Genomic DNA, 67,125 nt, shown 5'->3' with positions numbered 1-67,125 from the left:
TTTTTTTTTTTTTTTGGTCACTGGGCTTGAACTCTGGGCCTGGGCGCTGCCCTGAGCTCTTCAGCTCAAGGCTTCCTCCCTACCTCTTGAGTCACAGTTTTCTAGTAGTTAATTGGAGATCAGAATCTCAGTCTTTAGTGCCCGGGCTGGATTTGAACCGTGATCCTCAGATCTCAGCCTTCTGAGTAGCTAGCATTAAGGCATGGGCAACCATGCCTGGCTTCTTCTTTACTTAGTAGGCAGACCTCTTGGGTTAGAATCATTGTGGGAGTCAGGAGGCGAAAAGCATTTCACTGCCTCCCTTGAGCTTGCCTGCTCACGACGGTCATAGACATGGGAGAATGCAGCAGTGGAGCACTTGCTCTGTGCTGACACTCTGGTGTCTGAGTATCTCTTAGGTGTGCCCATACCTTGCAGTTCCCTTTAATGCAAATAAGCTTTCCTGACTATGTCATGTGTCTCTGCTCAGAGACCTCTGAACCATGGCATCTGCTTTGCCACCAGCAGTTCAGTGTGTTGCTGGGGAAGCTCCTAATTAATTCACAGCTATCCAGAAGCTGCTGACATAGCACCTCACACTTTTTTTTTTTTTTTTTTTTTTTTTTTTTTTTTTTTTGCCAGTCCTGGGCTTGAGCTCAGGGCCTGAGCACTGTCCTTGGACTTTCTCAAGGCTAGAGCTCTACCACTTGAGACTCAGCACCACTTCCAGCTTTTTTCTATGTATGTGGTATGGAGGAATCGAACCCAAGTCTTTGTGCATGCTAGACAAGCACTCTACCATTAGGCCAAACTCCTGGCCCACACTTAACATTTTCTACATTTTTTTTTTTTTTTTGCCAGTCCTGGGCTTGAGCTCAGGGCCTGGGCACTGTCCTTGGACTTTCTCAAGGCTAGAGCTCTACCACTTGAGCGTCAGCACCACTTCCAGCTTTTTTCTATGTATGTGGTACCGAGGAATCGAACCCGGGTCTTCATGCATGCTAGGCAAGCACTTTAACCACTAGGCCAAACTCCCGGCCCAACATTTTCTACATTTTTTTGGCCAGTTCTGGGCTTGAACTCAGGGCCTGAGCATTAAAAATGTTTTTCCTACTACAGTTGTGGGAAATAGGCCACAATATAGGCTACTAGGTAGAGTAAAAAAATCTTGGAACATTTGTTGTTCCTAAATGGAAACCAGATTGTGTAAGACTACTTGATGTAAGTGACATGTGTTGTCTTGGCTTCAGGTATTAATTGAAGAAACAGACCAATTATGGAAAGTTCATTGCCACCGAGACTTTAAGGATGAAAGACCAGAAGAGTATGAGTCCTGGCGGGAGATGTACCTGCGGCTTCAGGATGCTCGAGAGCAGCGGTTACGATTATTAACCAAAAACATTCGATCTGCACATGCCAACAAGCCCAAGGGTGAGAGACAGGGGATGTGGTGACCCCAAAAGGTCTCCTGCATTTGCAGGTGGTCAGGGCTGTGCGTGTCTTCTGCTGCAGTGCCTGCTACCACACTATGGGTTTGTTGATGCTGATAATCCCCTGGTTTGGGGACTTGAAAGCCTATCTATTACATAGCAGAATGTCTCTGCTCAAGACAGACCGTATTATTCACATTTCTCCCCAGGCCGACAAGCAAAGATGGCCTTTGTTAATTCTGTGGCCAAGCCACCTCGTGACGTCCGACGGAGGCAGGAAAAGTTTGGAACGGGAGGAGCAGCTGTCCCTGAGAAAGTCAGGTATGAGCTTTGTCTCCACAGGGCAATGAGGCTGAGGGAGCTGCACGAGCAGGCGAGCAGGCGTGTGGTGTGTGAGATGGGGAGGCAGACTCCTGAGCCCCTTCCTGAGCCACTACTTCCTTGTGGGGTGGGGGGTGGAAACGATGACTGCCTCTGGTGTAGGGCCCAGGCCGTCAGTGGTCAGCAGATCTGGCTGGTGGGATGAGCTCCCTCATGCTTTCTCTTTTCTTCTTTTTTTTTGGGTGGGTCATGGGGCTTGAACTCTGGGGCTGGGTGCTGTCCTGAGCTCTTAAGCTCAAGACTACTGGAGCTTGAACTCAGGGCCTGAGCACCGACCTTGGGCTTTCCTCAGGGCTAGTGCTCAGCCACTTGAGCCACAGCACTATTTCTGGCTTTTCTATGTGTGTGGTACCAAAGAATCAAACCCGGATCTTCATGCATGCTAGGCAAGCACCTCTACCACTAGGCCAAACTCCTGGTTCAAGAATCTCATGTTCTTTAGTGCCTGGGCTGGCTTTGAACCATGATCCTCAGATCTCTGCCTCCTGAGTAGCTAGAGGTACAGGCATGAGCCACCATACCCACCTCTTTTCTTATTTAGACAACATAGCTTTGTGGGTTGATCAGATTTTATCTTCTAGGCCACAAAAGCAGTTTCAGTGCCGTCTGTCACCTCAACAGAGAGGTTGACTGATAGGTTGGTTCTTAGCGGGAGGCTCACAGTGGCTGCCAGGCCTGCTGTTGTGCTCTAGGGAGTCTGCCTGCAGCAAGCCAGCTTCAAGCTGTGCACACAGGGGCCGATTCCTTCCATTGGCATTACAGTTTTGTTCTGTATTACAGGATTAAGCCAGCCCCGTACACATCAGGAAGCAGCCATGTTCCTACTAGCAGCAGCAATAGCTTCACCGCCAGCCCTGAGGAGCCAGCCTATGACGGCCCCAGTACCAGCAGTGCCCACTTGGCTCCAGTGGTCAGCAGCAGTGTGTGCTATGACCCTAGAAAACCCGCTGTGAAGAGTAAGTAGCTTGGATGCCTGCTCAGATATTCACAATGCTTTTGAATCCCTTGAATGTCACTGTGGCTTGTGTTTGATGTAGCATTGTAGGATGCCTGGCACCTGCTAGTGGGGCAGTCAGCTTACTACCCTGCCAGGTTCATGGCAATATGAACCAACTAACTACTGTTCACCTGTATACCTTTTTATTTTTGCTTATACTGGGGCTTGAACTTGGGGCATGGGCACTGTCCTTGAGCTTTCTCAAGGCTAGAGCTCTACCACTTGAGTCACAGCACCACTTTTGTCTTTTTCTATGTATGTGTTACTGAGGAATCAAACCCAGGTCTTCGTGCATGCTGGGTGAGCACTCTACCACTAGGCCAAACTCGCAGCCCCACTTTTTTTTGGGGGGGGGAGCGGGTCAGTCATGAGGTTTGAACTCAGGGCCTGGGAGCTGTCCCTGAGCTCTTTTGTTTGAGGATAGTATTCTACTACTTTGAACCACAGTGCCACTTCTGGTTTTCTGGTGGTTAATTGGGGATAAGGGTTTCATGGGCTTTCTTGCCTGGGCTGGCTTTGAACCATGATCCTCAGATTTCAACCTTCGAAGTAGCTGGGATATAGGTGTGAGCCACCAGCACCTAGCTTTTTTTTTTTTTTTTTGGCTAGTCCTGGGGCTTGAACTCAGGGCTCAGATCCTGAGCACTGTCCTTGAGCCTTTTCAAGGCTAGCACTCTACCATTTGAGCCACAGCACCACTTCTGGCTTTTTCTATGTACCTGGATTTTTGTGCATGCTAGGCAAATACTCTACCACTAGGCCAGACTCAGGGCCTACTTTTTATTTTTTTGTTTTGTTTTTTAACTTTTTTTTTTTTTTTTTTTTTGCCAGACCTGGGCTTGGGCTCAGGTTCTGAGCACTGTCCTTGGACTTTCTCAAGGTTAGAGCTCTACCATTTAAGCCTCAGCACCACTTCCAGCTTTTTGCTATGTATGTGGGGTACCAAGGAATCGAACCCGGGTCTTCGTGCATGCTAGGCAAGCACTCTACCACTAGGCCAAACTCCCGGCCCCTGTTTTTTAACTTTTAAACCTAAATATAAGCCTGTCTTTTTAAGCAGTAAGTTTATATTCGTGAACATTCCATGATAAGTTCTTTTTGCAGAAGCATGTGTGTGCATGTGTGTACACACCAGTCCTGGGACTTGAACTCAGGGCCTAGGCACTGTTCTGAGCTTTTTCGCTCAAGGCTGGTGCTCTGTATCATGTAAGCCACAGCTCTGCTTCCAGCCTTTTGGTAATTAATTGAAGATGAGTCTGACAGACTTTTTTTGCCCAGGATAGCTTCAAATCACAATCCTCAGGGGCCAGGAGCATGTGGTAGAGTGCTTGCCTAGCATGTCGGGTTTGATTCCTCAGTACTACATACATAGAAAAAGCCAGAACTGTGGTATGACTCAAGTGGTCGGGTTCTAGCCTTGAGAATGCCCAAGGACTGGTAAACAAACAAAAAACAAAACAAAAACCCACCATCCTCAGATCTTAGTCTCCTGAGATTGCCTGTCAGTGTCCAGCTCAACTGGATATTTTATTACTTCTTAAATCTTAGTTTCCTAATACTTTTCCTGTTTGCTTGGGACTGTCCTTGGGGGTCTAGCTTGAGAAGAATCTCTGCATGCTCACTGCAGGGCCATGGAGGGCCAGAATCTAGGTGTAAGCATCAGCAGGCTGCCCTGCTCAGATATGGTTTGCACAGTTCCCTGAGCACTGGAAAGATAGGGATGGTGGTACTGTTTCCTGCTTCTGTGTCTGTGATGCAGGTACACCAGAGCAAGTGGCCATTGGGGTTGGCAAGGACTGGCTTTCCTACCTTCCCCTTAATTCACATCCTTGGGCATATGGGCCAGTCTTCCTGAGCTGCGAAGCAGGTGGTTAGGGATGGTGATGGCTGTGCCCTGGGCGCAGGGTTTGTCTGTGTCTGTTGCTTTCTTACTGTGTCAGCAGGCAGTTAGTGTCTTGCTTGTATCCCTTGTGGGGTGATGCACAGCCAAAAGCAGAAAGACTCAGCTTGGCTTTGACGACAACCTATTGTGGTGTGTGTGAACTGCCACCAGTGTGAAGCAGCTGCCTGTTTCTCTCCACAGAAATTGCACCGATGATGGCCAAGACAATTAAAGCTTTCAAGAACAGATTTTCCCGACGATAAACTGAGGACTTGCCCTGGAGATGGAATTTGAGGGGGCAGGAATGCAGGGACATGGGGGGGCTGGGGAGGGGACTTACAAAGGAGACCAGCACCTGTCTTTTGCTGTATGGAACCTTTTGGTCTGTGCGTGCCGCATGATGATGGGTTGTTCCGAGCGCCACAGCCCCTGCCCGTCCGCCTGCCGGAGCACAGTCAGCCTTCCCAGCACCATGTGAAGCCTCAGTGTCACTGAGGATTTTAAGGTCACTTAGACTTTTGTTGCTGATTAGCATCTTTGTAAACTATAAGACATAGTTTTAATGAATAAATACTGCCCCAGATTGTATTTATATTACCCCAGGTTTTTCTGTTTTGTGTGTTTTTTCCTTGTTCTCTACCACACACAGCCTTGCATTGTCCCAGGTCCTTTAGATGAAAGCCTAGCAAAAGCCGTGTCTGCCTCAGGTGAGCTGTGGAGCGGCCTGTGGTCCAGGGGAGGACGGCGCCTTGGCCTGGGTGCAGTTGTTGCACATGGGGCAGGAGTGCCTGTCAATCAGCGCCGTGACTGTCCTGGGGAGGAGGCGGGTGTGGAGCCTCGCGTCTGCCCTCTGCACCCCTCTGCGGGTGCACCTCCTCCCTACCCACTCCGTAGTGTTCGGTTAGGGAGGCTGTTTATAAACGCCTGTGTCCTTTCCCGATCCTCTTTGCAAGTCACCGCCCCCTTCTTTTTTAAGGCTAAGAGGACACAGAACTTTGAGAAGTCAATTTGCACAGAACCTCAGCAATTTTATAACTTGTAGTTTTGGGTTCAAATTTTAGGTGTTTTTGCCCCCCCTTCCTTATCTTTCCTCCTGCCCACCAGCATGGGGGGAACACAGACCTAGCAGGGCTTTTGTAGCTCCGAGTTGACTTTAGAGTTTTAAAAACCAGCACTTTAGTCTCTTGCTCCCTATGAATGGTTACTAGAAGTGAATGGTGAGGTTGTGAGAGTTGGAATGCTGTTAAAAATTGCTTTTGTTTCTGCCTTTTCTTTGAAAGGAAAAATGAAGTAGGTAGAAGAGCGCAGTAGTGCACTGTGTCTGATAAAGAACTTTGCTCTCTGTCTTCCAAGTGTGCCAGCCAGGATGGGAAGCAAGGGCTTGCTCGGGAACTGTCTGAAGGAGGGGGCATATCCGTCCAGCTGGGTACAGCCTCTCACGTCAGAGCTGACATGGGAGCAGCTCCTTCCTGGCTTCCAGGTTGGAACCCATGTGGAAACAGATGCCATGAATTTGAGACGTACTCCCCGTGGAACCTGCAAAGTGTAGAAGGCAGAGCTGGTTCGTGGGATCACTAGCCAGCCTGCTAGGTCTGGTCATCAGTCCTCTCCACAAGTTCTCAGTGCTTGGAAGGTGGAATCTACTCTTCCAACCATCCTGGAGACCTCAGTTGGGCAACCTGGGAAACCCACACAACCAGGGCTCCTCAATTCTCAGTGTGCATCGCTAGGCAGGGTGCCTATTGCAATGGGACACAAGTATTACTTTGGTGTATTTTTGAACTAGTAAAAAGCTATTTCTCTTGGTTTCTTGTTTACCATTGCTCTTCTCTCAGCCTGATCTTTCTACCAAATCCTGAAACCAGATAAACATTTAGATCAGAGCCCAGGTATCTGTTGCCTGCAACAGCTTCCTCTAAGTGCCACCTTTGATGTGTCTTGTAGCTGTCTTCCCAGTTTTTCATATTTCAGATTTCACTTCTGTGTGATTTCATTTCCCCTAGCAGGAGTCTTTTGGTGGGAAGTGAAGAAAGGACACGTTTATATAGCCAACATCCAAATCCAGTGTGGGCGCCTAAAGATCTGCGAGCCCTGGTCACACGGAACGGATGTTCCTGGGTCGTCCTCCCGCATGCAGGGGTGTGCATTGGGGACTGTTCTGGGGAGAAGAGGCAACACTGACTTTCCTCACTATCTGCTCACCTAGCTTTTGAAACAACTGCCAAGCAAACACAACAATGTTGAATTCTTAGTCTCTGAAAATGTGTCAATTTTTTTTTGGTACTACATTACATACAAACCATCAAATTACAGATGATCCTTTTGTGACCCTCCATTCTCTGGGAGTTTTCTTGGAGGCAGGAGCAAGGTCTCATCCCGCTCTTCATTTGTATTTTGGTCCCAAAATGTAAATACAATTTTCTATGTTACTTTTTGTGGTAATGATGAAGATGAATATTTTAATTAGATAAGTTATACAAAAAGGAAAATCCTATGTCTAAATAAAGAACAAATTCTATCTACTGGAGTCTTTCTTATTTGTTTTGTCAAGGAATGGAAGTCTTACAAAATTTTGTTTCTTGACCTAAAGCAGTGTGCTTAATCTTGGGGCCTGGCCTTAGAGGAATCTGGGTTTCTGTTGATGATACAGGAAGATTAGGGCAGAGGACTTTTAGGGATGGTGAATCAGAAAGCAAAATGCGGGGGGCAGGGAGGACTTGGGTGAAGGAGCACTTGAGACCCACACAATCCCTGGAGCTGAGCCAAGTGCAATGCACAGCTCAGTCCGGCATGGTGGCTCACGCCTGTAATCCTAGCTACTCAGAAGGCTGAGATCTGAGGATTAAGGTTCAAAGCCAGCCCAGGCACTAAAGTCCATGAGACTCCAATTAACCATTAGAACATGGGAAGTAGGGCTGAGTCTCAAGGGGTAGGACTGTAGGGATGTAGCCTTGAACTGAAGAGCTCAGGGACAGTGCCCAGGCCCAGAGTTCAAGCCTGAGTAGCTAGGAATACAGGCGTGTGTCACCAGTGCCCAGCAACGTTAGGTTTTCATATTGGAGTTGCTCTTGCTTTAGGTATTCCCCCCCCTGCCCCCACCTTGGGGAGAAGGCAGAAGACCCAGAAAGAAAGGGAGGAACAAACACAGTCATGGTATCCAGTAAATTCGATGTTGAAAATATAAACTATGCAACTTGCAGGCAGGGACGGGATGGGGAAACTCAGGGAAAGTGAATGAAGGGTGACACTGTCCAAAAAAGAACTCTACACATTACCTGACTTATGAAATGGTAACACTTCTGTATGATACCTTAATAACAGTGAAACTGTTTAAAACAAAAAACATGTGCCAAGCAGGGTGGCTCATGCCTGTAATCCTAGCTACTCAGGAGGCTGAGATCTGAGGATTAAGGTTCAAAGCCAGCCAGGGCACAGAAGACCAAAAGACTCTTATCTCCAGTTAATCTCTACAAAAGGGAAGTGAGGTAGTGGCTCCAGGTGTAGAGTGATAGCCTTGAGCTGATGAGCTCAGGGACAGGGCCCAAGCTGAGTTCAAGCCCCATGACCCCTCCCCCACCCCCCCAAAAAAGTACCCAGTCCCAGAATTCAAGTGCCAGGACTGGGGGAAAAAAAGAGGCCCTGGAGCGTGGCCTAGTGGTAGCATGCTCACCTAGCATACATGAAACCCAGGATTAAATTCCCCAGAACCACATACACAGAAAAAGCCAGAAGTGGTACTGTGCGCTCAAGGGTAGTGTTAACCTTGAGAAAGCCCAAGGACAGTGCCCAGACCCTGAGTTCAAGCCCCAGGACTGGCAAAAAAAAAAAAAAAAAGGAACACAGGTAGAATGGAAGGAAGGTGGCAGGAGCCATCATTCTTCTAACCCAGAGGTGAAGTCTCTCTATTGAAAAGTATTTGTAGGGCAGGTGCTGGTGTCTCATGCCTGTAAACCTATGTACACAGGAGGTTGAGACCTGAGGATCACATTTCAAAGTCAGCCCAGGCAGGAAAGTCTATGAGACTTATTTCCAATTAACCAGTAAAAAGCTGTAAGTGGGGCCTGGAGTTTAGCCTAGTGGTAGAGTGCTTGCCTAGCATGCACGAGGACCTGGGTTCAATTCCTTGGTACCACATACATAGAAAAAAGCCAGAAGTGGTGCTGAGGCTCAAGTGGTACAGCTCTAGCCTTGAGAAAGTCCAAGGACAGTGCTCAGGCCCTGAGCTGAAGCCCAGGACTGGCAAAAAAAAAAAAAAAAAAAAAAGCTGTAAGTGGAGGGCCAAGAGCATAGCCTGATGGTAAAGTGTTCACCTAGCATGCACAAAGCCCTGAGTTCGATTCCTCAGCACCACATATGCAGAAAAAGCCAGAAGTGGCACTGTGCCTCAAGTGGCAGAGCATTATCCTTGAGCAAAATGTGTCCAATAATAGTACCCAGGCACTGAGTTCAATCCCTGGGACTGGTTAAAAAAAAAAAAAGTGGAGCTGTGGCTCAAGTGGTAGAGCACTAGTTTGTTTTTGTTTTTTATTTTTGTTTTTTTTTTTTTGCCAGTCCTGGGCTTGAGCTCAGGGCCTGAGCACTGTCCTTGGACTTTCTCAAGGCTAGAGCTCTACCACTTGAGCCTCAGCACCACTTCTGGCTTTTTTCTATGTATGTGGTACCAAGGATTCGAACCCGGGTCTTCATGCATGCTAGGCAAGCACTTTAACCACTAGGCCAAACTCCCGGCCCCTAGAGCACTAGTTTTGAGTGAAAAAGCTCATGGACAGTGCCCAGGCCGCGAGTTCAAGCCTCAGAACCATCACATACACACAAATAAAATTCCAGGCTAAGCTTAACTAGATAGCAGGATTTTGTCAGAAAACAATCCCACAGATCAAACGAAAAAAATCTCCTAAGTACTATAAAACCCACTGTGCTCCATGGAACTGGGTAAATATCTTTTAATGAAGTCCAGGTATTCTACTGACATTATCATTTCACATAACAATATCAACCATTCTAAACTCCCACCCTATGTGGAAGTGGCCCAGAGAAGAACAACTACCCAATTGATCCACAAAACCAAAAAAAAAAAAAAAAAATGTTCACTGTTTAAAGTTGTTAGGTTTAGAATGTATTTTAGACAGCATCAACCAATTGATACAACACAATTACTTTCTGCTGAATATCTTCTTCTGCCCTCCCCACCCCGCTGCAATCTAGGGGAGGAGCTCTTCCCTGCAGCCTGGTTGTGTCCTAACAGTATCTGATCTCTTCCTAATTCACCTCTTTTAGCTTCTGTGTCATGTTCAAGTTAGAGTTCAGTTATCTTTTCCTTAAAGTTCTTGTGACAACTGAGATAATAGTCATTGTCTGTCTCATAGTCTATAGAGTCCATCATCCAAGGATGAGGGTGGAGATGACAGGAAAGAAGTCCAAGTGCACACATGTCCTCAGAAGGCCTGCCACAGCCCACTAATGAGAGCCTTTCCAATGAAAAGTTATGAAGTGTATTTCACTTCGTAATACCGTCTTTTTTTTGTCTGTTGTGGGACTTGAACTGGCCCTGGGCACTGTCCCTAAGCTCTTCAGCTCAAGGATACCACCCTACCCCTGATCCACAGTACCACTTCTGGTTTTCTGGTGGCTAATTGGAAATGAGTATCATGGACTTTAGTGCCTGGGCTTGCTTTGAACCTTGATTCTCAGATACTCAGCCTCCTGAGTAGCTGGGATCATGGATGTGAACCACCACTCCTGGCTTTGACTAAGTCTTTACCACATGTGAAAGCAGAAATAGTTAATGATTTTGAGTCACTTTGAAGCAGAACAAAGCTTGCCTTTTTGACAGATAATTGGCATAGGGCATCAAAACATTTCCAAATGGAGTCTGAGCACCAATGGTTTACCCTGTAATCCTAGCTATGCAAGAGACTGAGATCTAAGGATTGAGATTCAAAGCCAGCCAGGGCAGGAAAGTCTTTTAAGACTCATCTTCATTTATCAGCATAAAGCTGAAAGTAGAGCTGTCTCATGGTAGAGTGACAGCCTTGGACATTAAAAAAAAAAAAGAAACAAAAACAAAGGGACAATGCCCAGGCCCTGAGTTCAAGCACCAGTACTGTTACTAAATAAACAAGTATGTATTAATGGGTCACAGCTAGCTGTTTGAATGTCATGGGAAGGAGGCAAGTTAGCTCACACCTGTAATCTTAGCTACTCCATAGGAGGCTGAAACTATTGCAGCTGGAAGCTAGCTCAGGTAAGAAACGTCAGGAGACACTTACCTCGAATTAACCACTATGGGCCAAGTGGAAAAGCACTTGTCTTGGGCAAAAAGTTCACATACAGTGCCAAGGCCCTAGGTTCAACCCCTTGAATCAACACCAACACACACACACACAGATCATTTAGTTCATGCCTTTCACTTTACAGGGGATAAGCTTAACTTCAGAAAGGACTAAAGCCCTGGCCCAAGACCCCATTGCTAAGTGCGTGTCAGTGCTTGGACGTCCAAGTATGGTCACAGGCAACATGTACTTCGTCTCAGCCGCTGAACGGAGGCATGGTGCTGTTTTTGAGATAGGTCTCCGTCTGCGGCCTCGGCTGTCCTCTAGGCCCTGGTCCTCCCGCCTCAGCCGGGCCCCATTTGTTTACTGCTCCCAGAGATCCTGATGACAGATACCGTTCTCCATTTTGCAGACAAGGAACCAGTGCTCGCATAAGGAAAATGCGTTCCCCCGGGGCCTCAGGTCTAGGGCCAAGCCAGCACCTGCCTCCATCCCGGCGTGCACAGAGCTCACCGACCAAGCCGCGGGTCAGACGATTCGTTCCGAAAGAAGCCAAGAAATATGGTTATCAAAGAAGACTTTGGTCTACGGGGACCCCGGGCGGCTGCTGCGAAAGGTTAGGCAGCCACAAGCCTCACCTGGGCATGCGCAGCTCAGATGTCAATCCCGGCCCGCTCAGGTAGGGCACGCCCCCTTGCCAGGGCGCCTGCGCGGCGCGGGAGCGCCTTTTACGACGCGGCGGACGCGGCGGCGCTTGGCGGCTGGAGCGCGGCGAGCTGGGCGCCGGCGAACGAGCGGTGAGGCAGCGACAGTCTCGGGGCGGCGGCATCGCCATGTCGCACGGCCACAGCCACGGTGGGGGCGGCTGCCGCTGCGCCGCCGAACGAGAGGAGCCACCCGAGCAGCGCGGCCTGGCCTACGGCCTGTACCTGCGCATCGACCTGGAGCGGCTGCAGTGCCTCAACGAGAGCCGCGAGGGCAGCGGCCGCGGCGTGTTCAAGCCGTGGGAGGAGCGGGCCGACCGCTCCAAGGTGGGCCCGGCCCGGTCCGCGTCCCGGCCCAGGTTGAGAATAACCACAGCCCGCTCGCCCGGCGCTTCCCTGTGACAGCCTGGCCGTTTGGGAAATGAGTAGGGTTGATTCTTCCCCCATCCCCACCTAGGGAAACTGAGGCCCAGAGAGGCCAGGCGGGCGCTCCGGCGCTACGCAGCCATATTCCAGGGCCGGGACGGGGAGGGAGGGAAGGAGGGTTGGCCGCGAGACCCTCCGTGGTCCCAATGGCTGCCCGAGCGGAAATGGTCTGGTGCAGAGCAACGCCGGGGAGGCGATGGGTGTGTCCGAGCCTGGAGGCTTTTGGAGGCCACGGACCCGCTCTGCAGAAGAAGTCACGTACACAAACACGGGCCTTCCCATCCACGGCCCGAGGGGCCTCCCCGTCGGGACCTGTCCAGTTGGCTGGGCTGTGTCCGTGTTGAGGGCACTGTGGGTGAAATAAATTAGCACCTCCAAGCAAGTCTGTTTGCATTGTATCCAGTTTGTAGAACAGGGTGGGAGATACCTGAAATTGTAGCCTCTCAGCAAATATTTGTTGCTTTCTTCTCCCTCTCCCCAGTTCGTTGAAAGTGATGGAGATGAAGAGCTTCTGTTTAATATTCCGTAAGTACCACCTGAGGCCAAGGCTGTACAGCTGCCTTTTCACTCAGCTTCTGTCTTTGGTTACTAGAGGACTCACCTGTTTTCTAGAAATTGGGTAAATTACTTCCGGTGGGCTTGAGAAAGCAAGCATCCTGGCACGCTCGGTGCAGACTAGAAACAGACGTGTTTACTGAATGGTAGCTGAGAAGTTGCGGGGAATTTTTATAATTTCACACTGCCAGAGATGGGCAGGATCTTAGAAATAATCAGGTAGAAGACTGCCAGATGAGTAGAATGAGGTCAGAAAGGGAAAGGTCTTGCTGGTAGAGGGAGGGTGGGGGGAGTCAAAGCTCGTCAAGAAATGAACCCTAAGTTGACAGTGTTTTCTTGTGCATTTTGGCAGATTTACGGGCAATGTCAAACTCAAAGGCATCATTATAATGGGAGAGGATGATGACTCCCATCCCTCAGAGATGAGACTGTAAGTGACAAGGGCTTAGGCCCTCCGGATGCTCCTGGTTCTCTTCCTGTGGTTTATTCCAGAATGCATTTTTTCTTTTACCAGCTTTTATAACCCCCCCCCCCCCCCACTTCTCTCTTTTTCTTGAACTTAGGGCCTGAGCACTGTCCTTGGGCTTTCCTCAAGGCTAGTGCTCTACCACTTAAGCCACAGCATCACTTCTGGCTTTTCTATGTATGTGGTACCAAGGAATTGAACCCGGGTCTTTGTGCATGCTAGGCAAGCACTCTACCACTAGGCCACACTCTCAGCCTGTAGTCTCTTTTTGAAACAGATTGTTCTCTTCCAGCATTAATGACTTCAATTTTTTTTTTTTTCCTTGTGCTGGAGATAGTATATCTGCAAGGTCCTGGGTTCTAAGGCAAGTACCGTACTCCTGAATCCCACTCCGGTGATAGTTTAGATGAAGCATCTTTAGGGCCAAGAGCTTGTTCCCTTCCCTCCCCCCCTCCCCCCCCAGTATTCATCATTCAGTAACTGCCAGTCGTTGATGACTTTGCACTTTTCTTAACCCAGCTGCAGACGTCCACTGATCTTTCTGATTCTACACTTGGCAAGAGGAAATGTTGAATCTTCCTCCATTTTATATAGTAGTCATCTTCACATGTGTTAGTGTGGAATTTCTCCAGTCGAGTTTTTGTGGACTTCAGTTAGCAAGGTTCTGTGTTCTTATGAAATTACATCTGTGGATGCCACCAGAGCTGGTGTTATGGGTCCAAACACAACCTGAATTCAGAGAAAATGGTAGACAGATGCAGTGCGTCACAGCTGGAATTCTACCTATTCAGAAGGCCAAGAGATGAAGGATGGATGTTGGAAACCATTTAGAGCAGAAAATGAGTAAATTGCCAGACTGGAGATTTAGTTCAAAGGTAGAAGGTTAGCCTAAGCAAATTCAAGGCCTTACAAAGTCAAACCCTAAATGCCACATAAATAGGTTGATAGGTAGATGAAAGACAGGTAGATAGATAGATGGATGAAAGAACACAAGAGTTGTAAAAATGGGGGCCCGGAGCATGGCCTAGTGGTAGTGTGCTCGCCTAGCATGCATGAAGCCCTGGGTTCGATTCCCTGGAACCACATACACAGAAAAAGCCAGAAGTAGCACTGTGGCTCTAGTGGCGGAGTGCTACCTTTGAGCAAAAAGTGTCCAAGGACAGTGCCTAGACCCTGAGTTCAAGCCTCAGGACTGGCAAAAAAAAAAAAAAAAAAAAATCTTTGGGCTGGAAACGTGGCTTAGTGGTAGAGTGCTTGCCTAGCATGCATGAAGCCCTGGGTTCCATTCCTCAGTATCACATACAGTGAAAAAGCCAGAAATGGTGCTGTGCCTCAAGTGGTAAAGAGCTAGCCTTGAACAAAAGAAGCTCAGGGACAGTGCCCAGGCCCTCAGTTCAAGCCCCTGGACTGGCAAAAAAAAAAAAAAAAAAAAAAAAAAAAAAAATATATATATATATATATATATATATATATATATATATATATATATATATATATATTGAAGTATTTTGGGGTAAAATGGTATTACATCTTTGTGTGTGTGCACACATGCATGTGTACACGCACATGCATGCATATATGTATATGTGCTATACTAGAACTTGAACTCAGGTCCTGGTTGCTGTTCCTTAGCTTTTTTGCCCAAGGATAGTTCTTCCACTTGAGTCACAGCTCCATTTCCAGCGTTTTGGTGGTTCATTGGAGATGAATCTCATGGATTTTCCTGCCTTGGCTGACTTCATACTATGATCCTCAGATCTGTTTTCTGATTAGCTACTGGCACCTGGTAGTACTGAGATTTTGAACTCAAGAGTTTGGAATTGCTCAGCTGGTATTCTGCCACTTGAGCCATGACTCCAGACCAGCTTTTTGCTGTTTAAGTTGAGATTGGAGTCTCATGGGCTTTCAGTCTTGCTTCCTGGATTTCAGTATCCGGAGTAGCTAGGATTAGACAGATTATAGACACGAGTTACTGGTACTTCACAGTGTGAACATTTATTTTTTTTGTGCTGGTCCTGGGGCTTGAACTCAGAGCCTGGGCACTGTCCCTGAAGTGCAACGCTAGTTCTCTATCACTTGAGCCACACCTCTACTTTCAGCCTTTTGCTGTTCAATTAGAGATAAGAGTCTCATGAACTTACCTGCCTGGGCTGGCTTTGAATATTGAGCCTCAGATCTTAGCCTCCTGAGTAGCTAGGATTACAGGTGTGAGCCATTGGCACCTGGCCTAAGCACTATTTTATGCTGTTTCTGTGAGATCAGCTTGTATAGCTTCCATAGGTAAATAAGGACATGGTTTTTATTCTGTAGCTGATGGACTTAACATAATGTCCTCTAGGCTCATCCATGTTCTCCCAAATGACAGACGTTGCTTTTTATGACTTAATTCTTCACAGTGTATATATACCATTTTCTTCTTTCACTCATGAGTCTATATCTGTGCTACTGTGAATAGTGCAATAAATGTTTCTTTGTGTATCAGTGTGTTTGTCCATGCTGGGGTTTGAACTTGACCTTAGCTTATCACTTGGCTTTCTTGCTCTAAGCTACTAGCACTATTCCACTTGAGCTACACCAGCACTTCTGGCTTTTTAGTGATTGTCCTGAGGTAAGAGTCTAATACTTTCCTGCCCGGGCTGCTTTGAACTGCAATCCTCAGATCTCAGCCTCTATAGAGTAGCTAAGATTACAGGCGTGAGCCACTAGCACCCAAGTTGACGTCTGGCATAATTTCCCTTTCGGTGGGCAGATAGCCCTGTTGGATCATATGGTAGTTCTGTTCCTTGTTTTTTTTTCTTTCTGGACCTGGGACTTGAACTCAGGGCCAGGTGTTCTCCCGGAGCCTCCTTGTGCTCCAGGCTGGAGCTCTACTATTTGAATCATAGTTCCATTTCCAGCTTTTTCTGGAATCTCACGGACTTTTCTGCCTCAACTGTCTTCAAAACACAATCCTCAGTTTTCGGACTCCTGAGTAGCTACGATTACAGGCAGAGTCGCCAGGCACTTTCCCTTGTTTTTGAGGATTCTCCTTGCCATAGTGACTGTCCTAATTTGCATTCCGTTAATGGTATATATAGTTTCTCTTTGCCTTCTCACCAGTGTTTCTTACCTTTTTGATAACAGCCATCCTAATGAGTTGATATTTCATTGTGTTTTATTTTTTAATTTTTTTTTTGTGGTTTGAATTGAGGGCCTCACATTTCAGTTAATCACTGAGCCACACCTCCACCCCTCTTTGGCTCTTTGAGATGAAGTCTTACTAGTCTGAAGTTGGCCTCAAACTGGTGATGCTCCTGTTTCTGCTTTCTCAGTGCTAGGTTTACAGGTGTGATCTACTAAGCCTAGTTGTGAATTGTATATGTATTCTGCTTTTTTTGGGGGGTGGGGTAGGTCATGAGGCTTGAACTCAGCCTGGGTGCTGCCCCTGAGCTCTTCGGCTCAAGGCTACTGCCCTACCCTTGAGCCAAGCCCCACTTCCCATTTTCTAGAGGTGAATTGGGAGATAAGAGTCTTAGGTCCTTTTGTGCCTAGGCTGGCTTTGAACCTTGATCCTCAGATCTCAGCCTCCTGAGTAGCTAGGATTACAGGCATGAGCCATAGTACCCGGCTTTTTTTTTTGCTGGTACTTGAATTGAGGGCGTCTCATTCTTGCCTAGCATGCACAAAGACACGGGTTCCATTCCTTAGTACCTTATACATAGAAAAAAGATGGAAGTGGTGCTGAGGCTCAAGTGGTAGAGCTCTAGCCTTGAGAAAGTCCAAGGACAGAGCTTAGGCCCAGGACTGGCAATAAATAAATGGCCACTTATTATATTCTGCTCTGTATCATTCTTAGAAACACTTCCAAGCTAACATTTGCTCTCTTGTGTTTTGCTACATCTAAAATCTAGGTGCCTCATTTGTGCAGAGATTAACCAGATACCCTGGAGGTGGCTTGGTGCTTTAGAATTTGTGGGTGATAGGGACAAATGTTTTTTTCTAGAGGTTTCACCTTGATTTCCCAAAAATCATTTGTGGGTTTGCAAACTTGCATGCTTTTTCAAAATGGAAATCCCCAAATTGTATTATCTTCATAATTTTAAGATCTGTAATCATGATGAGTGTATCTGGTACTGTTTGGACTGCAGAAATGCTGGAAGATTGGGTCACCTGATCTTATCTCTCCACAGTGTTTAATGTTTCTGCTGTCTGTGTTGCTTTCCTAGAGTGCTCCAGTTGATTTCACACCGCAGTTGAGCTGCTGGTTTTGTGCTGAGTTGCTGGTTCTCCCAGGCACTCATTGCTGGTGACCTAGCTGTCTATGTATTGTTTGTCATGTGATCCTAACCACCTCAAAGATGCCACTGGTTTTTTTCTTTTTCCCTGAGGCATGGTCTTGCAGTGTTCCCCAAGCTGGCCCTGAATTCCTGGGCTCAAGTAATCCTGCCTCTTCTGACTTCCAGATAGCTGGGGCTACAGGGCTAGGCCCCTCTGTACCCCAGGTCTCAGCAATTTGCTTATTGGCTTAAATATTTTTTTTTTTTAAATTTGACCCCACTTTTTTACCTCCTTTGATGGACCTAAAGCCAAGTGAACAGTTAAGCAGAAGTGCAGATGATTTTATGTGTTTTAACTTCCCCCCTCCCCCCCAGTCCTGGGCTTAAGCTCAGGGCCTGAGCACTGTCCTTGGACTTTCTCAAGGCCAGAGCTCTACCACTTGAGCCACAGCACCACTTCCAGCTTTTTTCTATGTATGTGGTACCAAGGAACTGAACCCAGGTCTTCGTGCATGCTAGGCAAGCAATCTACCACTAGGCAAAAATCCCAGCCCTATGTGTTTTAACTTTTGATTTTTCTTTCTCAGATATAAGAACATTCCGCAGATGTCGTTTGATGATACCGAAAGGGAGCCAGATCAAACCTTTAGTCTGAACCGGGATCTTACTGGGGAGTTAGAATATGCTACAAAGTAAGCATGGGACCTGTTTTCCTTCTCTGGCTTTTTAAATGTTTTCTCATTAGGGTATCAACCATGTAGCCAGGTGACTTCATGATCCCCCTGTCTCAGCCTCCTGGTGTTGGGATTTGCAAGTATGCACCAGCAGGTCTGTGGCTTCTCTTTCCCTTGCCATGTGCTTGCAGTGTGTGCACTGGCACATGTAGAGCTTGACTAGTTGTCTTATCAGTCTGTTCCTCCTGCCCCGTCTTCTTGGCATTGGAAGTGAGGCTTGATCCCTGGCTTGTGTGTGTGGGCACGTGAGCATGCACAAGCTCTTACACACACACACGATTACTAGGACTTAAACTTGCTTTCAAGTTTTTGTGTGGTGTTTTCGCTCTGCTGCTGAAAGTCACACCTCCAGTGTAACTTTTTTGTCAGCGTGGGGCTTGAACTCTGGGCCTGGGCGCTGTCCCTGAGCTCTTCAACTCAAGGCGACTACCCTACCCATTGAGCCACAGTGCCACTTCCAGTTTTCTGATGGTTAATTGGAGATAAGAGTCTCACAGTCTTCAGTGCCCAGGTTGGCTTTGAACCACTATCCTCAGCACTCAGCCTCCTGAGTAGCTAGGATTACAGGCATGAGCCACCGCACTCGACCAGTCTTAACATTTTTGTGTGAGTATATGTGTTGGTGTTAAGATGTGAAGCTCAGGACTGGGTGCTGTCCCTGAGCTTTTTTTTTTTTGCTCAAGGGTAGCACTCTACCACTTGAGCTACAGGTCCACTTCCAGCTTTTTAATAGTTCATTGGATCTAAGATTCTTTAGGCTTTCCTGTCCTGTCTGGCTTTGAACTGCAATCCTTAGATCTCAGCTTCCTGAGTAGCTAGGATTTCAGGTGTAAGCCACTGGTACCCAGCTTCCAGTCTGACAATTTTCTGGTTAATTGGAGATCAAAGCTTCAAGGCTTTTCTGCTGGTCTGGCTTCGAATCGTGATCGTCCAGGTGTCAGCCTTCTATGTAGCTAGGATTACAGCTGTGTGCCACCAGTGCCTGGCAGCCTGGGAAACTTGTGATTCACTGCAGGCCAGAGACTTGTTAAATGGTGAGCACTTGGCAGGTCTGGATGTTGTCCTAGTCTCAGAAAACATGTTTTCAGAATTCTCTTTTTCCATGGAGGGTTTCTAGTGAGTAAGTCGAGTTACATGTGACCTCAGCACCTTGTTATTAGTGTTGTCTTTGTCCAACACTTTAGAAGTCTGGTTGTGTCCTGTTTCTCCTTCCTGTTCCTGCGGGTAGGAGTGGTGAGTCTTCACTTTATGTCTACTGTTGCAGACAGGATGTGACAGATACCTAGTAAATATTTACTGAATTATTGCTTGTACAAGGGAGAAAGAACCCAAGTGTGTTCTGTGATTTGCCTGGCTTGTACCACAGGGAGCTGAGCTCTTGTTTGCCTTAGTGGTGGAACGCTCACTAAATAGTAACTTGTGTCTTTTCTCCCTTCATGCCATCTTCTAGAATTTCCCGCTTTTCAAATGTGTATCATCTCTCAATTCATATTTCTAAAAACTTTGGAGCAGATACCACAAAGGTCTTTTATATTGGCCTGAGAGGAGAATGGACAGAGGTAAGAGTGTTAATACATGTCTGTACATCATGGGTTTGGGGCTGGGAGGGAAACGAAAGAACAAGTGAGGTGTCACATGCTGTACTTGGAATTTTTCTTGGTTTCATCATTGTGAGCTGTCCTCCAGAGTGAAGGTAGTGAGAGAAGGCCTCTTCTCACAGGGTCCCACGGCAGTGAATGGGACGGATTTTCTCGATTGGTAGCTTTTGCAGGCTTCTCAACTTGGTGTCAACAGAGGGGAGCTTTAGGCACTGGATAAGGACCCCTGCAGAGTGCCCTAGGATAGACCCTTTCTTGTAGCAGCTGACCTGGCCTCCCATTTTCTTGCAGCTTCGCCGACACGAGGTGACCATCTGCAATTATGAAGCCTCGGCCAACCCAGCAGACCACCGGGTCCACCAGGTTTCTCCCCAGACACACTTCATTTCCTAAGGCTGGCCTGGGCTCCCTCACACGCTGCCAGTGGACTCGTGTGACTACCCACTGGGAAGGATGAAGATGAAGCTCTAGTGAGAGTTTCTGCTGTGCCCCGACCAGGCTTCATTTTAGAGGTTGTGCAGAAACCTGGCCTGAGGAGAGGTGTGGGTACCGAGGTCCGCCATGGCTCTCTAGGCCCTGCCCATAGCGGTCTTGGGCCGGGTGGCATCCAGCGGTCATGGGTAGCACTTGCTTTTCCATTCAGTGTGGCCATGGAATCCTAAGTGCTTGTGGCAGAATTTTTGTGTGATTTATTTTTTTTTTTCCGTAATGGAAACTTCTGGGCTGCTGGAATCTTTCCAAAGCCTCTGGTTTGTGGGTGTTTTTCTTTCTTTCTTTCTTTCTTGCTATCATGAGGGTCTCTACCTAGAGAGACATGTCTGCTTGTTCCTTCTCTCTGTCATTGCTCGGCATTTGTTAAGTTGCCCAGCTTGGAGTTGTCTGATATGCACAGTGTCCTGTGGCAAAGCTGAAAGGCAGAAAGGAATCTCCTGGCGCTTGGTCGCCTGGGAAAGTTTTTTTCCTCATTGCCTAGCTAAGCTGTCAGAGAGAGCATGGGAATTGTTTTTTGTGTGTGCTGTAACCTGCTTGGGCTAAGTTTGAGACTTAGTTCTGATTTCCCTTTGGGCCTCCCTAATGTTCACTAGCTTTTAACTTGTATTGTTAGCCCATTGCTGGAATTTGGAGATCTCTTGAGTTCTCTGTTCATGGCTTTTATTCACTGTGACTAATAAGCTTCCTAATAAATCCTTGCCAGACTTAATGTTTGTATTTTCTTTTGTGTTCTTGGTAGTACTGATGAAATACTTTACTGGAAACTGTATTGAACTTTGACATTTGAAAGTCAACACAGCAATTGAACAGAATGGAAGTATGTCAAAAGGGATTTGCTCCCTTTCAGAAGACACACACAGTTGATAAGGGCAATTAGTGTTATGTTTTTTTTGTTTTTGCCAGGCCTCGGGACTGAACTCGGGGCCTGAGCTCTGTCCTTGGGCTTTCCTCAAGACTAGGGCTCTACCACTTGAACCACCTACTCTTCAGCCACAGCCTCAGCTCCAGTTGGTTGTTTTGAGGACTAATGGAAGGGGGAATCTCAGAGCAGCCTGGTCATTAGTCCTGCTGTCTGAAGTAGAAATCACAGCCCTTGGGATTGGGCCTCCTCATCTGAAACTTGACTGATTTCCTGTGACTGCCGACAGTCTGTTTAGAACCCTGTTTTTTTTTTTCCCCTGTGTGTGTGTGCTGGGGCTTGAACTCAGAACCAAGGCACTATGCCTGAGCTCTTGCTCAAAGCTAAAGTTCTATCACTTGAGCCATAGCTCTACTTTTGGCTTTTTGGGTAGAAATAAGAGACTCATGGACTTCTCTGCCTAGGCTGGCTTCAGACCTCAATCCTCAAGTCTCTGCCTCCTGAGTAGGATTACATTTGTGAATCGCCTGTGCCTGGCCAGAATCCTGTTTTTTTTTTTTTTTTGTTTTGTTTTTTTTGCCAGTCCTGGGCTTGGGCTCAGGACCTGAGCACTGTCCTTGGACTTTCTCAAGGCTAGAGCTCTACCACTTGAGCCTCAGCACCACTTCCAACTTTTTTCTATGTATGTGGTACCGAGGAATCGAACCTGGGTCTTCATGCATGCTAGGCAAGCACTTTAACCACGAGGCCAAACTCCTGGCCCAAGAATCCTGGTTTTTAAGGGTTTTTTTTTGCCAGTCATGAGGCTTGAACTCAAGTCCTGTCCCTAAGCCTCTGTGCTCAAGGTTAGCCCTCTACCACTTGAGCCACAGCACCACTTCTGGCTTTTTCAGTTTATGTGGTGCTGAGGAATGGAATCCAGGGCTTCATGCATGCTAGGCAAGCACTCTACCACTAAGCCCCATTCCTAGCCCTTAAGGTTTTATCTCTGTGAGATATTGAGTACTGATGATCAGATCTCTTCTTGGCCTGGAGAAAAGTGCTTTGTTGATTTTTTCAAGCTTGCAGTTTTTTTTCAGTTCACAGAAAAGACTAGGTTAAGCTTGGAGAATTGAGGGACAGCATGACTCATTTCCTGTTTGTAGATCCACATAGGTAGTTCCGGGATGTAGCCTCCCAACTAAAGGAGCCTCCCACCCAGCCTTTGTGGGCCCTGAGCCCCATTTCCACTCTACCAGTATGAAGGGTGACTCAGTGGTGGCCCCACGAAGCCCTTCTCTTCTTGGCTCATTTGGTGGTATTTTGTGCACCCTACCTGGCATTGTAGATCCGGAACTGTGCTAGGAACGCAGCTGATGCTTACCAAGCTGTCCTGATGTGGCCTGTGTAGTTTCCCAGGTCCTTTTCAGAGTGATTAAGGCTTTGCACTGCCTTTATGGTCTATAAAGAGGCATGTTCACATGGCCTCATTGGAACCTCACAGCAAACGTCTGAAGTAGAGGTTGGTTATTATCATTTTATAGCTTAGGAAGCAGGTCAAGAAAGGCAGCTCTTGTGATCTTGAGGTTGCTGTGTACTTATCTTTCCTGGGCCTCAGTTTTATCACCTTCAAGATAAGACTGGACATGATCTTAGAATACAGCATGAGCTCCAGTGTTGAGGGAGAACCGGTGGACAGATCCAGGGACAACACGAGTGTAGTTAACCGTTGTGTCCGGCCGTTCTGCTGAAGGAGTGGAGGGTAGCTGTTCTTGCTCCAGGGGAAAAAAGCCGTTTCAGCCGTGGCGGTGGAAGCGCGGTGGACGAGCTCCCGCCGGCGGGCAGCGCCTCCCCGCTCGCCTTCGGGGAAGCCCCCGGCCCGCAGCATGGCAGCGCCCGCCCGCGAAGCCCGGCCCCGCTTCCGGGTTCCGTACGGCCGGCCGGGCCACTTCCGGCAGCGCGCTGGCGGGGCTCCCGGGCCGGGCGGAAGTTCCGGCGGGGGCGGCCGAGGGGGCACCGTGTCTGCGGGAGGACGGGCAGCGTCGCCGACCCGCGGTCTCGCCAGCCCCAGGGAGTGAGGTGGGGGTCTTGGGCGGGGGGCGGCCCGGGGCGCAGGGGACGGCGACGCGCGGGGCAGCAGAGCGCGGCCGGGCCGGGGGCTGCCGCGTGGGGCGGGCGGGCTTGGCGCTTGGAGGAGGGAGCTCCGATGCCAGCCGGGGCCGGGGCCTCCCTGGGTCAGAGGTGACCGTGCCTCGGTGGGGAGGGGCCCAGGTCGAGTCGGGTCGGGAGTTGTGGCAGTTGAGGGACCCGGGGTCTCACTGGGGGGAGAGGGGAGCAGGCGCAGGGGCGGGCGCCCCGAGGGTGGAGACGGGAAGGGAGCTCCCGAGCGCGGCAGGTGCGTCCCGCGGAGCGCGGAGGACCCGGGGGTGGGGATGCCAGCTCGGCTAGGGCCCAGCCTGGCCAGGGAGCGGGCGCCCCAGGAGGGGTGGGCGCTTAGAGGCAGGTGGCGCAAGCGTCCGGACCTTGGAGGATGCTCGGCGCGGGGAGGGGCCAGCCGGCTCGACGTTCTTGGGGTGTTGGGACTCTCAAAACCTGTTCATTTGGAGTCCCTTGGCCCCAGCACCGGCAGCCGCACCAGCAGCAGCAGGTAGCCTCGCGCTGGGGCGTGGAGGACTAGTTTTGGGGTGGATGGCAGGTCGGGGAATCCTTCGGCTCTCAGGGGATCCAAAGGGCCCTGGGAATGGTTGAACCTGCTGTGATGATGGAGTGGGGGCTGGAAGGAAGGGAAAGGAAGAAGGATGGAGAAGACGGGGATGGGGTGTTGGAAGCATTTTTTCTCCCCTTCATTCTCTGTAAGTGCTGGGATTTGAGGAACAGGGACCCCAGGGCTCCAGAGAAGAAGGGATACCAAGGAGGAGGTAGTTAGCAGTGAGGGAGTTATCAACTTCCTATATCTTACCCCTGTCCCCTGCTTGTCTAGAGCAAGCTCAGCCAGAATCAGTGGGTGAGTTTTGGTCCTCTAAGGGTGGCTGCCTTTACTTCTCTGTGCTGGAAATGGAGACCAGTTTCCAATCATTCTGTCCTTTTTGTGTGCCAGTACTGAGATTTGAACCCAGTGCCTGGGAACTGTCTCCTAGCTTTTCACCACACACCCTCCCTCCCTTTTGGTGCTAATTCTGTGGCTTGAACCCAGGGTCTAGATGCTGTCCTTGAGTTCTTTTGCTCAAAGCTATTGCTCTCCCATTTGAGCTACAGTTCTTTTGTCTTTTCTGGTAACTAATTGGGGATAAAAGTCTCTGTTTCAGTATATTTTCCTGCCTGGGCTGGCTTTGAACCTCTCAGCCTCCTGAGTAGAGTTACATGTGAGACATGGGTGCCCAGAACACATACAACAGCTTTTTTTTTTTTTTTACTTTGTGGGGGTTACTTGGAGATAAGTCTCACCAGGAATCAGTGGCTCATGCCTCTAATCCTAGCAACTCAGGAGGCTGAGATCTGAGAATCACAGTTCAAAGCCAGCCTGGCCAGGAAAGTCTGTGAGACTCTTTATCTCTCATTAACCACCAGAAAACCAGAAGTAGTATTGTGCCCAGGCCCTGAGGACAACTGGTCAAAAAACAAACAAAAAAGAACCCACAGTTCTGTAGATTGCCTGCCCAACCTGGCTTCCAGGCATGATGCTCAGATTTCTCCTTCCTGAGTACTTAGGATTATAGGCCTGAGCTATGAGTGCCTAGCTGGCTTGGACCTCTTGCCTGCCTTCTTTGTGCCCAGGATTGAACCTGGGTGCTGTGGGGTGCTGTTGCCCCGTGTGGGCCCCTTGATCTAGGGGGCTGCCCCTGCCTGGCTGTGTTGTGGACCAGCTGCCCCTCGTTCTTCCAGGCCCGGCCTGCAGGGACTCCTGCAGTGTATGTGTGGTAACACCATGTCTGTGCCCCTGCTCACTGACGCCGCCACCGTGTCTGGAGCTGAGCGGGAAACGGCTGCGGTAAGGGCTGTGGCACTCTTAGCAGTCCCTGGAGCAGATCTAATAGAGGGCATTGGGCTTCAGGGGTGTGGGAAACGAGAAGTGACAGTGAGGAGAAGGGAGTAGCCTGAAGCCAGGAGGCTCAGGGTTAATCTGTTGGCTGCTGTGTCAGCTCCCCAAGGGGACCGGGCTGGGGGAGGGGTAAGCTGAAGCTGAGGGTCCAGATGGGGAACTTCCCACCTCCCCATTTGTTACTCTTTTTCCAGGTTATCTTTTTACATGGACTTGGAGACACAGGGTGAGAGCCGGGGTGGGGTGTTTCTTGGGGAGGGGGCAGGGCCCGGCAGCAGGGCTGCCACTTCCTACAACAGGCCCTTCTTCTCCTTTCTTCCCCTCAGGCACAGCTGGGCTGACGCCCTCTCCACCATCCGACTCCCACATGTCAAGTACATCTGTCCCCATGCGTAAGTATCGTCTTAGCCAGGGACGGCTGGTGTGTGTGGGGGGGGTGGTCCTGTGGTCCCCAGCCCGCCTGTTCTGTCAGCTGCTTCCTGGGCCAGGCTGCTGAGCAGTCAGCAAGTGCTCCTGCCCCCAACCCCAGGGGTTTAGACCCCAGATCTCCTGAGACCAGGGCTTCCTGGGCTCCTTTCCCAAGTACTCACCCATCACTCCGGAATCCCTGTCACCGTATTAGATGGATCTTCTCCTTCACTTCCAGTGCTCCAACCACAGCCTCCAGCCCCACGTGGCAGGTTGCCTGGCAATACCTTAAACATAGGCCCTGCCTGCTGGGAGGGGCCTCCAGGGGCTGCTTTGTCTCCTCCCTGTTTCTCTGCTGTGTCTTCCTTAACCCACTAAGTAACGTGGCCCTCTGGTCTCCTGCCCAGGCCTAGGATCCCTGTGACCCTCAACATGAAGATGGTGATGCCTTCCTGGTACGTTCTGGGGGAGCTGGATGGCAGGGGGCTAGCTGGGGTTTCCAGCTGCTTCCAACACCTCTGGTCACCCAGGTTTGACCTGATGGGGCTGAGTCCAGATGCCCCAGAAGATGAGGCTGGCATTAAGAAGGCAGCAGAAAACAGTAAGACCCTGGTCTTCCCCAGCATCCTCCTTCCCTGTCCTCAGAAAGCACTAGGCAGCGCCCCCTGACTCCCTGCGGTAGGGGGACTCCCCAGCCACTCCTTTCACCCAGTCATGCCCCTCTCCCCAGTCAAGGCCTTGATTGAGCACGAGATGAAGAACGGGATCCCTGCCAATCGGATCGTCCTGGGTGGCTTTTCACAGGTAAGGGAGGAGTGAGGGGGAAGGGCTGGGTGGGTGAGCTGTAACCTCATGACCTGCCCTTGTGTCCTCCCTCCAGGGTGGGGCTCTGTCCCTCTACACCGCTCTCACCTGTCCCCACCCTCTTGCTGGCATTGTGGCATTGAGCTGTTGGCTGCCCCTGCACCGGAACTTCCCCCAGGTGATTGTCCCACAGCTCCTCCTGCCCTGGCCACGTGATGCTCAAGCCACAGCCCTCTGAGTCCTGTCTGCTCCACAGGCAGCCAATGGCAGCGCCAAGGACCTGGCCATCCTTCAGTGTCATGGGGAGCTGGACCCCATGGTGCCTGTTCGGTTTGGAGCCTTGACAGCTGAGAAGCTCCGATCTGTTGTCACTCCTGCCAGGGTCCAGTTCAAGACCTACCCAGGTGTCATGCACAGCTCCTGTCCGCAGGTCAGTGGGGTCAGCCTGTTAGCACCTCCCTCCCTTCCTCCAGCAGGGAGCCTCACTGTCTTCTCCAACCCCAGGAGATGGCAGCTGTGAAGGAATTCCTTGAAAAGCTGCTGCCTCCAGTCTAACCCAAGTCAGTGGCCTCAGTGCAGTCCCCAGCTCCTGGGAGACCCAGCAAGCAAGCACCGCACTGTATTGGATCTGAGCCGGATGAGCAAGCCTCTGTCCCCTCCCCACCACCCTACCCTCTCCCCACCGGCCTCTGGGGCAGGCAGCTGAGGCCTGGCCAGGCCTTCCTGCTGTCCTCTGCCACGGGCAGTCTGCAGCAGGAGTGGGCTACTCTTCACCCCACATCCCCGGAGGCGGGGCCCCCGGCAGCAGTATTGGAGGGGCTGCAGGCAGCGGGAGAAAGGGGCCCAGCCGCTGACCCACTCACTCAGGACCTCACTCACTAGCCCCGCTTTGGGCCCCTCCTGTGACCTCAGGGTTTGGCCCCTGGGCCCCCCCAGGCCCCACCCCAGCAACTCTGCCCAGATAATCGTGTGTGTCTCCTGCCTCACCGCAGCTGCTTCTCAATCATGAATGTGTCCATGGCCCTGGCCCCTGGCTGCTGTGGGCGGCTTGCTGCCTGGCAGGCAGGTGAAGTGGAGTCTGGGGCCTTCCCTCAGCTGGTTCCCTACCTGGGGGCTGGGCCCTGCCTCCTTGTTGCCCTCCACCCTCACAGGCCTGGAGCCTATAGGGCTGGATTGAGGCACAGGACCCCCCACCCCCATCCCCTGCTGTCTGTCTCACCCCCACCATGTCCCCACTCTAGGACTAGGGAGGCTGTGGGGGAGGAGTTGTGTTTCCATGTCTTCTGTCTCCATGTGGTTTTGGGTGTTTTTCTTGTGTCCTGGATTCCGATGAAATTAAAGACACTGCTTCCTCAGCTCTTAGGCCTGCCTGATTCTGTTCCAGGTGTGCAGAAGTAGATCTAGAAGAATGCTCAGCGTAAGAAACGGTTTATTAAAATACTTTGGAAAGCCCCCCTGTGGCAGTCTGCATCAGTGCCTGGGAGGAGGTGCGTGGTCCCGGAGCCCCGCCTCCTCTGCATCTGTGGTGGTCCTGCCAGAGCTAAGGAATGCTGCCCAGCTCCTGGTCAGGCTGAAATGGACCCTGCTTGGGTTTGAGGTAGGATAGCCTCAGCTTGGCCCTAGAGCTTCAGGGTGATGTGGTCCTGCAGAGTGATGGGGGAGGCCGCAGAAAAGGCAGCTGTTTCTTTTCCTTTCCTGGTCCGTGGTAAGGGAAGGTACTCAGGCTTGCGCCCCAAATCCTGATGGATTCTGCTGCTGCCAGCGCCACAGATCTTCACCTATGACGGGTGTGGGTTGTCAGGGCCCGCCCTGAGGGCAGCCTGGGGAAGATGCCCTGTGGCCCTCACTGTCCCAGGTCAGTCAGCACTCACACATCCTGTCCAGTCCCAAGACTGCTGTCCAGCCCAGCTCTTCATGGGCCAGGCTGGGGTTAGCGTAACAGGCTGCCACATCGCCTTCCCGCCGTGCCACCACCTTGTATGGGATCTATGAGGAGAGAGACGTTTCATTGAGCACCAGTGCTAGGCAGCCATGGGGTCCTGGGTACACTGGGTGCCCGGTAGGTGGGCAGAGGAGAGGGTCCAGGCTTTTTGCTGCTAGGAGCCAGGCAGGGCCTACCTTCTTCCCTGAGGCCTTCTCCATGGCTTGGACCATCTGCAGCACTGAGTAGCCCGTGCCTGTGCCGAGGTTGTAGATCTGTCCCGGGGAACAGGGTTCATGGATGGGCTGCACTGCCTGTGTGGGCCCCACTGTTCACAACTCCATTCCCCTCCCTCCCTGGCTGTTCTTCTCTTCCTACCCGGCAGCCACATTGTTCCTTTAGCTTCTTCAAGGCTGCGATGTGGCCCTTGGCCAGATCTACGACATGGATGTAGTCCCGGACACCTGCGAGGACAAGGTGGTTGGATGGGGAGTTTGTTGCACCTCTCTCCTGACCCCCACTCCTGGCCCTTTCTGGTCCCTGGGCTCACCTGTGCCATCTTCTGTGGCATAATCATCACCAAAGACATTCAGGGCCTCCCGTCGCCCGATGGCCACCTAGGACAAAGATCAGGTCAGCTCCTTCCAGGTCTCCGCTAGATCCCTGTTGCAATACCTCCAGCCCTTTGCTGCCCCCTACCTGGGAGACGTAGGGCATGAGGTTGTTGGGAATACCCTGGGGATCCTCGCCGATGCGGCCAGAGGCGTGGGCACCTGTGGGGTTGAAGTATCGCAGCAGCACGGCGTTCCAGGTCTGTGAAATGCAGGCACAGTGGGAAGGGGTGCAGGCAGTGTGTTCATCTATGTCAGTTTTCTAGAAATGGGCAAGGGCTGGGGTCCTCCGTCCCGCTGTGACCTTGGGCACCTCACGTCAACTTTTTTTTTTTTTTTTCTTTTGCAATACTAGGGGTTGTACTCAGGGCCTTAGACTTGCGAGGCAGACACTCAGCACTGAGCCGCTGGGGGTTGGTCACTTTCGAGACAGGGTTGCATTGTATGTCTAGGCTGGCCTGGATGAGCTCCTTATTTACACTTGTTGGCATTACTGGGATGATGACTGCACAGGAAACTGGTTTAAGTCCCCAAACCTTTTTTTGTTTTTGTCCAAGCTGGCTTGGAACCATATTCTGATCTCTGCCTCCCAAGTAGCAGGGATTACAGGTTTAAACCAGCATACTTGCTTCAGCACTACCACTCCCAAGCCTCAGCTTCCTCTTTGGGGTGGAGGGTGGGTGCTCAGGAGTCCGTCTTCCAGCTCAAGGAGACCACCAGGAGCCAGGAAGTGACTCCAGGGCTGTGTCCAGAGGCTCTCACCTTGTCTGCCTGACACAGGTCCCGGATCATTTCCTCAATGAAGAACTTGGACTTGCCATAGGGGTTGGTACAAGCCCCGGTTGGGTGGGCCTCGTCCAGGGGCAGGTATTGAGGGTTCCCATACACAGTGGCTGAGCTGCTGAACACCAAGTTCTTCACCTCATGAGCCCTCATGACCTAGCCGGGGGAAGGGGAGGTGGGTCACACATCTCAGTTCCACTTGCCACGCCCATCAGTGCGAGGCTGGGACTAAGGTGATGGGCAGTTAGGAAGAGGGACGTTAAGGCTGGCAGGAAAGGAAAGACATGAGTCCAAGATGATGCAGCTTGGGGCCTCTCTGACTCCCAGGAAAGCCCTTACCTTGGGTGGCTGGCACTGCTGGCCTCTTACCTCCAGAAGCTGGATGGTCCCTGTCAGGTTAACTCTATAGTAGTCCAGAGGCTTCTGCACTGACTCGCCCACAGCCTTGAGCCCAGCAAAGTGAATGACAGCTTTAAAGCTGTGCTGTGGGGGAAAAACCAGGATTGGAGGCGGCTTGGAGGTCCTAGCCCTATGGCAATGAAAGGCTTGCCTTCCAGCTTTGCCAGATCTCACAGGTGTCTGGAGAAGGTGCACCAGTAACCCCTCAAGCACCTACCTTTTTAAAGAGACGTTGTAGGGCCGCCTGGTCCAAGATATCCATCTCCTCAAACTCTATGGAGCAGTCAGTCATCTCCTGGACTCGCTGCAGGCTCTCAGGCAGGGAGCCCCCTCCTGGCAGGGCAGCAGGACATGAAAATCAAGAGATGGGGTCCTGGATCCCAGGATTTTCTTTCTTTTTTTTTTTTTTTTGCCAGTCCTGGCCTTGAGCTCAGGGCCTGAGCACTGTCCTTGGACTTTCTCAAAGCTAGCACTCTACCCCTTGAGCCTCAGCACCACTTCCGGCTTTTTTCTATGTATGTGGTACCAAGGAATTGAACCCAGGTCTTCGTGCATGCTAGGCAAGCACTTTAACCACTAGGCCAAACTCCCGGCCCCGATCCCAGGATTTTCTTTCCCCAAGCCCGCCACAGTCTTCAACCCCAGTGCCCCACTCCCGTGCTCACCTCGGATGGCATTATGGAAATTGTCGATGACCACAGGTTCATAGCCTGCCTCCAGAAGCTCCAGTACAGTGTGGCTGCCAATGTAGCCCGCCCCGCCTGTGACCAGGACCTTCTCTGCCATTGTACCTGGTCCAGGAAAGTGTCAGCTGTGGCCACACTCAGGGCTCTGGATAGAGTTTTGTGAACATTTTTAAAAATTTTTTGTAGATCATGGGGTTTGAAGTTGGCCTGGGCACTGTCCCTGGGCTTTTCAGCTCAAGGCTACTGCCCTACCCTGGAGCTAAGCCCCATTTCCCATTTCCTGGAGGTTAATTGGAGATAAGAGTCTCAGGTCCTTTTGTGCCCTGGCTGGCTTTGAACCTTGGTCCTCAGATCTCAGCCTCCTGAGTAGCTAGGATTACAGGTGTGAGGCACCACACCCGGCTTTTTGTGAACCTTTCTGAATAGCTAGCCTGGGGACTACTATCTCAGCCTCCTGAGGTAGCTAGGATTACAGGTGTGAGGCACCACACCTGGCTTTTTTTTTTTTTTTCCAGACCTGGGCTTGAGCTCAGGGCCTGAGCACTATCCTTGGGTTTTCTCAAGGGTAGAGCTCTACCACTTGAGCCTCAGCACCACTTCCAGCTTTTTTCTATGTATGTGGTACCAAGGAATCGAACCCGGGCCTTCATGCATGCTAGGCAAGCACTCTACCACTAGGCCAAACTCCTGGCCCACACACGGGGCATTTTGTGAACATTTCTGAATAGCTGGCCTGGGGACTACTATCTCAGCCTCCCGAGTAGCTAGGATTCTAGGTGTGAGCCAGTATGTCTAACTGGGTACCATATTTTCAAGTTCCAATTGACCTAGGGTTGGGAAGATGGACTGTGAGGATTCAGCTCCAATGTCCCGACACTGGGCATTCTGGACAGAAGGGAATATGGCAGCTTAATTGGGACCCCAGGATCCCAGCTAGAGGTTCTATCCATTCAACTCAGGTCTCAACTCTCACTAGATGTCAACTGGCTCCTGGTCTCCAGTTTAATGCCTCCAGCTCTGGGCATCCCGCTCCTTCCTTCCCTGTCCCCCAAGAGTCACTTTGGAGGAAGCAGGAAATACACTATGCATATGACCTCCAGGGTGGGGTCCTGAGCCAGACAGGCTGAGTCCAGCTCCTGGGCTGGTGCACAACAGCCTTGGAGCTGCCCGCCTGGCCCACCCCAGGGCAGTGGCTGGGCTCAGTCCATGCCAGGGCCAGCTAAGCTTGAAACTCTTAGCTTGGAACTTCAGATAACGTCCAACCTCAAGGGCCCCTGTGTGGGTCAGTGTCGACGTGGACCTGGCCCAGGCCCCACTGCCAGGTGTGTATCCCCGCCCTGAACAAATTCTGCCCGCGGAGGGGGCGGAGCGGAGCAGGGCGGAAGCCCCAGACACTGTGGCCTTTCATTCCTACGAGCTGGCCTGCTCCTCCTTCCTCTAAGCTACCTCTAAGCTCCTCCAGCTCCAGTCCACGGGACCCGGGGCTCACTGCGTGCTAGGCTCCGTACCCCGCGCGTGTGCGCTATTTTCCTGGAGGTCATTTCTGGCCCTGTACAGAGAAAGTGCCGGGGCTAGCGGGCAAAGTCTTTTGCCTGCGATCCCACCGCAGGCAGGACCGGGTGGGAGTGGGCATCCAGGCTCGCGGCCCGCCCCCTCTCCGCGGCTCTCCATCCGCCTCTGCTCGCCCCGCTGCTCCCCGACGAAGCCTTGGGCCGCCCTGGGAGGCAGCGAGGCTGGCCCGAAGCCCGCGCCACCCGGACCTGCGGATGACTGTGATCGGCTGCCACCGCCTCAGTTTCCCCAGTCTGTACAATGGAGAGGAGCGGGTGCCCAGCCGTGGCTCCGAGAACAGCTGGGAACCAGGGCCGGAATGAATGAACCCACAGCATTCGGGCCACCACAGCAGGACACGAGCGCCCAAGAGGCCTAGGACGCGCCCGGCCTCCAGAAGTCCCTCGCTGCACCCCCGACCACCCGCCCTGCCCTTCCGTCATCCCTCCGCCCGAACCTGCCTGGGTCGAACGTGCCTGGGTTGAACGTGCCTGGACTGGAGCTGCCTGGGTCGCGCTCTCCGTGCTGGTCGCGCGGCGCCGCCTCCAGCACCCGGCGCAGCGGCCCCTTTAAGGGCTGACAGCCCAGCCAGGCTCCGCCCCGCCTCGCCCCCAAGGAAACGTGTCGTGGAGTTACGGGTCTCCGCGGGGACAAAAAGCCCGAGCCGCCGTCGCGCGGCCGTGCGGCGCCTTCCTCCGGAGGCCGGAAGTGGGCGGTGCCATCCCCTGTGAAGGGCGCGGAACCGAGGCGGAGCCTGCGCTTTCAAAGCTGTCTCGCAGCGAAGCCGACGCCGCGAACTGAGCGGCTGGCGACTCGGGCTCTGCAGGAACTGCCCTGTCCACGGCTCCGAGCCCCCACGCCACCCCAGGCCACTTAGAAGACGGCGTTGGTGTGTTACAGAAAGGCCCGGCGTGGACCCTGAGCCAAGCGCCCGGGAACACAGGCCTCCTCCACCTCCGGGAATGGTCTGGGCTGCCAGCAGAGCTGGGGACAGGCACAGGGCGGGCCGGGTGAGAGGGACTGGAAGGCCTGGGAGCTCGCGCAGACACCCCGGGCAGAAGCACAGCGCCTCCAGCTGGCCGCTGGCCACCACCGCACAGGTTTCCAGTTATTGGGCTGGGGACCCAAGTGGACCACCAGGGAAGGATTGGGAACGAGTTAAGTCTCCATTCCCGTCCCCGGAGCAGTGGTTCAGCCACACACATCCTCATCACAAACGCTGGAAAATTAAACCTTTAATTACATGAATTCTTTTCAAAAATCATATTCACTGTGAAGACTCCCCAGAGACAGTGGAGTTGGCAGACGCCTACCAGAGAAGCCCAGACCTCACCCCTTTCAAGCAAGTGCCCTCTGCCAACTTGAGGGGAATCTTTATGCCCTTTGCCCTCGGAAAGCAATGGCTTGGAGCTGTGTCCAGGCTAGCTTGCTAGCTGACAGTCCCAGAAGTTAAGGACCACTCCAAGCAGGTTCCCATGTGTCTCCAGCACAGTGGGGCCTAGTGAATGGAGTCTTGTATGGATCTTCAGAGCTGGCAGGGAGAGCCTGAGGGCCAAGAAGCAACCTAGCCTCCTTCCTGCCTGGAGACACCTCAGAGCTGAGGTGCCTGTGAGGTACCCATTTCTCTTTATTTTATAATCATTTCCATTTCCTCATTCAGAAATCACCCATGTATGTCCTACTGAAGTCCAAGAGGCCACAATAGACCAAATGTTCAGAGTTTACAGGTAGCCTGAGCCACTTTGGAGCTGGTTTTTCTGTTCAGGGTTTGACAGATAAAGTCCCCAGCTTCCAGGAGCTTCTGGAGGTTCACACCCTAGGAGAAACAAGTTAGAGGATGTAGTCAGTCATGACATGCCCTCAATGTCCAGGGAAACAAGACTGGACAGACAACTTGGACACTAAAAGATGACAGGCAGGCCCTTGTTCCCGACCAATGGGACAGGACTGCTGGAGAGGCATCTCCGCCTGACATCTGGGTTATTCTTCTGACAATCCCTTGTATAGTTTGTGGAGACACTGCCAGGGAATCGGGCTCTTTTGTCTCACTGAGACTCCACTTCCAGGGCCTGGCCCACAGACAGTTTGATTATTTTCACCTGTGGTGAGGGGATCAAACCCAGAGCCTTGTGCATGTGAGGCAAGCACTGGACCACCCTGCTTCCTCCAGCCCCTAGACAGCTCTGTGTGTAACACAACACTTCTCTTTGCTGATGTGTAATGTGCTCTCAGCTCTGTGCTAAGTGTTCTACATACAGTTTCTATTTGCTTCTGTTTCTTCCCTGCTAGGAGTGGACCCAGGGCACCAAACAATTAAGCATGTAACATCCTCAGCTATACATTTTCTTACTTAATCCTAATTGCTTAATGAGGTAAGTGCTACTATTATTGTTCCCATTTCTCAGGCTTACAGAGATGAAACAATTTGTCTGAGGTCAGCAGCTTCTATAAAGATGGGGCCTAAGCCAGATGCTTGTAATCCTAGCTACTCAGGAGGCTGAGATCTGATGATCAAGGTTCAAAGCCAGCCTGGGCACAAAAGGACCTGAGATTCTTATCTCCAATTAACCTCTAGAAAACAGGAAGTGGGGCTTGGCTCAAGGGTAGGGTGGTAGCCTTGAGCTGAAGTGCTCAGGGACAAGGCCCAGGCTGAGTTCAAGCCCCATGACACCCCCCCCACACACACACACACAAAGATGGGGCCTAGGGTTAGATTCAAAGCACATTTGTTGTGTGACTTCCATACTGACTTCCAAGCTGCTACTGGGATTCTACAGCCTCTTATGGAGCCCACAGCAGGGGTGGAAGAAGCTAACAGAGCAAACAAAAGCTCAAGAGAATGATCATTTCAGCTTAGAAACCCAGTGCCGTTCTGAACTCTCTCCATACTTCTGGACCTCTAAGACATGATAATGGATATCACTGGGACCTGAGGCCTTCTTGTACTTGGGCTGGAATGAATACATCCTGACCCCCTTGCTCCCTTTCATCACTACAACCCCACATAGGCCCATGGGCTTCTCCAAGTGGAGCGCCTTCAGCTCAGGACTGTCCCCACCAGGGCAAGTGGGCTTACCGTGTGAATGCCCAAGCCTGAGAGCATGTAGACCAGGTCCTCAGTGGCCAAGTTCCCCGATGCTCCCTGTGCATAGGGGCAGCCTCCAAGTCCAGCCACAGAAGAGTCCACAACACTCACTCCCATCTGGAAAGGAAGCAATGGTGAGAGAAAATAATGGTGATGTGTGGCTGTGGTCCTGGAAACCTCCCCATCCATTGGTGCCTGAAATCCCCTCCATGTCATCTGCCCTTCAGCTTATGACTGTGAGCAGCGAAAAACCCATGGAAAGCTGGGGGCAGTGGCTCACGCCTGTAATCCTATATACTCAAGAGGCTGAGATCTAAGGATCTCGGTTCAAAGCCAGCCGGGGCACTAAAGACAGTGAGACTCTTATCTCCAATTAACCTCTAGAAAATGGGAAGTGGTGCTGTGGCTCAAGGGGATCTCAGCCTCCTGAATAGCTAGGGTTACAGGTGTGAGCCACCTCACCCAGCGAGTTCACATTTCTTTATCAACACACTGTAAAGGTTGTACCATTACATGCCTAGGATTAGGTTCTAGAGACCTTTTCCCGCCACTTGTTACCCCCTTTTCTTTTTCTCTACTAGCCCTCTCTTCCTACTTTTTCTTTATTAAGTAAAGAGAATTGTTTTCAAATACGTTTTAGAGTCTTACTATATAGCCTGGGCTGGCTTCAATTTTGTGATTCTCCTGCCTTAGCCTCTCAACTGCTGGTTAAAGGAGTGTGCCACCACTCTTGGATTGATAAACATTCTCATGAATTAATTTGCCTATCATGTGAGAATAAACATATGCATCAATAAAACCAAAACCAAGATCCTACCCTTGTGTCCTCTGATGGGGGGGTGAGGGGAAGAGAGAGAGAGAGATAAAGAAAAACAGGGGGTGTGCACAGGCATGAGCACCTTTGCTTACCTGCAGAGCCATCAACGTGTTGGCCAGGGCTTGGCCATAGGTATCATGGCAGTGGACAGCCAGGGCAGCCACAGGTACCTCATGCATGACAGCAGACAGCATATCCTTCATGAGCCCGGGGGTGCCCACACCAATGGTATCCCCCAGGGAGATCTCGTAGCAGCCCATGGAGTACAGCTTCTTGGCAACCTGGAGAAGCAAGCAGACACTTAGAAGACTCCAGACCTCACCAATAAGGGGAGGGATCCTTGGCCAGGCATTCTCCAAGTCTGGGGTGCTAAATTCCTAGGGGGTCCTAGGCTCTGACAACTGTGGCTCAAGTGGTAGAGCTCTGGCCTTGAGAAAGCCCAAGGACAGTGCTCAGGCCCTGGGTTACTCTGGATGGTAGTAGCTGCCAAAGATGTGGCTCCTCACCTACTAGGACCCTGGGCAGGCCACCTTGAGGTCACCACTTCACCCATCAGGGATGGCCTCTGGCAGCAGGACTAGAAGCTGAGTTGAGGCTTTCAGGCTGGGTAGAGGCCAGGCAAGTAGGGGGCCTGCAGAGAGCAAGTGAGGCCCAGAGTGGCTTAATGAAGGGGTGGGTCACAGATGCTATCAATGACCAGGGCACCTGTGCAGACAGGGACTGGAGAAGTAGCCCACCACACACACCTCAGCTACTTTAGCCGGGGAGATCTTCCCTTCATAGGGACATCCAAGGGTACAGGAGATGTACCTGTGGGAAGATGGGAGGGATGGAGTTAATGCTCCAGCCAGGCTGAGGCAGGGTGGCTGCTTGACTTGAAGCTAGGTCCTGGCCTGAGCAAAAGGCTAGCTCAGTGTGACAGCACAGCAAGGCAGGTGGTGGGCTTAGTATTAGAAGATGCAGTGGAGAGCCATGGAAGGGATCTGGCAGTGCTCAGGAGACAGGGGATGAGAACAGGAGTGGGTATCAGGGCCAGCCTGAGAGCCAAAATCGGCTGCTCTTGTGCGTGGACAGAGGAGTCACCCCTTCATTTGCTGTGCTGAAGCTTACTGAGATAACTCATGTGCCACAGAGCACGTGAGCAAGACCAATTAGGTCCTGTCCGCCTAGAGTGCTTTCAAGTTGGAACTAGGCAATAAAGAGGCCATTGAGCAAGGGGCTGAGATCATCTCAGATGAGTGCCATGAAGAAACAGGGAGAAGCAACAGGAGCAACAGGAGCCACCTGCAGAGAGGCCTCGTGCTAGGATTGTGGGAAAGGCTTCCTACAGTGCTCTGACACACTCGCCTGGGAAGAGGCGCTGATGTATGGGGTTTGGGCTGACCCATGCAAGGGGGAGGGATGGGGGAGGCAGAGCCCCAGGCTGACTCACCCCCGCACAGGAATGCTGGCTGCCTGAGCAGCCTTCATGATCCCGTCAAAGCGCTGGAAGCTCTCGGCTATGGAGCAGTTGGCATTCTTCTTGGTGAAGAGCTCAGAGACAGCCCCGAAGATGCTTACTTCCTTGGCTCCAGCAGCCACCTGCCAACACCCAGGCAAAGACTTCAACTTTCCTGGTGTTCTCACGGTAAACTGTACAGTATGGGAATTGTGCCCCTATAATATGATGTGGTGAAGTCCTAACCCCAGCCCTTCTGAATGTAGCCTTATTTGGAAACAGGATCATTGAAAGCACAGGTAGAGGGGGCCATGTTGGCTCAGGCTTAGAAGATAAGAGGCTGTGCGACCCCGTGGAGACAAAGATGAGGCTATGTGACCATGGGAGCAGAGTGGAGTGATGCAGCTACAAGCCACAAAGCACCAAGGATGGCTGAGACCACCAGAGACTAGAGCAAGGCAGGGGGCAGGCTCTCTCTGTTGGAGGCCTCAGAACAAGGTTATTTGTTGACGCCTACATTTCTGACTTTAGCCTCCAGAATGTAAAAGAATAAACCAAGTTCTGTTATTTTAAGTCACTTCTGCGGCATTTTCACAGCAGCTCTGGGAAATCTACAGAGTGAATTAAATCTCAAAACAAAAACAAGATTGATGGCATAGTCAGTGGTAGAGAGTTTCTCCAGCAAGTGCAAGACCTGGGGTTCTACCCCAGCACAACTAGGGGGAGAAAAACACCCCAAATCAATTCTGATAGCCCCCAAGGAAATTGCCACTGACATTTTTTTCTTTTCCTTTCCTTCCTTCCTTTTTCTTTTGGTGCCATTCCTGGGACTTGAACTCAAAGGCCTGGTATCTTGAAGCTTCTTTTCCTCAAGGCCAGTACTCTACCATTGAAGCCATAGTTCTACTTATGGCTTTTTTTTTTGGATAGTTTATTAGAAATAAAAGTCTCACAAACTTTCCTGCCTAGGCTAGCTTAGAACTGGGATCCTCAGTTATGAGTTTCTTGGGCCCAGCTGGGGATTACTCTTAAAAGAAGCTTTCTGTCTAAATGAAGAAATAGTATCTCCAAAGATGCTGTTATCTACACTTTAAGAAATTGACAAAGCTGGGCACCAGCTCACACCTGTAATCATAGCTATTCAGGAAGCTGAGATCTGAGGATCACAGTTCAAAGCCAGCCTAGGCACAAAAGTCCATGAGACCCTTATCTCCAATTAACCACCAGAAAACCAGAAGTGGCATTGTGGCTCAACCTGGTAGAACATTAGCCTTGAGCTAAAGAGCTCAGGGATAGCGCCCAGGTCCAGAGTTCAAGACCCATGACAGGCAAAAAAAGAGAAAAAAAAGCCGGGTGAGGTGGCTCATGCCTGTAATCCTAGCTACTCAGGAGACTGAGATCTGAGGATTAAGGTCCAAAGCCAGCCGAGGCACAAAAGGACAAGAGATTCCTATCTCTAATTAACTTCTAGAAAACAGGAAGTGGGGATTGGCTCAGGGTAGGGTGGTAGCCTTGAGCTGAAGAGTTCAAGGACAATGCCCAGGCCCAGAGTTCAAGCCCCATGACCCACAGAAAAAAAAAAAAAAAAAAAAAAAGACAGCTAGCCAAGTACTATTGAAACATGTGGAGAGCTTGGTTATTTTCTCTAAAGTATAGATTGAATCCAGGTGCTTGGTGGCTCACACCTGTAATCCTAGTGACTCAGGAAGCTGGGATCTGAGGATCATGGTTCAAAGCCAGCTGTGGTAGGAAAGTCCCCGAGACTCATCTCCAAATAACCACCAGAAAAACAAACGTGGCACTGTGGCTCAAAATAGTAGAGTGCGGGACCGGGAGTTTGGCCTAGTGGTAGAGTGCTTGCCTAGCATGTACGAAGACCCGGGTTCGATTCCTCGGTACCACATACATAGCAAAAAGCTGGAAGTGATGCTGAGGCTCAAGTGGTAGAGCTCTAGCCTTGAGAAAATCCAGGGATAGTGCTCAGGCCCTGAGCTCAAGCCTAGGACTGGCAAAAAAAAAAAAAAATAGTAGAGTGCTAGCCTTAAGTGAAAAAGCTCAGGGACAGTGCCCAGTTCCTGACATCAAAAAAATAGAGGCCAGGTACTAGAAACTCACACTTTGTAATCCTAGCACTCAGAAGGCTGAGATGTGAAGACTGAGGTTCAAAGCCAGCCTTGGCAGGAAAGTTCTTGAGATTCTTATCTCCAATTAACCTTCAAAAAGCCAGAAGTGAAGCTGTGGCTCAAATTTAGTGCTCCAGCCTTGAATGAGAGAGCCAAGCGAGTGTGGAAAGCCTTGAGTTCAAGCCCCAGCGATAACAGGAACCTGTCAGGTGCTGGCTAGGTGTCTCCATACTCTTCATATTCTGAAGTCATCACAAAAGTACTTATGTAAAGGTACTCATTAGCACTCATGTACAAGTAGACTAAGTTCTAAGAAGTTAAGCAGCAAGTCAGGATCACAGAGTAATCACAGAGCAGTGGCAGGGCCACAACTGCTCTCTGAAGGAGGACGTCCCAGTACAGGGACGAATGTCTTCGGTCTATTCCAGGAGCCCCCACCAAGTGAGCTTCTTACCGCTGCCTCGAAGCCTTTCATGTTTGGGGTCAGGACTGGGTAGCTGATGCCAGGAAACTTCTGAATACCCCTCAAGACTTCACTGTGGTCAGCCATCTGGAGCCAAACAAATTATTGTCAACTAACTAATCACCAAAGCAGGCAGAGAGCAAAACAGGTAGAGAAAAACCTTTCACCCTGTCTCTGTTCTATAGTCCCTAGAAAAAGCCTCCAGGGCTGAGTATGCCTATGGCTTTTGCTATCTGCTCGAGTGCTGAAGGGCCAGGAGGCCTAGTGGGGCTGGGTGATATCTCTCCCTCCTCTGTATGGTCAACACTGTCAGCTTTACATAAGTAAGTTGTACCCGCACCCAGCCAACTGTGTTATCTAGTACTCTGTAACAGGATCTGTCTAACCAACCTGCTTGCCTGTGACTCAGGTCACAGGTTATGTCCTTGTACACACATACATGGAAATCACAGACACACAGAGTCTTGTCATATGGCCAGAGGAGACCTGAGTGGCCACCTCCAACATGCAAGGAGGAAAAACCTTAGTAAAACTACCAGTAGGTTGGGGCAGGCCTCAGAATGAATCACACTCCAGCTCCCATGTCATCTTTCAGTGTCCCACAGTGCTGAGCATGGCATAGGATCTGAGCCAGGGGCCTGGAAATCCACGCTCCGGACTAATGCCCACCAGAGGCTGTGGCTCACCTGGGGAACCCATTTGGGAGACACGAAGCTGGTGGCTTCTATGACGGGGAGCCCTGCTTCAGAAAGCATGTCGATCAGCCTGATCTTCACGGCAGTAGGGACGATAGTCTACAGCAGGATGGGACAGCATAAGACAGGTCAGCATTGGTACTGAAATGGCCTCAGTGGGCACTGCTTGTTAGTTCAATGCTTTTGCTACAGCAAGCTCTTCAGTGTCTCAGCCTCCAAACGCAAGCAGGAATTCACATGTAATCCTTGCCTGTTTTCACATCTATAGAGGGTCTTCTGGTCTAAGCAGTTTATATCTACTAGGAACCACATTCTCCTGCCATGCACACTGTCTCTGACCTTCCAATAATTATGACATCATAAACAAATGGGGAGCTTGCATGTGCAGAGATGACTCCCGCCCTTGCCTCTGGGACTTATGAGGGAGGGCCCAAATATCACATCCTCCTTTTTCCTGTTCTTAATTGGCACAGGACTTTATTCTCACAAGGCTCAGTCTATTGCTTTCCCCCCTCTCTAGTCATCTGGTTGCTCACTGGATTCTATGGATCCTGAGATCCTACTCATGGACAGTAAGCTTAAGTCTCAATTCATAGTACACAGAAGCCCTTACCTTCCTGCTGGAAGCTTCCGTTAGGAGTATTAAGCTAGGCTGGGAAGGTAGCTTAGCGTTAAAAAGCTTGCCTAGCATGCATGAAGCCCTGAGTTCAGTTCCTCAGTGGCACATAAAAAGGAAAAGCCAGAAGTGGCACTATGACTCAAGTGGTAGAGTGCTAGTCTTGAGCAAAAAAGCTCAGAGACAGTGCCGAGGCACTGAGTTCAACTCCCCCTCTCCCCCCCCCCCCCCCGGCCCTGCAGCCATATATAAGAGTATGTTGTTGAGTTAAGATTGTAAAATAGTACATCTGTTTGGTTTTTGTGATAGTTCTTGGGCTTAAACTCAGGGCCCAGGTACTATCCCTGACCTTTTCTTGCTCAGGGCTACCATGATCTTCAGCTCTCAGTCTCCTGAGTAGCTAGGATTCCAGGCATGAATCACCAGCACCTGGTTAGTTACTCTTTTTTTTTTTTTAATTTTTTTCTTGCTAGTTCTGAGGCCTGAACTTAGGGTCTTGGGCTTTCTCAAGGTTAGTGCTCTACCACTTGAGCCACAGCACCACTTCCTGCTTTTTCTGTGTATGTGGTACCAAGGAATCAAACCAGGGCTTTGTGCATGCTAGGTAGACACTCTATCACTAGGCCACACTCCCAGCCGCTAGGCACTCTTATATTGACAGCATAATATTTTATTTGTTTTAGTAGTCAGTACAGATGCTTGAAGCACCTTTTTGACTGTTTTCCATCTTTACCTTTTCATTTTGCAGACCATCTCGGGGGCCGACCTCCACAATCTTCACTTGCTTTGGGAAGGTGCCCATAGATGCGGTGCTGACCTTTGGTTTAAGAGGAAAGATAAGTGAGAGAGATTGTCACAGTTCTCCATGGACCACTCTCATAGGAGGGGTGCTTCTTCACTAATGCTGAGACAAGTGGTATTTTTCTTTGTATAATGTACATGCAGTTTCCTCTAGTATTAACATCAAAAGCATATTACAAGCCAGGTACCAATGGCTTATGCCTACAACCCTAGCTACGCAGGAGGCTGAGATCTGAGGATGAGAGGTTGGAGTCAGCCCAGGCAGAAGAGTTCTTGAGACGTCTCCCCACTCTTCCCACCATCACTAGGCCTTGCACTCAGAGCCTCAAGCTCTCTCTTGGCTTTTTCACCTAGGTCTCTATCACTTAAGTCACACCTCCACTTCCATCTTTTTGGTGATTCATCAAAGATAGAGACTTACAGATTTCTTTGCCTGGCTGGCTTTGAACCTTAGGTCTTAGAATTTTTAGATTTCAGCCTCCTGAAGAGCTGACAGGCGTGAACCACCAGTACCCAGCTGGGACTATCTTAAATACAAACCAACAGCAAAAATACCAGAGCATGGTTCAAGAAAACGCTGAGAACCCGCCCCCCCCCATACACACACACAAAATAAAAACAAACTGAAAACAAACAAAAAATCCAGTCTGTTTTTTTCCTCCATGTGACACAAATTGTTAACCTCTTACTCTGTATAAAAGGCATGACATGTGCCCTGTTGCTTAAGCTGGACCTGGCTTACTGCACAGCCACGGGCTCAGCCCAACTTGGCTGTCACAAAACTCACAGCTTGGCCCTATTGTCCACTTTCTACCAGGGCCAGCAAGCAGTGTGCTCTACTCCCCCCTCCCCCCCATACCCTGCTGTCATCCTCATCTCTAGTATTTTATTTCAGGGCTACACTTATTTCCTTATTTCCACGGGCACGGGAAACATGCCCATGCCACCTTTCCTCCAGAAGATTATAAACCTGGGGTGCCTTGTTTGTTTCCACGCCTTTGTCCTAACTGTAGAGCACTGTGTATGGTACAAAGTAGCACTCATTAAAGTGACAAGAACAACCCCATAATGCACGGGGTCACAGCTGTCCAAGAGAAAAGTGATCACTGAGTGCTCAGTGTGGTGGGTTCATAGGAAGGCTCTGTACTGGGGAAAATGGGCCTGCAGGAGACTGCACCCCTTAAAGAAAATCTGAAAAGCCTCTATGTAAAATGTGTCCCAAATCTTCCCTCCTCCCCTAGTAACATGGGCTCTTTTTTTTTTTTTTTTTTTTTTTTGGCCAGTCCTGGGCTTGGACTCAGGGCCTGAGCACTGTCCTTGGACTTTCTCAAGGCTAGGGCTCCACCACTTGAGCCTCAGCACCACTTCCGGCTTTTTTCTGTATATGTGGTACCGAGGAACTGAACCTGGGTCTTCATGCATGCTAGACAAGCACTTTAACCACTAGGCCAAACTCCCGGCCCCAACATGGGCTCTTTTGCCTCTTTCATCCTTAGTACAACTTGTCAAACATATTTCATTTTACCACAGTTAATCTAGGTAAACACCTCTCCTTCCCCATGGCAGTTACTAAGCTGGAAGACCCGAGATGTCCCACCAAAATTGGTCTAGTACAGGACACTACATTATTCCAGGGGCACTTGAGTGTCATGACACAGAGAGGATGGACTTTGCTTTGTTCCCTGCTGTATTTCCAAGACTTTAAGCCACAATAGGGACTCCATAAATGACATAATTGTGGAGAGAACATAAAACTTGCTTCCAAGTTTCTAAAACAGGTTAAACTGAAACTCATCTCATTTTCTGTAACAACACTTAAGATAATAATTTACAGTGGCTCATGCCTGTAATTCTAGCTACTCAGAAGCCTAACATCGGAGGATCATGGTTCAAAGCCAGTCTGGGTCAACTAACCACCTAAGAAGTTGGAAGAAAAGCTGTAGCTCAAGTGGTAGAATACTAACCTTGAGCAAAAAAAAAAAAAAAAAAGCTTAGGGACAGTGCCCAGGCTCTGAGTTCAAGCCCTAGTGCCAGCACAAAACCAAGAGCCAGGCACTGGTGGCTCACACCCATAATCCTACGTACTCAGGAAGCTGAGATTTGAGGATTGCAGTTCAAAGCCAACTGGGACTTGATCACAAAGAGGCTCAAGGACAGCGCCCAAACTGTGTTCAAGCCAAAAGAAAAAAAATAAAAAAGAAAAAAGAAAAAGTAGTTTTGTTTTTGTCAAGTATAGTGGTGCACACCTCTAATCCAGCATTCATAAGGCTGAGGCAGAAGGATGTTTAACATAGGCTGAATAGTCTAACAAATGTTATTTAGCTGGCGCTGTAGCTCATGTCTGTGATCCTAGCTACTTGGGTCATAGAGATTTGAGGGATCACGGCCTGCCAAGACCAAAATAACAATAACAACAACAACAACAATAATAATAAGCCAGTCCTGGGGCATGAACTCAGGACTCAGGGGCTATCCCTGAGCCTCTTTGTGCTCAAGGCTAACACTCTACCACTTAAGCCACAGCACCACTTCTGCCTTTTTCTAAGTAGTTTATTGGAGATGAGTCTCATGGACTTTTCTGTCTGTGCTGGCTTCAAACCATGATACTCAGATCTCAGCCTTCCAAGGAGCTAGAATTATAGGTGTGAGTCACTAGTGTCTGGCTATGTATATGGTATCTGGGGCCATGATGGATACTCTTATCTCCAATTAACTACCAAAAAAGCCCTGGAAGTGAAGCTGTGGTAGACCACTCTCCTTGAGCAAAAAAGGCTCAGGGACAGTGCCCATAGCCTGAGTTCAAGCTCTAAGACCAGTACAAAAAACAAACAAACAAGCCAGGCATAACAGAGGTGGCTCACGCCTGTAATCCTAGCTACTCAGGAGGCTGAGATCTGATGATCAAGGTTCAAAGCCAGTCCGGGCACAAAAGGACCTGAGGCTCTTATCTCCAGTTAACTTTTGGAAAACGGGAAGTGGGGCTTGGCTCAAGGGTAGGGTGGTAGCCTTGAGCTGAAGTGCTCAGGGACAAGGCCCAGGCTGAGTTCAAGCCCCATGACCCACAAAACAAAAAAAAAGAACTAAAAAAATGTAAAACACAATAATCCTTCCTTCAATATTTGCCAGGCACTTAAATAATAACTCACATTATCCTTGCCACAACCTTATCAGTTAGGGATTATCATGATCTCCATTTTACTGGGAAAAATCTGAAGCCCAAAGAAAACAAATTTTCCCAAGCAAGCACAAGGCCTTGCCACACCATTCCAGTGACACCGAAAACAAAGTATCCCAAGGTTCCATGGCTCAATGGTCACAAAACAGTATCAGAAGCTGGCAGAGTGGCTTTGGGATGCAAGCTCCTAGTCCTTAGGTCACTGCTGCTACTGCTGCTTATTCCCCTTGGTCTGGTCTTCTCTCGGATAAATAAAAAGGCCTCTCAGAGATGACCCTCTGTAACCATATTAAGGCATCCTGAGATGGGTGGTTAATCCATATCCATCAGAACAAACTCGAACACTCATAGCAGGGGCTATCTTTATCCAAATTCCAGGACAGAAAAACTGCCCCCAAATCACACAGCTATGTGACTTTCATTATGCCATGCCCTCCCATCCAGAGGATTATTATCTATCATCTCATTCAATTTTCCTAACTTCCTAAAGTTAGAGTCTTCATTTTCCACGTGACTAATTGGATGAGGTGGGTGGCCTGAAGATATGAAAGAGATTTTCTGAAAGAGCACTAGTATTTGGAACTGTGATTTCTCCAACTATTAATCTTCCCCCAACCCCGCTGAGTTGACAGTTGGGTGGTCAAGTGTTTTGAGATCTTGGATTCCTAGAACCACCCCAAAACAAACCAACAAACAAAAATCCCAAACACAGGGCAAAACAACAAAAACCCGGCACTAATTACTTAAGAGCCGAAAGAATGCCAAATGCGTTACCTACTTGTTCTCAATCTCCAAAACAACCCCGAAGTAATGTATACCCCACTGTACAGACGAGACAACTGGAGTCCTTTGGCCTAGAAAGGGGCGAGGTCTGCCCCTCCTCCAACACAGCTGACTCCACCGGGAGCAGCCGGCGGTCGCCGCCGAACGGGCCGAAGCACAGCCGCCAGGGCCCGCCGCGAAGCCCCCGGCGCCCTTCAAACCAAGCAGAGCGGGGCGGGGAAGCGGCTGGGCCGGGGGCGACCTGGAAGAGGAAGGTGTGCGCGTGGCTCCCGAGCCTGGTGTCGAGAGGAAGGGCCGAGGACGGCGTTCCCGTCGACGGGGGGTCGCGTCACCTCCGCTTGCCTCCGTTTCCCCACAGCCCATAAGGGTCAGCGGCAAAGGCTGTCGGGCTCCCCTTCTTAAGGCAGCCGCGGCCACCGCGGCCACCGCGGCCGAGCAAGCCCCCGGCTCAGGCCCCGCACGGTCCCGGTGCCCCAGGGGCGGCTGCCCGCGGCACTTACAGCCCGGAGGGACGCCAAGCCCACCGCTCGCCGCGGCAGCACCTTCCTCACGCCCGCCATCTTGGAGCATCGTCCCGCCCCGCCCAGCCGCGAGCCCACGTGACCCCCGAGTGGGCGTGGCCGCGCGGCTGGGCGGGGCCTGCGGCCGCCAATCCCCGTCCGGCTCCCGGCCGCTCCCGGTTTTTGTTTGTTGGTTTTGTTTTGTTCTGTTTTTTACCTTCGCCCCAATTCCTACAGTTTCAGTAGTCTGGCTGAGTGCTTGTCACCTGCCAAAGTGAGGGGCAAAGGCAAAGCCTGACAAAAAGCTAAAGCCTCCGGCTTCCGGTGTTTACCCTGGAAGTGTGGGAAGACACATTACTGAGCAATGAGCTCCAGGGATGGGGTTGTGATGGAGGCCTGAATGCAGAGTAGGATCCAGCCCAGCTGTGAAAGCGGTCCAGGCGACAGCAAATGCGATGGCCCAGAGGCAAACCACTGAAAGCGTTTGTCTGTTTGGTGCCAGTCCTGTGGCTTGAACTCAGGTGCTTCCCCGCCCCCGCCACGCCCCCAGCAGTTTCTTTTTTTCTTTCTTTCTTTTTTTCTTTCTTTCTTTTTCTTTCTTTTTTCCAGTCTCCGGGCTTGCGAGACTGTCCTTGAGCTTTCTCAAGGCTAGTGCTCTGCCACCTGAGCCACAGCACCACTTCTGGCTCTTTTTTTTTCTATGTATATGATACCGAGGTCTTCATGCCTGCTAGGCAAGCACTCCACCACTAGGCCCAACTCCCGCCCCCAGCTCCTCAATACCCCCCACCCCGCGACGGGGGCTTGAACTCTGGGCGCGGGTGCTGTCCCTGAGCTCTTCAGTTCAAGGCTACAGCCCTACCCCTTGAGCCACAGTGCCGCCTTCGATTTTCCCGTGGTCTTTAGTACCCCAGCTGGCTTTGAATGGAGATCCTCAGATCTCAGCCTCCTAAGTAGCTAGGTTTACAGGCATGGGCCACTGCACAGGCACTCAATTTTTAATAATAGAAAATAAAGGAAACATTGCATAAAAATAGGAACTGTAACAAAGCTTTTATTATATATGTCAAACAGTTTGCAAAATAAAATAATTTTGTGTGTGTGTCCTAGTCCTGGGGACTTGGCCTAGGGACTCTCCTTTCACTTATGTGCTCAAGACTAGTGCTCTACCACTTGAACCACAACTCTACTTCTGACTTATTTTTTGCCAGTCCTAGGCTTGAACTCAGGGCCTGGGTTTTTCTCTATCACTTGAGCCATAGCACCATTTCTGGCTTTTTTCTGTATATGCAGTACCAAGCAATTGAACCTTGGGCTTCATGCATGCTAGGCATGCGTTCTCTGTCCCTGACTTTTTGGATGGTAAGTTGGAGATCACTATCACAGGCTTTCCTATTTGGGCTGGCTTTGAACCATGATCCTCAGATCTCAGCCTCTTGAACAGCTAGGATTACAGGTGTGAGCCACCAGTGCCTGGCAGCAGAATAAATTTCTTGCTCAGCGTGGTGGTGCACACCTGGCCTTCTAGCTACTCACAAGTTGATGTAGGAGGGTCACTTGAGCTGTGGGCTACATACAGAAAGGTCCACAAAACACTCTTTATTAGAAAAATGGAAAAAAGCCAGGTATGGTACAGAGGCAAACCTGTAATCCCAGCACCCAGGAGTCTTTGGTAGAAAGTTCTGAGCTAAGGATAGCTTGGACTATGTAGCAAAAAAAGAGGTCAGGTGATGGTGGCTCACGTCTTTAATCCTAAATACTCAGGAGGTGGAAACAGGCAATGTAGCAAGCCTTGCCCCACCCCAACTCCAAAAAAAATTAAAAAAGCTTGGAAAACATCGCAACAGAAAAAGATGAGCATGTTGCTGAATGGCTGTCATTCCAACTATAGGAAGAAGCATAAGCAGAACATTAAGGCATAGGCCAGCTTTGGAAAAAATCTAGATGCTACCTAAAAAACAAAGCAGCCAGGCATCATTTCTGTAACGTTAGAGCTAACTGAGGATCAAGGTTCAAAGCTAGCCTGGGCAGGAAAGTCTATGAGACTTTACTCCAATTAATCACCAAAACCCTGGAAGGGGCGCTGTGGCTCAAGTGATAACAGCATCAGCTTTGAGCAAAAAAGTGAAGAGTCAGCACCAAGGCCCTGAATTTAAGCCTAAGTACTGGCACAAAAAAGAACTGGAGTCACAGCTCAAGTATACAGCTCCTGCCAAGCAAGTGCAAGGTTCTGAGTTCAAACCTCCAGCATTCCCAAAATAAAATGCATGTGGCTGGGCCATCAAAACTGTTCGATATTCTCTCACTGTTCCATGTTCTCTCTTTTTATTTGCTAGACCTGGGGCTTGAACGCAAGGTCTGGGAACTGTCACCAAGCTGCTTTTTGTTTTGCTCGAGGCTATCACTGTACCACTTGAACCACAGTGCCACTTCCCTTCTTTTGTAATGGATCTGAGGCTTACCACATTTTTATTTATTCATTTATTATTTCTTTTTTTTTTCTTCTCGGTCATGGGGCTTGAATCATTTATTATTTCTTTGTGAGGCTGGGATTGAACCCAGGGCGAATGCTCCACGACCTGGACCACAATTCCATGCCTGGATCTCAGATCTTCCACACGTTAATGATCAGTATATTGTATTCCATTTCTTTGAGTAAAATGTGTGGGAAGATGCCCCTGTGGGTGGGGAAGAGAAGTTAATTCTTTCAATAATGGATTTACAAGGGAAACTCAAAGCAACACCCTGTCATCAGGTCCCCCTCTCTGCCTCCCCCCAACCCCCAGCCCCACCATCCTGCCTGGCGCTCTTACAATCACTTCACGTTGGTCAGCTTCACTGTCCAAGCAAACTTCACTGGGAGACCCCAGGCAGGCATCATGGGTAGAGAGATCAGGATCCTGTCTGTGGAATCTTTGGACCATTTCAGAGATTCATGTACTCCCAGCATTGTTACCTGCAACAGAGAAAAGGCAGTGGGCAGGCAAGCATTAGGGAGTATACATTCTGACCTGAGCATGGAGGGACACAGTGCTCTGAACAGGGAGAGGACAGTGTAGCAGGGCAGCAGGGACATAGGAGGGGCCTGAGGAATCAGGAAGAAGAGGCAAGGCCTCCAGGGCCTGGGCACTGTCCCTGAGCTTCTTTTGCTTAAGGCTAGCACTCTACCACTTGAGCCACAGTGCCACTCCTGGCCTTTTCTGTTTAATGTGGTAATAAGGAATGGAATTCATGCATGTTAGACAAGTACTCCACCACTAAGCCACATCCCCAGCTCAGCTTGTTTTTCTTTAGAAAAGTTAACATCTCCCAGGTGCTAGGGGCTCATGCTTGTAATCCTAGCTACTCAGGATGCTGAGATCTAAGAATCACAGTTCAAAGGTAGCCTGAGTAGGAAAGTTAATAAGTCTCCAATGAACTAACAAAAAGTAGAAAGTGGAGCTGTGGCTTAAGTAGAAGAATGTTATTCTTGAGCAAAAAGTTCAGATAGTGCCCAGTTCAAGCCCCAGGACCAGCATAGAAAATCAAAAAATAAGACAAAAAGCTGGATGTGTACTGTGCATGGAAGAGTGATGAGTCTAGCAGATAAACGGTGAAACAGCAAAAATGCCTGGGCCTTGCTGCCACATTCCCAATCGGAGTTTGTAGTCTAGGCTGGTCTTGAACTTGCTAAGATCACCAGCCAAAGTGTGTGGATCAATCCTTAGATCTCAGCTTCCTGAGTAGCTAGGATTATAAGCATGAGCCACCTTGCCCAGCTAACTCTACATTTTTTTAAGGAAAAAAATGTGTGATTTCATTATTTAACATTATATGTTGGTGTATTCGTGCATTAAAAAATCATATTTTCTGCCAGGAACACTGAATTTTCTTATTTGTATTTTAATATACTAGAATGGTAGTACACTGAAGTGAAAAAACAGTAAAAACTGTGACAAAGAAAGGGTTATTAAACCTGACAGTTTGGAAAAAGAAATAATATGAACAGAACAAAATGTGGGTGTCCTATAGTGAAAACATATACACTAATGAAGTGCAGATATATAATGTAGAATAATATACACAATTATAGAACAGCTATCGTGAGAATACCTAGCATTTCATTCAATTTTCCTTTTCTTTTCTTTTTTTTTTTTTTTGTGGAGGTCTTGGGGCTTGGACTCTGGGCCTGGTCATTGTCCCTGAGCTCTTCAGCTCAAAGCTACCTCTCTACCCTTTGAGTCACAGTGACACTTCCAGTTTTCTGGTGGTTAATTGGAGTCTCATGGTCTTTAGGTCTTTAGTGCCCAGGCTGGCTTTGAACCTTGATCCTCAGATCTCAGCCTCCTGAGTAGCTAGGCGTGAGCCACTGTGCCTGGCTCAATTTTTCACTTACAGATTGTTCAAATTACAAATGTGGTTTATTTTTCATTGAATCGAATAATATATTAAAATTCAAAAAAAATCTGGAACTGGTTTGGCTGAAATCCTGAGTTTAAGTCCTAATACTAGTTTTTAAGAAAGAAAGAAGCCGAAAGGGTATCAATGTATGTGAATTAATGCACCTTCTATCTGGCAAATATCATGTAACCCTTTTACTAATTACAATAAAAAAAAAAGAAGAAAGAAAGAAGCCAGGCACAGAAAAGAAAAGAAGAAAGAGAGAGAGAAAGTGAGTGAGTGCTCAGCTGGGCATGGTGGCTCACACCTGTAATCCTAGCTACTCAGGAGGCTGAGATCTGAGGATCAAGGTCAAAAGCCAGCCAGGCACAAAAGTAACAATTCTAGAAAATAAAAAGTGGGGCTTGGCTCAAGGGTAGGGTGGCAGTCTTGACTGAAGAGCTCAGGTGCCCAGGCCAAGTTCAAGCCCCATGACCCACAAAGACAAAATAAAATAAAATTTAAGAGAGAGAGAAAAGAAAGAAAGAAGCCAGGTACCTGGGCTAATACTAGCTACTATCCTCACTATTCAGGAGACTGAGATCTGAGGACCTCGGTTTAAAGTCAGGACCAGGCAGAAAAGTCTAATTAACCATCAGAAAAATGGAAGTAGAGCTGTAGCTCAAATGATAGAATGTTAGTCACGAGCAAAAATGCTCAGGGACAGAATCTGAGCTCTGAGTGTAAGCCCCAGGACTGGTACAAAGAGAGAGAGAGAGTAGGGGTGGGAGAAAGAAAGAGAGAGTAAAAAAGAACGGAAGGAAGGAATCAGACAAAGAAAAGAGAAAAGGAGGGGCTGGGAGTGTGGCCTAGTGGTAGAGAGCATGAAAACCTAGGTTTGATTCCTCAGTACCACACACACAGAAAAGGCCAGAAGTGGTGCTCTGGCTCAAGTGGTAAAGTGCTAGCCTTGAGAAAGCCCAAGGACAGGGCCCTGGCCCGGAGTTCAAACCATAGGACTGGCAAAAAAAAAAAAAGAGAGAGAGAGAGAGAGAAGGAAGGAAAAAAAGGAGGAAAAATAAGAGAGAAAAGAATGGGAGGCGGTAACAATGTCTTAAGAAATGTACTCATTACTGGGCCATGCCTGTAATCCTAACTACTCAGGAGGCTGAGATTTGAGGATCTGAGGATAAAGATTCAAAGCCAGCCTAGGCACAAAAAAAACTTGAGGCTCACAATTAGTCACTAGACAATGGGAAGTGGGGCTGTGGCTGCAGGGGTAGAGCTCAGGGGCAATGCTCAGGCCCAGAGATAGGGAGCTAGCCTGAGGCTGAAGAGCTCAGGGACAGCACCTAGGCCCAGAGTTCAAGCCCCAGAACAGCCAAAAAAAAAAATGTTTACTACCTTATGTTTGTATGTAATTGTAACCCCTCTGTACATTACCCTGACAATAAAATTGAAAAAGGAAGGAGAGAAAGAGAGAAGGAAAAAAGGAATGAATGAATGAGGCGCCTTACCTTTGTAGCTGAGGTAGTTTTGGGGGATCTGATCTTCAAGATTCCATGTTCTGGCCAATGCATAAAAATGGCATAAACAGTTGATCCTCTGGCAGTATACCTGGCAACAAAGAAATACCCTTATCTATGATACCCGGCTTCTTCCTCTACACATATTCTCAGACCCTCCCCTTGGATCACCTACCAACTCCAAGCCCTGCGGTCTGTCACTGCTATAGAACCCGACTGAGGTCTGGAGGATGGAAGGGGTCTGTAAAACTCTCAGAAAATCCAGGTGTTGGTGGCTCATACCTGCAGACCCAGTTACTCAGAATGCTGAGATCTGAGGATCACAATTCAGAGCCAGCCTAGGTAGAAAAATCTGTATCTCCAATTAACCCATAAAATGCCAAATAGAGGTAAAGGGGTGTGGCTCATGTGATAAGAGAGCCAAATAATGTAGGAAAAAAACCAAAGGAGATCATAAGGAAACCACCAACCTCACATGTACCTCCTATTTTCCCTCTCACAGGGTTTTCTAGTTACAGAGGGTCTCCCTGTAGAATCCAGGCTGGCTTCCAACTGCCAGTCCTCCCGTGCTGGGATTACAAGTGTGTATCACCATGTATGGCATAAGTTTTCTCCCCGTCCATTCTTTTTTTTTTTTTTTTTTTTTTTTCCAATTCTGGGGCTTGAACTCAGGTCCTGGGCACTATTCTTGGGCTTTCTCAAGGCTAGCACTTTACCACATGAGCCACAGCACCACTTCTAGCCTTTTCTGTGTATGTGGTACTGTGGAATCAAACCTAGGGCTTCCTGCATGCTAGGCAAGCACTCTACTATTAGGCCATGCTCCTGGCCCTGGCATAAGTATTCTTTAAAACTAAACTGTTGCTGGATATGACGTACACATGAATCCTAGTTCCTGGGAAGGCTGAGGCAGGAGGACACATGAGCCGAGGGCCAGGCCTGGCTGACCATGAGTCAAACAATAAAAACTATACTCTGACTCTCCTGCTAGTTTTCTCACTATTATCACTACAGCCATTTACTGTTCACATCTTCAGAACTCCAAATCCATAAGAGAACAACAGGAGCTATAATTTCCTCTGATTAAGGGAAAACAGACAAGAAGACAAAGTTGTCCTAGGGCTTTTTTTTTTTTTTTTTTTTTTTAAACCATGTTTGGGAAAGAGAATGAAAAAGTTACAAGTAGCCATTCATCCAAGGTTTTTTTTTTTTTTTTTTTTGCCAGTCCTGGGCTTGAGCTCAGGGCCTGAGCACTGTCCTTGGACTTTCTCAAGGTTAGAGCTCTACCACTTGAGCCTCAGCACCACTCTGGCTTTTTTGTATGTATGTGGTACCAAGGAATCGAACCTGGGCCTTTGTGCATGCTAGGCAAGCACTCTACCACTAGGCCAAACTCCCGGCCCTTGCTTTGTTTTTGTTTTGTGCTAATATTGGGGTTTTTCCCCTCTAGGCTGGTATATGCCACCACTTCTGGATTTTTGCTGGTTGACTATGTGAGAAATATAAAATCTCCCCATAATGTAATAGTAACCAATAGCAACCACTCGAAAGTACTTTCACAACACAAACATAATCCAAAGTCTTAAAAGAATGGCCTTTAGAATAGTGCAAGTAGCTGCAGTTTATACAATGGGCTGGAAAAACAGCCAACAGGATGTGCAGTTTGAGTTGGTTCGAGTCAGTGAAACTGAACCTGAATAAGAGAGGGAAATTCCAGGAATAAAACAATAAAATATGGCCAGAAACAAGACATGCAGTCAACTGCCTGTTTAACCAAGTGGAAATTCAATAAACCCCTAGCTGAGTCTTACCTAATGTGATTATAATCAATCATTACTCTGTAACTATGCTTCTGCTTCTGTAACCTGCTTCAGCCGCCCATAAATATCCCCCTCTCCCCAGCCTAGGCGCGCAAGTCTCCTAGGAGACCTTGTTGCCCCGGGCGCCCGTGTTCCCAAGTAAACCTCTTGCTGTTTGCATCCGACTGTGTGGACTCGCTGTTCCTTGGGAAGGGGGCTCCGTCTGGAAGACGTCCCGCTGAGTCGGGGGTCTAACAACTAGAGATAGGAGTCTCCATCCGGGGCTCGGAATGTGGCTTAGTGGTAGAGTGCTTGCCTAGCTTGCGTAAAGCCCCAGGTTCGATTCCTCAGTACCACATACACAGAAAAAACTGGAAGTGGCACTGTGGCTCAAGTGGTAGAGTGCTAGTCTTGAGCCAAAGAAGTTCAGGAAGAGTGCTCAGGCTCTGAGTTCAAATCCCAAGACTGACAAAAAAAGAAAAGTCTCTTCCTCACATCCCAGTCTCCTGAGTAGCTAGGATTCTAGGTGGGAGTCAGCAGTGTCCAGCCCAAAGGGATAAATGTGTTTCCTTTGAGCTGAAGACAGTTGCTTGGTGTAACATAGGCATTCACCATTCTGGGAAACTTTTTTGAACAGTTGGTGCTAGGCACCTTACCTACATTCTCTCCATCCTTTTCTTCTGCTGGTCATGGGGCTTGAACTCTAGGCCTGGGTATTGTCCCTAAGCTCTTCAGATCAAGGCTCTATCACTTTGAGCCACAGCACCACTTCTAGTTTTCTGGTGATTAACTGGAGAGAAGAGTCTTATAGACTCTCATGCCTGAGTTGGCTTTGAACCTCGATCCTCAGATCTCAGCTTCCTTAGTAGTTGGGATTACAAGTGTGAGCCACCAGCACTGGCTCATTTCATCTTCAGAACAGCTCTGTGCAGTATATCATCTCCTTCTGCAGTGGAACAAAGTTGAGGCCTAAAGACTGCCTAACCACAAGGCCAAAGCCAAACAGAAGGATTTGGGATGGGACCCTGCCCTTTGTTGATGCCACAGGAGCACCAGGGAACAGCATTTTCAGTGGGGTAGGGGAGCAGCCACAGCTTGGATGTCGTGCTTTCCAACCTCACTGTCCCCCCACCCCAATTCTGGTGGCCTAAGATATAACCCAATGGGGACTCCCAAGTGGACAGCAAAAGAGCAGCCGCTGGCCAGGCGGGTGAGCGGGGGCCTCAGGGCTCACCACACAGATGACTTGCTCTTTTCCACTTGGACCCTCCACGGTCTGGTGGAGTAGATGGCCTCACCGCTGACATTCAGCCACTTGCCAATAGTCAGAAGCCTTTCTTGGAAGATAGGGTCAATCAGTCCTTCACGAGTGGGTCCGATGTTGAGTAGATAGTTGCCTCCCATGCTTACTGTCTTCACCAGTTCCTACAGAGACAGAAACAAGGCAGACCAAGCTGTGGATGCTCAGCCTGGCAGACATGGGAAAGAAAACCTAAGACACAGTCTTCCTGCCCACCTCCACCCTTTTTAACTTTTTAATCTGGTCCAGGGGCTTGGCTGAACTCCTTCTGCACAAGGCTAACACTCTATCACGTCAGCCACAGCTCCACATCTGGCTTTTTCTGTGATTAATTGAAGATGAGTCTCTAGAACTTAGCCAGGTGCTGGTGGCTCACGCCTGTAATACTGGTTACTCAGGAGGCTGAGATCTGAGGATCCTGGTTCAAAGCCAGCCCAGGCACTAAAGTCCATAAACTCTTGTCTCCAATTAACCACCAGAAAACTGGAAGTAGAGCTGTGGCTCAAAGCACTAACCTTGAGCTGAAGAGCCCAAGGCCAGAGTTCAAGCCTCACAACTGCCCCGCCCACAAAAAGAAGTCTCAAGGACTTTCCTGCCCCAGCCTTGGAACCAATATCCTTAGATTTTTCACCTCATGGGTAGCAAGGATTACTGTGTCAGCCACCAGTGCCTGCCCCTCATCTTTTTTTTTTTTTTTTTTAAGTGCTGGTACTGGGGCTTAAACTCAGGGTATTCACACTTGGCTTTTTCCTTCAAGGCTGGTGTTTTACCATTTGAGCCTCAGCTTCATTTTTGGCGCGCGCGTGCGCGCGCGTGTGTGTGTGTTTTGTTTGTTTTTTTGTGCCAGTCTTGGACTTGAGTTCAGGGCCTGGGAACTGTCCTTGGACTTTCTCAAGGCTAGCACTCTACCACTTGAGCCTCAGCACCACTTCCGGCTTTTTTCTATGTATGTGGTACCGAGGAATCGAACCTGGGTCTTCGTGCATGCTAGGCAAGCACTCTACCACTAGGCCAAACTCCCGGCCCATATTTGTATTTTTTTTTTTTTTGCCAGTCCTGGGCTTGGGCTCAGGGTCTGAGCACTGTCCTTGGACTTTCTCAAGGCTAGCACTCTACCACTTGAGCCTCAGCACCACTTCCAGCTTTTTTCTATGTATGTGGTACCGAGGAATCGAACCCGGGTCTTTGTGCATACTAGGCAAGCACTCTGCCTCTAGGCCAAACTCCCGGCCCCCCATATTTGTATTTTTAAGGTGTAACTTCTAGCATTTTTGCTGGTTAACTGGAGATGAGTCTCACAGGTTTTCCTACCTGGGCTAGCTAAGAACCGTGATCCTCAGGTCTCAGCCTCCTGAGTAGCTAGGATTACAGGTGTGAGCCACTGGTACCCAGCTTCATCAACAAATTTTAATGAAGGAAACAGATCTACTATCTGCCACACTAGACATTATTAGGGCTGACAGTGTGACCAGAGGCAGAGTGTCTGTCCAGCCTGGCTGCACAAGGCCCTGAGTTCAGTCCCCAGCACTGAAACCAGGAGAGAGGGAAAAGCCAGCCAACCAAACATGGGGTGCTTACCGAAATGATCTCAAAGGCAGGTAGGATGTCAGCCAGGAGCATGTCACACCGGTAGCCCCAGGACTTTCTGTCGATGCTCGTGCACATCTCCCACTTGTGATCTGGCAACTTTGAAGGTGTGTACTTATCCTGACAGTTGAAGTATCCGCCATGGTGGCAGGAGCAGCCCTGACCCCATCGGTCATTCACCACCACCTCATCCTAAAGGAAGGGAACGAAGCTGGGTCATTGCGGGGCAACAGCTCCACAGGACAGCCCAAATGGAAGCCAGCAAAGAACACCTATCAACAGCAGTTTTCTAACCCGTTGTGCTCAGGAGAAGACACGGGGCAGCCTAGAAACCTCACACGTGGTGCTACTGCCCTCTAGTGGGAAGACACCAAGGCTCTGGGAATGAAAACGCTTACAGGAGAGGAGACCAGGAAGAGAAACTTGCCCGAGCTCAGGGCTATAGGCAGGATGATGAAATTAGAAGTTCAGTGAGATATGACCAGGAGTTGATGGCTCACGCTTGTAATCCTAGCTACTCAGGAGGCTGAGATCTGAGGATCAGGATTCAAAGCCAGACCAGACAGGAAAATCTATAAAACTCTTATCTCCAATTAACCATCAGAAAACCAGAAGTTGTGCTATGGCTCAAAGTGATACAGCACTAGCCTGAAACATAAGAGCTCATGGATAGCACCCAGGCCCTGAGTTCAACTCCCATGAATAAAAAATAAATAAAGATGAAAAGAAAGCTTATATTCAGCAGCAGGGACTAAAGAGAGACTGCGAAGCATCCATAGGACCTACTGCTCTGTGCTGGTGTTACTGAGATTTCTGCAGTCCTCTGCAATACTACTCTCCATCTTGGCTATTAGTTCATCATTATTATTAATTATAATTTTGATAGGGCTTCACTATGTGGCCCAGGCCCCCTACCTTAGCTTCCAAAGGATAAGATTACAGACATGTGCTACCGCATCCAGCTTTACTTCCTTTTAACATAATATATACGTAAGAGAGAAGTTAGATAATTGTCTACCTTGACAGGACTGTCATTGTAGAGCCACGCAAGAAAACTTGTGGAGTTCCAGTAAGTGTCAGGACATTCCCAGTCCCCATCAGACCAGATCAGATCAGGCCTGTAGCTGGAAGACAGGGGATCACAGTTTATTACCCAGATGTGAGTATAGTAGAGTCCTTTATTCATGTGTGTGCCAGCATCTGGTTTTGAATTCAGGGACTTGGGTTCTCCTTAGCCTTATCTGCTGAAAACTGGTGTTCTACACTTGAGGCCTGCCTAGTCTAGCATTTCTGTTGGTTAACTGTGGACATTTCTGCCCTGGATGACTTTGAACTGCAATCCTCCAGTTTCAGCCTCCTGAGTAGCTAGTATGAGCCAGTGGTACTCAGTCATTGTTCTCTTGTTAGTACTAAGAGAGATGCTGAGCAGGGCAGGTTGCTTTGGGTGACACAGTTGGAGATAATGGAGCGAGAACAGTCATACATGCTGGTACAAATCCTCTGCCCTGCACGGAGAGACCAGAAGCAGGCTTGGGAAAGGCTGCTTCCCTGGCCAGTCAAGGCTCTGGGAAAGACTGCTTCCCTGACCAGTGACTGGCGTACAGTCAGTCTGGTCTGGCTGTGTATCAGCAGCCATAGTCACTGGAGAGCAGTGACCTCATTGGCTCTCAGGACTCTTGCCATATTAATCCCATTGAAGGCATAAAGAAAACAAGATCTAGAAAGATCAGGTGCTTTGTTCAAGCCCACGTAGTAAGAAGAAAGAACCAGAATTTCAATATAATCTAATCTGTCGAGGCCTCTGCTAGTCACCTAAAACCACACCGTTTCTCTGATGCAAGTTTTTGTGTGTGTGCGTGTGTGTGTGTCAGAACTTGAACTCTAGGCATGGGTGCAGTCCCTTAGCTCCCCCCACTCAAGGCTAGTGTTCTACCACTCGAGCCACAGGTCTACTTATTTACCTCCATTCTCATATCTCATCTCCTGAATAGTCAGGATTACAGGTGTGAGCCACTGATGCCTGGCTAGAATTTTGTTCTTGTTCTAAGTGAGGGTCCAGGCAAAGATGACTGCATCTAATCTTCAAATTTCTCCCACCCTGAGGGCCTCCCACCCCTCAAATGTAACAATGGAACTAGGCATAGAGCATGGTAAAGACTATGCTGACAATCTCTTCTGTAAGCCTAGACAGTCACCTTCACTTGTCACTCAGCCCTTATATGAAAGGCACCGTCCCTACTTCACAGCACAAGAACCTGAGCCCACATGGCTCTCTCCAAGGTTCTGACAGGCAGATGACTTGCAAGGAGGGAGAGAGGAGCTTCTGGGCCTTGAACTCAGGGCCTCACACTCACCTTTCTTGCTCTTGGTTGGCATTCTATCATTGAAGCCACATTTCTAGTTCAGCATTTTGCTGGCTAACTGAAGATGGAGGATCTCTGACTTTTCTGCCCAGGCCGGCTTTGAACTGAAACTACTCAGCTTCCCGAGTAGTTAGGATTACAGATGTGAGCAACAGGAAGAGATTTTGTTTCCTTCCATCATGGGGCTTGAACACCAGAGCTTGGGCACTGTCCCTGAGATCTTTACTCAAGGCTAGCACTCTACCCCTGTGAGCCATAGGACCATTTCTGGCTTTCTGGTGATTAACTGGAGATGAGGCTCACAGACTTTGCAGCCTGGATGTGATCCTCAGATCTCAGCCTCCTGAGTGGCTGGGATTACAGGTGTCGAGCCACCAGCACCCAAAAGGAAGAGAAGTTGTGACACTAGCATCCTGGGTTCTGTGGGGATGCTCCAAGTTTACTCCAAGATCACAATGCAGTTGTTTTGAAAAGTAGGAAGAGCCAGGCATCAGTGGCTCACACCTGTCATTCTTGCTCTCAGGAGGCTGAGATCTGTGGATGACAGACTGAAGCCAGCCTAGAAAGAAAAGTCCATGAGACTCTCATCTTCACTTCACCAGCAAAAAGTTAGAAGCAAAAGTGTGAACCAACCATGAGCAAAAAAGGTAAGAAGCGAGGACTTGAGTTCAAGCAGCAATACCAGCACAAGGGAAGAAAAAAAAAAAAGCTAAGAGGAAAGAAATCATTTTGTCTTATTTGACATCTTGTAGACTTTCTTTCATACCTGCCTGGACCTCCCTCCACCTTTGTCAGGGACTTCTAAGATCTCACTGGAGAGAGTGATGAGGTTGCAGCCACTCTATGGCTTACCTGTTCACGAGGTGGTACAGCTCCGGCATTGTCTTTGTATTGACAAAATGCTGGGTTTTGAGGCTGTTTTTCTTATCAATGAGGTACAGTGGATGAAACCACTCCATGAGTGAGTGATAGAGGCCATAGCGGATGTTCCTAAACAAAGACACAGGGAAGCAACTGGCATTAAAAAAAAGCGGGGAGAGGAGGTTGGGAGTTTGGCCTAGTGGTAGAGTGCTTGCCTAGCTTGCATGAAGGCCCGGGTTCGATTCCTCAGTACCACACATAGAAAAAAGCTGGAAGTGGTGCTGAGGCTCAAGTGGTAGAGCTCTAGCCTTGAGAAAGCCCAAGGATAGTGCTCAGGCCCTGAGCTCAAGCCCAGGACTGGCACACACACACAAAAAAGGGGGGGGGTAGGGGATTAAAAGGAATTAACGAGGCCGGGAGTTTAGCCTAGTGGTAGAGTGCTTGCCTAGCATGCACGAAGACCTGGGTTCGATTCCTTGGTACCCCACATACATAGCAAAAAGCTGGAAGTGGTGCTGAGGCTCAAGTGGTAGAGTGCTAGCCTTGAGAAAGTCCAAGAACAGTGCTCAGGCCCTGAGCTCAAGCCCAGGACTGGCAAAAAAAAAAAAAAAAAAGGAATTAACACTGAAGTATAAAGATAAGAGCGAGCTGAATTTTCTCATGTGACCCAGGGACTAGACACTTACACACAGAGTGAAAACAGAGGCTCTAACATTCTAGATCTGGTCAACACCAAGATCTACTGGACATTCAGAGCAGGACAACTGGAGGACCTGGCATTGGACATTGAGTACTGGGCAGGGCAGGAGTTGTCAAACTCACCCTGGAGGCCCAGGGAGTCCTGTATGCTTGGTGAGCCAGGGGGCCTCTATCTCAGCTCTCAAAGCACACCTTGAAAGCAGTCCATGCCCGAGTGACAGGTGAGGCTGGGTTCCCATCAGACTTTCAGATTTACACAAATAGCCCCTCCAACAGATGATATGTTCACAAGTGAGATTGGGAATGGCACAAACACCACTTTCTCTGCTTTTTTTTTCCTCTGACAGTACTGACTCTGGGTCTAAGTCAGGTGCCAGTGGCTCATATCTATAATCCTAGCTACCCAGGACGCTGAGATCTGAAGATCCCAGTTTAAAGCCAGCCTGGGCAAGAAAAATCCATAGACTCTTATTTCCAATTAACCACCAGAAAACTGGAAGTGGAGCTGTGTCTCAGAGTAGCAGCCTTGAGCTGAAGAGCTCAGGGATAGCATTCTCAAGCCTTAGTTCGAGTTCTATGACTAACAACAAAAAAAAAACCTCTCTGGGCCCAAGCATCACCCCTTAGCCTTCTGCTCAAGGTTGGCACTCTACCACTATAAACCACAAGTGCCATTTTCAGTTTTCTAGTGGTTGAATGGATATAAGAGTTTCATGTACTTACTTGCCTGGGCTAGCTTTGAACCATGATCCTCAGATATCAGCTTCCTGATTACAGGCGTAAGCCATCCAATGCCTGGTCCATTTTTCCTTCTTATAGGTAAATATACCCAGACTGCAGGGTTCAAATACCACGTCTGAGGCTAGAGTGTGGTTCAGTGGAACAGCATATGCTCAGCATGAAACAAGGCCCTGGGGTCAATCTCTAGGACCAAAAGAACCAAACTCTGCCTCTGACACTTACACCTCTTTTTTGGAAGGGAACAGTTTAGGGCAACTTTAGGGCAAGACAGTTTATGGTCTCCTGCATAGCTGGGATCATAGATGTTAAAACATGGCACCTGGCATATTTGTTGAGATAAGAGTTTCACTGCCTTTTTGTTGGTGTGGGCCTCAAATCAAGATCCTTCTAACCTTGGCCTCTTGATAGCTGAGATTATTAGTGTGGGTCCCTATACTCCTCCTTTCCTGATTCTTTTTTTTCCTTTAACTGTCCTTCTCAGTTCTCAGCTTGATACACCACTCTCCAAACCCTCCCTAAAAGCTCTGCCTTGATGGCTAAGGAGGGCAAAGATGAACCCTAGTCCCTGGCATCCATCCACATTGGAAAAGGCCCTGCACTGGAGATAGAGTGGTAATCTTCACACCGTTGGCTTAACTGCCCCATTTTAGGTTGACAGCCTTCATACTGAGTCATTCACAAGCCAGGCCTGGCCACAGTTGCTCATTTCCACCCAAAACTGCAGGAACCCTCAGTCCCAACTGCGTGAGTGACACACTGCTGCCATAGTCTATATGCCCATTCCTATTGCTAGTATCCAGCTGCAATGTGCCTGGACCTATGTGCCCTGATATGGAATGCTTTCCCTGACTATATGCCAGATATCTGATGTTTTTCCCCAGCTACAAGACAGCTATAGGATGTTTTTTCCTTGTTATCTCCAGTGTCTAGTTGCAACTACTAAGATTTCCTGCTCCAGCTCCTCAGTCTCCTGTAGCTTATAACTACCTCCCCTGCCTGGGTGCTCCACAAGAGACAGCCTGCCAGTCTCTGCTGACAATAAACCTTTCTTTCTTCTACGTGACTTGTGTCTGTGTGGTTTTCTGGGATGGTGCTTACACACCCAACCAGACATAGCCAGGAAATGGATGGCACTGCTGTAGGCCACATGAAAACCGTAAAGTCCTAAGCACAACAGTACAACAGACCCCAAGACAAGAAGCTCCTCAAGGTACTGGTTAAATGCAACCTTAGAAAATACCCAAGAAGGGCCGGGAGTTTAGCCCAGTGGTAGTGCTTTCCTAACATGCACGAAGACACAGGTTTGATTCCCCGGTACCACATACATAGAAAAAAGCCAGAAATGGTGTTGTGGCTCAAGTGGTAGAGCTCTAGCCTTGAGAAAGCCCAAGGACAGTGCCTAGGTCCTGCGTTTAAGGATCAGGACTGGCAAAAAAAAAAAAAGAAAATACCCAAGAACAGAGAAGGCATGGGAACACCGGGCGACTGGATTCGACTGGATTTGATGAGACAGCAAGGCTGCCATCCACAGACACGCACCTCTCCCGGAGAGCTGCTCCTAACTCACCAACCAAATCACGATGGGCACCCACGTCCTTGGAGTTCCAGTTCCAAGATGTGGGACTCGGCCAATTTGTGAAGCCTTCATGGTGCTTTGTCGTCAGGACCACATACCTGTGTAGAAACCAAACAAGAGGCCGGTGGGTCACAGCTCTCAGGAGGCTGAGATCTGAGGATTTCCATTCGAAACTAGCCCAGGCAGGAAAATCGGTGAAATTCTTATCTCTAATTAACCACACACACGGCCCAGATTGGAGCTGTGGCTCAACTGGTAGAGTGCTAGCCTTCCCTCCAATTGGCCAACTCCATCCTTCCCACTTCCCCATCATAATCACTCAGCTGCTGAGTGGTTGGTTTTTGGTTTCCTATCAGGCAACACAGAGCCCTCAAGACCTCCTTCAGGCCTGACTGGCCCTCAACAATCTGAGTCCTACTTCCCTCCTACACAGGGTACGTTCTTCCGAAGTTAAATCCACCCTCCTAACAGGTTTCAACACAATACAAAGTTTCCTAGCCTATTGTGCCCCAGACTCACAAACACTCCGCCCCCCCACACCTTTCCCTCTCTCTCTTTCACTTTCCCTTTGCATCCTGGAGACATCAAGGTTGAAAAGTACTCACGTAACTCTCCCATCACCATCCAGGGAGGACGAAGTGGCTGGTGGTCCCACTTCTCCACCCCTAGGCCCAGACCAGACTCCAGCCCCCAGATTTAGAATCCGGGGGGAGGAGAGGGCTGTCCATCCGGGCGGGACATGGCGGGGCTGGCGGCATGGCCCAAATGCAAAGGGATAGGAGCAACCGCTTAGCTCCAGCCTCCCACTCTAGAGATGTGGACCGCCGCCCTGAAATCTTCATTGGACACTAACACGGCCCCCTCACACACGCCCCCAACAGACGTGCAGGCTCCTGAGATCAGGGGCACCACGCTCAAGTCTGCAGCCGTTAGGAGGCAAACGCAGAGCGCCGGGGGGAGGGGGGCGCCCTGGCCGGACGCCCAGCCCCTGTCCCCTCGGGCCGGGGCCCGCACTCACTTGGCCCCCGAAGCCTCAAACAGGTCGGCCCACTGTTCCGGACGGAAGAAGCTGGCGGTGAACTGCGGCCCGAAGTCCGCGTAGGTGAAGCCGGGCGGGTAGCGCTGGCGCATGAACTGCTGGTAGCGGGGCTGCGGCTGGCCCTGCCAGTGCCACCAGAACCACTCGCTGCCCCACGCCGGCACCGAGAACACGCCCCAGTGCACGAACACCCCGAACTTGGCGTCATCGAACCAGCTCGGCACCGGCCGGGAGTCCAGGCTCGTCCAGTCCGAGGTGTACCGGCGCGGAGTCGGAGAGGACGACGTGGCCGACACCACCACCGGCACCAGCCCGGTGACCACCAAACACAACCAGCATTTCGACTCCCGCATCGCGGCTTCCGCATCTGCACGGCCTCCTCCTCCTGCGCAGGCGCGGGCGCGGCAGCCCCGCCCACCGGACTGCCGATTGGCTTAGAGGTTATTGAAGAAAAGTACGGGGCGGATCAATCCCGACAGAGACACAGAGGGAGAGCGCTGTTCTTTTGTCGCCCTCTGGCGTTCAAACGGAGAAAATGCAGAAGGAAGGCTGTGTTTTTAGTGGCTGGGGGATTGAAAATTCCTTCTCCTCCCCCCCCACCACCTCTTCTCCCCTGCCCCAGGCCCCCCCACCCAAGGACTTAACTGTGAGGTTAAATATCAAAGCGCGGGCTGGGAGTTTGGCCTAGTGGTAGAGTGCTTGCCTCGCATACACAAAGACCCGGGTTCGATTCCTCAGTACCACATATATAGAAAAAAGCCAGAAATGGTGCTGACTCTCAAGTGGTAGAGCTCTATCCTTGAGAAAGTCCAAGGACAGTGCTCAAGCTCAAGCCCAGGACTGGCAAAAATAAATAAATAAGTATCAAAGCGCTTCAAGTGTGCAGAGAACCCACACTAGTTCTTTTTGCTACACCAATCCTGCAGAGGTAGGCTGAAGCCAGATCGTGGGTTTTATTTAGTGGGCAATTGGGAATCATAAGGAAGACACACACACATACACACGTAGACATACATACATGTATCTCTCTGTATATACATCTATATCTATATCTATCTATCTATATATATATATATATGAGATGGATACTAAATTAGATTATTAGATTGGAGGGTTCTGGCAGAAATAAGTGATACAGGAAAATGAAAAGAAGTGGTTTTTTTTTTGTTATTTTGTTTGTTTGTGGTGCCAGTCTTGAGGCTTAAAATGAGGGCCTGGAGACTGTCCCTGGGCTTTTTTGCTCAAGGATAGAGCTCTACCATTTGAGCTCCATGTCTGGGTTTTGGTAGCTAATTGGAAATAAGAGTCTCATGGACTTCCTTGCCTGGCTTCAAACTCTGATCCTCAGATCTCAACCTCCTTAGTAGCTAAGATTACAGGCATCAGGTGCCACTGTTGCCTTGTGGAAAGAAGAATTTTGAGGTAATGAGAGGGGGGAAAATGATGATAAAAAATAGACAAATATGGTAATTTTGGCAGTTGAAGGTTTACTGAGCCTGCCTTGGGAATTCTGAGAAATTTCAGACTTATTTAACTAAAAATGAGCCTGGGGGATGGGGAGTTTGGCTTAGTGGTAGAGTGCTTGCCTACATGCACAAAGACCCGGGTTCCATTTCTCAGTACCACGTACAAAGAAAAAACTGGAAGTGGTGCTGTGGCTCAAGTGGTAGAGCTCTAGCTTTGAGAAAACCCAACGCCAGTGCTCAGGCTCTAAGCTCAAGCCCCAGGACTGGCAAAGAAAGAAGGAAAGAAAGGAAGAAAGAAAGAAAGAAAGAAGGATGGAAGGAAGGAAGGAAAGAAAGAAAGAAAGAAAGAAAGAAAGAAAGAAAGAAAGAAAGAGAAAGAAAGAAAGAGAAAGAAAGGAAAAAGAGGTTGGGGTCTAGTTCAGGAGTTTGCCCAAGGACAGTGCTCATACATACATACATACATACATACATACATACAAACATGCTCAATTGGGTGAGAATTTGCAAGTGAAAAGTCACATGTTCCCTGGAAGTACCATCAGTCAGAGAACAGCAGAATGCTGTGGAAGAACCTGAAGGTCTTGGGTACCACCCTGCTCCTTAACCTTCCAGTATGCAGAAGAGGAAACTGAGGCACTTTTCAGTCACTGGAGAAAAAAAAATAATAAAGAGGGTAAGGAAGTTGCCCAAGATCAGATCAGGCAACTAGTTTGGCGCAAAGGTGGTGGGACCAGAGTGTAGAAATTCACAGCTTGGGAACCTGCGCGTCTTTTTACCTACTTCTTTCTCTGACCTCAGAGAAGAGAGAGCCAGGGTTAAAGGAAGCAAATACTTCCTCAATCTGCAAGTGATGCGGAAGCACAATGGCTGTCATCTTTTTTCTTTTGCCAGTGCTGGGATTTGAACTCAGGGAGTGGACACTATCCTTGGGCTTTCTCAAGGCTAGAGCTCTACCACTTGAGTCACAGCACCACCCGGCTTTTTCTGTGTATGTGGTACTGAGAAATGGAACCCAGGGCTTCCTACATACTAGGCAAGCACTCTACCACTAGGCCATGCTCCTGCCTCCCACCCCCCCCTTTTTTTTTTGCCAGTCCTGGG

At 49.5% G+C, this 67,125-nt stretch overlaps 6 protein-coding genes across 9 annotated transcripts in view; 3 read left to right on the top strand and 3 right to left on the bottom strand.

Annotated features, from left to right (window-relative positions):
* Eloa (elongin A) overlaps positions 1-5,271 on the top strand; it is a 20,706-nt gene extending 15,435 nt beyond the window's left edge. The window contains exons 8-11 of the mRNA XM_090335577.1: positions 1,230-1,410; positions 1,619-1,730; positions 2,571-2,746; positions 4,871-5,271. Coding sequence (XP_090191703.1) covers positions 1,230-1,410; positions 1,619-1,730; positions 2,571-2,746; positions 4,871-4,932 — 531 coding nt within the window. The 3' untranslated portion in view covers positions 4,933-5,271. The remainder of the gene's footprint in view (positions 1-1,229; positions 1,411-1,618; positions 1,731-2,570; positions 2,747-4,870) is intronic.
* A 6,425-nt stretch (positions 5,272-11,696) lies between these two features.
* Pithd1 (PITH domain containing 1) lies at positions 11,697-20,881 on the top strand. The gene is made up of 6 exons (XM_090335576.1): positions 11,697-11,972; positions 12,553-12,596; positions 12,979-13,056; positions 17,936-18,040; positions 19,533-19,641; positions 19,972-20,881. The coding sequence occupies exons 1-6, from the start codon at positions 11,775-11,777 to the stop codon at positions 20,071-20,073; spliced, it is 636 nt and encodes a 211-aa protein (XP_090191702.1). The 5' UTR covers positions 11,697-11,774; the 3' UTR covers positions 20,074-20,881.
* A 2,101-nt stretch (positions 20,882-22,982) lies between these two features.
* Positions 22,983-27,616, top strand: Lypla2 (lysophospholipase 2). Its single transcript, XM_090335574.1, has 10 exons — positions 22,983-23,089; positions 24,893-24,998; positions 25,244-25,275; positions 25,376-25,441; positions 25,865-25,912; positions 25,988-26,058; positions 26,188-26,261; positions 26,338-26,439; positions 26,518-26,691; positions 26,766-27,616. Exons 2-10 carry the CDS (start codon positions 24,921-24,923, stop codon positions 26,814-26,816), a joined length of 696 nt encoding a protein of 231 aa, XP_090191700.1. The 5' UTR covers positions 22,983-23,089; positions 24,893-24,920; the 3' UTR covers positions 26,817-27,616.
* Positions 27,617-27,674: 58 nt separating this feature from the next.
* Positions 27,675-32,743, bottom strand: Gale (UDP-galactose-4-epimerase). 2 transcript variants are annotated; one of them, XM_090335573.1, is made up of 11 exons: positions 32,670-32,743; positions 30,641-30,766; positions 30,193-30,308; positions 29,946-30,059; positions 29,556-29,732; positions 28,882-28,995; positions 28,733-28,799; positions 28,561-28,646; positions 28,380-28,457; positions 28,133-28,247; positions 27,675-28,039 (listed from the first exon to the last, which is right to left on the bottom strand). In XM_090335573.1, exons 2-11 carry the CDS (start codon positions 30,759-30,761, stop codon positions 27,981-27,983), a joined length of 1,047 nt encoding a protein of 348 aa, XP_090191699.1. In that variant the 5' UTR covers positions 30,762-30,766; positions 32,670-32,743; the 3' UTR covers positions 27,675-27,980. The 2 variants fall into 2 exon arrangements, with proteins under 2 accessions (XP_090191699.1, XP_090191698.1); XM_090335572.1 differs by having other exon boundaries at positions 30,641-30,806; positions 32,670-32,716.
* A 684-nt stretch (positions 32,744-33,427) lies between these two features.
* Hmgcl (3-hydroxy-3-methylglutaryl-CoA lyase) lies at positions 33,428-46,801 on the bottom strand. Of its 2 annotated transcripts, none has more exons than XM_090335570.1 (9): positions 46,709-46,801; positions 42,183-42,266; positions 40,825-40,932; positions 40,130-40,225; positions 37,547-37,695; positions 36,861-36,924; positions 36,207-36,395; positions 35,289-35,414; positions 33,428-34,028 (listed from the first exon to the last, which is right to left on the bottom strand). In XM_090335570.1, exons 1-9 carry the CDS (start codon positions 46,766-46,768, stop codon positions 33,927-33,929), a joined length of 978 nt encoding a protein of 325 aa, XP_090191696.1. In that variant the 5' UTR covers positions 46,769-46,801; the 3' UTR covers positions 33,428-33,926. The 2 variants fall into 2 exon arrangements, with proteins under 2 accessions (XP_090191696.1, XP_090191697.1); XM_090335571.1 differs by lacking the exon at positions 46,709-46,801 and adding an exon at positions 46,204-46,599.
* A 944-nt stretch (positions 46,802-47,745) lies between these two features.
* On the bottom strand, positions 47,746-64,934 carry Fuca1 (alpha-L-fucosidase 1). 2 transcript variants are annotated; one of them, XM_090335568.1, is made up of 9 exons: positions 64,538-64,934; positions 63,483-63,617; positions 60,495-60,632; positions 58,298-58,403; positions 57,271-57,471; positions 55,627-55,817; positions 52,585-52,684; positions 49,522-49,664; positions 47,746-49,386 (listed from the first exon to the last, which is right to left on the bottom strand). In XM_090335568.1, exons 1-8 carry the CDS (start codon positions 64,909-64,911, stop codon positions 49,524-49,526), a joined length of 1,386 nt encoding a protein of 461 aa, XP_090191694.1. In that variant the 5' UTR covers positions 64,912-64,934; the 3' UTR covers positions 47,746-49,386; positions 49,522-49,523. The 2 variants fall into 2 exon arrangements, with proteins under 2 accessions (XP_090191694.1, XP_090191695.1); XM_090335569.1 differs by lacking the exon at positions 60,495-60,632.
* Positions 64,935-67,125: the final 2,191 nt, after the last annotated feature.

The sequence above is a fragment of the Megascapheus bottae genome, chromosome 6 (genome assembly GCF_031878675.1).
Source record: "Megascapheus bottae isolate mThoBot1 chromosome 6, mThoBot2.hap1, whole genome shotgun sequence".
NCBI classification, from domain to species: Eukaryota; Metazoa; Chordata; class Mammalia; order Rodentia; family Geomyidae; genus Megascapheus; species Megascapheus bottae.
The sequence above is the reverse complement of the archived record's forward strand: the minus strand, read 5'-3'. Positions and strand labels throughout refer to the sequence as shown.

Coding starts and splice junctions, on each gene's coding strand:
- Pithd1 (XM_090335576.1), top strand. CDS start 11,775: ATGTCGCACGGCCACAGCCACGGTGGGGGCGGCTGCCGCTGCGCCGCC. Junction 11,973..12,552: donor AGCGGGCCGACCGCTCCAAG/GTGGGCCCGGCC, acceptor CCCTCTCCCCAG/TTCGTTGAAAGTGATGGAGA. Junction 13,057..17,935: donor CATCCCTCAGAGATGAGACT/GTAAGTGACAAG, acceptor TTTCTTTCTCAG/ATATAAGAACATTCCGCAGA.
- Lypla2 (XM_090335574.1), top strand. CDS start 24,921: ATGTGTGGTAACACCATGTCTGTGCCCCTGCTCACTGACGCCGCCACC. Junction 25,276..25,375: donor CATGGACTTGGAGACACAGG/GTGAGAGCCGGG, acceptor TCTTCCCCTCAG/GCACAGCTGGGCTGACGCCC. Junction 26,440..26,517: donor TGCACCGGAACTTCCCCCAG/GTGATTGTCCCA, acceptor TCTGCTCCACAG/GCAGCCAATGGCAGCGCCAA.
- Gale (XM_090335573.1), bottom strand. CDS start 30,761: ATGGCAGAGAAGGTCCTGGTCACAGGCGGGGCGGGCTACATTGGCAGC. Junction 30,309..30,640: donor TTTCCATAATGCCATCCGAG/GTGAGCACGGGA, acceptor CTGCCCTGCCAG/GAGGGGGCTCCCTGCCTGAG. Junction 28,458..28,560: donor AGGAACAATGTGGCTGCCGG/GTAGGAAGAGAA, acceptor TCCCCGGGACAG/ATCTACAACCTCGGCACAGG.
- Hmgcl (XM_090335570.1), bottom strand. CDS start 46,768: ATGGCGGGCGTGAGGAAGGTGCTGCCGCGGCGAGCGGTGGGCTTGGCG. Junction 40,933..42,182: donor ATGGTCTGCAAAATGAAAAG/GTAAAGATGGAA, acceptor ATCCTGCTGTAG/ACTATCGTCCCTACTGCCGT. Junction 36,925..37,546: donor GCCAGCATTCCTGTGCGGGG/GTGAGTCAGCCT, acceptor ATCTTCCCACAG/GTACATCTCCTGTACCCTTG.
- Fuca1 (XM_090335568.1), bottom strand. CDS start 64,911: ATGCGGGAGTCGAAATGCTGGTTGTGTTTGGTGGTCACCGGGCTGGTG. Junction 63,618..64,537: donor TTTGAGGCTTCGGGGGCCAA/GTGAGTGCGGGC, acceptor GTTTCTACACAG/GTATGTGGTCCTGACGACAA. Junction 57,472..58,297: donor ACAATGACAGTCCTGTCAAG/GTAGACAATTAT, acceptor CCCTTCCTTTAG/GATGAGGTGGTGGTGAATGA.